This window comes from Schistocerca cancellata, chromosome 3 (genome assembly GCF_023864275.1).
Source record: "Schistocerca cancellata isolate TAMUIC-IGC-003103 chromosome 3, iqSchCanc2.1, whole genome shotgun sequence".
NCBI lineage: Eukaryota > Metazoa > Arthropoda > Insecta > Orthoptera > Acrididae > Schistocerca > Schistocerca cancellata.
In genome coordinates this window covers 284,089,958-284,162,046 of record NC_064628.1, presented here as the reverse complement: position 1 = coordinate 284,162,046, position 72,089 = coordinate 284,089,958, and the positions used below count along the sequence as shown (strand labels likewise).

The window sequence follows — 72,089 nt, the reverse complement described above, 5'->3', positions numbered from 1 at the left end:
ATATCGGCAGATGTGGTTCTCTATCTCATCCATGGAGCCCCTTCCACAGTTCTGGTCAATGGCTGACGCTCGCCACCGTTCACTATTGCGCTCCCAGTGCGACAAGGATGTCCCCTGTCGGCCTTTCTCTTCGCCGTCGCCTCGAGCCTGCACTTCATGGTCTACGACAGCGTTTGGAGGGCATTCGCCTCCGCGATGTGCATTTTAAATGTTGTGCCTATGCCAACGCTGTAGTAGTCTTGGCGAGGTCGGCAGAAGATATATGTACGGCGATTGCGTAGCTTCAGTAATACGGAGACGTGGCCGGGAGCCGTATCAACCCGCGAAAGTCGCACTACATGGATGTGGGCTGAGGACTGCTTATGAATACGCCAGTGGCCATTACCAAAGTCCCGGCAATGAAGTGTTTGGAAGTGTCCTTCCATGGGAACGTTCAGCGTACAGCAGCAGATACGTATCGCAGACTACTTAATGTGCTCTGCACGCAAGTTCGCCTCCATAACTTTCGAACACATGACTTGATAGTGCGAGTATATTTTGTCAACGTCTACTTGGCTCCGAAACTTAATCATTACACACACGTTCTCCCGATGGTCGCTACGGTAGCTGTCAAGTTCCAGGCGGCCTTCGGTCATTTCGTCAGGGAGGGTAGGGTGTTCAAGAACTGTTACGAGACGCTAACGCTGCCCACACTTGCAGGCGGCATTGGAATGATAAACGTGCACAACAGGGCGCGCGCTCTCTTCCTGCGGACGATGCAGTCGCTTACGTACTTCGGACAAGGACACTATCCCTGGTAAACTGATTCAGGAGGTGGTGGCTCAATCCCTCCGTCCGCCGATTTCTGTGTCACATTCGCACCTATCTGGTCGACATGAGTTATCTGCTGGATGTCTTGCCGACCACGCGGGATCCTAGAACCCAGGACTTCTACCGCTACTTTCAACGGACGCTGCCTGCTAATGTGGTTGAACGCCGACTTCCGGTAGTTGGCTGGAGGCGGGTGTGGAGCAACATACACTCGCCTTTCCTTCCCACCACAGTCAGGGCACTGTGGTATGTGATAACGACTGAAAAATTCCCCACCTGACAACGTTTACACATGACACATATTGCCGAGGATCCTCTCTGCCCCAGATGCACCGATGTCGACACTGAAATGAACCGTTTAATTTGTGGTACGGATACCGAATGCTGGCACCTCACACGACTCATTTTGGCATTCTTGCTGCGACGGACGCTTCAGTCCGTAGAGCCCACCGAACTGATCCATCCCAACGTCTCTTGCTACCCTGCTACTCGTCACAACGCCATGGTGTGGGCTGAGGGTATGTGGCATTGTCATACTTTTTTAATTGCGTTGCAGGTTTGTTAGATTTCTGGCATTATTTAACGAGTAATTACACGATTTTACGGCACAAAGCATCATATGGTACGCTGCTTGCGAATTACTTGTGGTCGTTGTTAATGCGCCCTCCAGACCATAGGGGTGTACCGGGTGTGAGAAGAGACTGAGATATTACACATGATGAACTGATGAGATACATCAACGGTAATTATAGGGTGTTTCAACCTCGCTGAACGAGAAGACGACAAGGACATCCCACCGTCTGGCTGCTGTGGACACCCCTAGGAAAAAAAAGGAAAGAAAAGAAAAGAAAGAATTACAAATAAAAGAAATGGCTCTGAGCACTATGCGACTTAACTTCTGAGGTCATCAGTCGCCTACGTATTTTGGACACCCATACTATCCTAAAAAACCTATCTAACCTAAAATCAAAAACAAAGCTAGTGCCACCGCCACTTTCACCCTAAAGCTAACTACGAGGGTCATGTGCAACCACTTGAGGCTCCGCCCATGAACAAAAATTAAATATGCCTCTGAACATTTCATTAAAAAAGAAAAGGATAAAGGAAGGGGTACAATACTTATTATATTTTATGTGCTGTTTATTTTGTTCTGTAAGTAGGCTGTTTAGGTTTTTTATTGGCAACGTTACGTAGCGCTCTGTATGAAAATCACTGGCTGTGCTGTGTGCAGTCTGTGGCTAGTTTGCATTGTTGTCTGCCATTGTAGTGTTGGGCAGCTGGATGTGAACAGCGCGTAGCGTTGCGCAGTTGGAGGTGAGCCGCCAGCAGTGGTGGATGTGGGAAATGAGATGGCGGATTTTTGAGTACAGAATGGATGTCATGAACTGCTATATATATTATGACTATTAAGGTAAATACATTGTTTGTTCTCTATTAAAATCTTTCATTTGCTAACTATGCCTATCAGTAGTTAGTGCCTTCCGTGGTTTGAATCTTTTATTTAGCTGGCAGTAGTGGCGCTCGCTGTATTGCAGTAGTTCGAGTAACCAAGATTTTTGTGAGGTAAGTGATTTGTGAAAGGTATAGGTTAATGTTAGTCAGGGCCATTATTTTGTAGGGATTATTGAAAGTCAGATTGCGTTGCGCTAAAAATATTGTGTGTCAGTTTAAGCACAGTCGTATATAATTTTTCAAAGGGGACGTTTCAGTTCTTATGTTTTTATTTTTGCCGGCCGGAGTGGCCGTGTGGTTCTAGGCGCTGCAGTCTGGAACCGCGAGACCGCTATGGTCGCGGGTTCGAATCCTGCCTCGGGCATGGATGTGTGTGTGATGTCCTTAGGTTAGTTAGGTTTAACTAGTTCTAAGTTCTAGGGGACTAATGACCTCAAAAGTTGAGTCCCATAGTGCTCAGAGCCATTTGAACCAACCAAAGTCGCCTGGTGTCTCGAAACCTAAAACCGTTGAAGCCGAAAAAACAAGAGCAGGCCAATGGAGGCTTATAGGAAAGAAAAACGGACGAAACCTGACACAAGTAAGTGGAAGTAATGTCAGACTTAGCTAAGGCTCGTGTGGTTGCCGCCCACTTATTCCCAAGAAGAAGACTCCTATCGGGCCTTCTCTTTGTCAGCAATATCACCAGCTGACCAGTGTGGCATGGATGTTCCTAGAAGAAGCATTACTCCAGCCAGCATTGATCAGTGGGTCATTGAAACACACCGACATCTCAGTCACGTTAAGGCGAGGAGGAGCTACATCTTTACTCAACAAATCAACCTACGCTGTTTGGCGGAGGGTACTTCTGTCACCGCTAATATCGCCTCCTACACCTCTAAACCACGCTCATCCGCCATCTTGCGTTGGAAGAAAGAATGTCGGTAGGCTTCCTTATGGTCTGTAATTTGTCAAATTTTCTCGTCGTGATTATTTCGCGAGACGTACGTGATGGAAAGTAATATGTTGCCTGACCCTTCTTGGAACATATGCTCTCCTAATTTTAAAAGTAAACGTCGTCATAATGGGTAATCTCTCTCTTGTGCCACAATTCTGCACCCAGTAGTTATGCAGATACTGTTTTAGAGATGTAAAACAGAGATGTTACATCACAACACACACATAGTTCTACGAAAAAAACTTGTGATTATATTAACAAAACACTAAAAACATAGAACAACGTAGTACAAAGAAACTGTCATAAAAGTGTGTGAAGGTAGTTAACGATACGTTGAGACAATAGCTTTGAAATAATTACGAGAGGTAGAGTGGAGTGTACGGTATAAGGACAGCCACCGTGAAATGTAGCATATTTGATGGGAGGCATATCTTGTATTTTGAATCTAACTTAGCTAACAATGTGATGGGAAATGATGTTCAACAAGCATAAAAAAACCAAAGGTCACTTAAGAGATTAACTGATCTTATAAATGAGAAGTTGAATTTGATATAATATCCATAATAATATACAGCGCATACAAATCTTAATCCAATGTATACTGTCTGAAAAAAATGTGGAGCATCCAGAAGACGTGGTCGGACCACAATGTAATACATACACACCATTCGCGTATACGTAAATCGGGTTGGTTGCAACGCCTTTGAGAGGTAGGATGGCCATCACAGTGCATTAGTGTTGTGCGAGTTTAGCGCCATTAAAATGCCTCGTATGATGTACGAGGTGTGACAATAAAGTAATGAGACTGAGTTTCTTTGCAAGATGTGGTAACCCTGCAGGCTTGCGTAGGCACAATATCTTTGACCTTGGTCTATAAGCTGCTTCTAGTCCAAGCGGCACATCGATGCAACTGCTCAGTCGTCAGTTGTGCTGTAATAAGTTAACACGTGTTTGCATCTCTCGTCACGGAAATGGAACTGCTTAATATTGCGCAACGGTATGCCATTTCTTTTTGCGCTAAATTGGGTAAAAACGCGACGATAACTTACGGTAAGCTTCAGAAGGCTTTTGGAGAGGAAGTTATGTCAAGAGCTCAAGTTTTTCGTTGCTATAAAGTGTTTAGCGGAGGCAGAACGAATGTTGAAAATGAAGACCGCAGTGGATGACCTTCAACCTAGATCTGATCAAAGGTTATCCGTGAAAATTATTGGAGAAGAACTGAACATCAGTCGAGAAACGGCTCGTCTAATAATAACTGAAGATCTTGGTATGAGAAAGATTTGTGCAAAATTGGATTCTGCATCACGGTAATGCGCCATCCCATACTGCTCTGTCAGTATGGCAATTTTTAACCTCAAAACAGATACCATAGCCACCTTATTCACCAGATATCGCTCCGTGCGACTTTATTCTATTTCCAAGACTCAAAACGGCGGTCAAGGGACACCATTTTCAAACAACACAAGATGTCCAAAAAGCTGTGACGAGGGTCTTAGAGGATATTACAGAAGATGAATTCCAGAAATGTTACCATCAGTGGCAGAAGATGAATTCCAGAAATGTTACCATCAGTGGCAGAAGGGCTGGAAAAAGTGTGTGCAATCAGAAGGGAACTACTTTGAAGGAGACAACACTAAACTGACTAACTTACACAACATTTTTTTTCCGCATCAATCTCATTACTTTTTGTCACACCTCATATAACAGGTGTGATCAGCGAGAGAAGTTGAATGATCGTGTGAAGGACACTGACAAGCTGCGTACTCGTGTTAGTCAACATTATTAGCACCTGAAGAGTTAGAAAGTGGCCTAATTGTTGGTCTCCATTTCACCAGCTGGTCGAGTCGTGCAATGTACAGATTTGTGGGGCATTCGGATGTGATGTTAGAAAGCCTGGGAACCTGAGAGAAGGTGTACTCGTCATCGAGGTTCTCATCAGTCACGCCTGATCACCACAAGGGAGCATCACTGTATTGTGCACCAAGCACACAGTAATCTCTTTACTTCTGCGCCTGCCATTATACAACATGTAATGGACCCGTTGCAACATTCTGTGACACCTTTGGACGAAAACCAGCTGCAGTCGGACTTCGGAATCACCGTCGCTCGAGTAGACTACCTATGGAGAGGTGCTATGACCGGGAAGCATGGACTGCCGATGAATGGTGTTGCACTGTGTTGGTGATGAATCGCGATTCTGCACTACCAGATGACCATTGTTGGAACGTATAGCGGCGTCCTGGGAAGAAGTCTCATACTTAACAGTGTTCTAGAGAGACAGCTGTGTGACTCCTGGTGCATGGTGTCATCAGCTACGACTTTAGGACACAGCTAATAGCCATTGAAGGCTCTCTGACTGCATAACGGAATGTCAGGGACATCCTGCATTCTCATATGTTACCTCTCATCCGACAATATCGCGGTGCTATTTTTCAGCGGGACAATGCTCCTCCACGCATGGCACGTGTCTCTATGAATTGTCTGCCAGATATTGACGTACTCCTGTGGAAGATCCTAAGGTTTTTCCCTGACAAAACATATGTGGTGCATGCTAGTATCAAGGATATCAAGCACCAGTTACACAGTTATGAACTATTTGCCACAGGAAAGGATACAATGGCTTTATGACACTCTTCCCAAGCTAATGAGTGCACTCATCCAGGCCAGAGGAAATGCAAAGTCATCCTGATAAGTGGGATCATACTGCCAAGTTCTTCGTAAATTTCAGTCGATACCGAAACCATTGACATAACACCGCATACCTTCTAAAGCTGTGAGGTTTAATTTCGTTCCCTCATCCCTCCCTCCCCCCTACCCCCTTTAAGCTAGGTATTTACAGTTTTTTGTCCGGCAGTTTGGAAAGGACATTTATTACAAAAGCCTAAGCGTCTGCGTATTATGAGACAAATTAACAATTGAAGGTAAAATATTGTAGGTTGTTAGGTCATGACACATTCCTTCTACACGATCGATGTTTCGACCTCTCTGGTGCTGGGGTCTTCTTCAGGATAGCAGTTCATGTAGAGCTGAAAGGCTAGTGTCGCTTTTTCTTCTAAAAGAGAGTTTGCCCACGCTTATAGTGAAGAAATGGGTAAAATTATTGTGGCTACCATTGATGGGTCATCGTCATTGGATAGAAAAGGAGTATCCCCACGCTTATGCGGAAGAAGAGGAGTTACTGGTTAAAATTCTTCCTTCAGTTACTGGTTGGTCATCGTCGTTATGTAGAAGCGAAACGTGCGGAGTAAGGGAGGGGGAATGTTTATCAAAAATATTACTGTCCGCGGAGATGGCTTCATGGCCACTGTATTCCTAGTGCACCGTGGCTGTGTATTCACCTCCCGTCCGGGAAGCCACAAAGCGTGAAACACACAGCCCTCCTCTGTAATGAATCTATATTCGTTCCTGGAAATGTCAATCTCTACTCGGACTTTTCTACTATAACTATTGGTACGTCGTTGAAAGCAATGTCTTGGCCGCAATTCTTCTGATTAACAATTCAGGTAACAGGCCTAAATCGATATGGATTGTAATAAAACGAAGTGAAGTAACATATGTCACAGATGAAGAAAATACACTGTTAGGTTTAACTGATGGTCATAAACAAAAACTCAGACGGCAGCGCGTATGGTTCATTATGTTTTCTTACGTATTTGAGTTGTGATGTGTGACATTAATGTTAAATTTTCCGGAGTAATAGCCCCATAATCGGATCTCCGGGTGGGAGCAACTTTGATGTCCCAAACACCATGTAAGGTGGCTATAATTTCGCACCTTACAAGCACTCATCCACGTACGTTTCCGTGATCTATAACCACATTAGGTATTATTTGATAGGTAGTACATCATATATATATATATATATATATATATATATGTATATATATATATATATATATATATATATATATATATGAATATTTAAAGGAGACTGACAATGTCACGTACGCACTATAAATAATTGTTAACGCTTATTGCATGAAAGGTGACGGGTGTCTTTATTGTAAAAACGGCGTAATGAATGATTGCCTATACTAGTAAAGGTTGAAACGCCAGTGGAGATGAAACGGCAGGCAGAACTCAACCTCTGGGCGGAAGGCCCGCACAGGTGTTGGTCCTGCTTATTTTTTTTTTTTTTTTGTCATCAGTCTACTGACTGGTTTGATGCGGCCCGCCACGAATTCCTTTCCTGTGCTAACCTCTTCATCTCAGAGTAGCACTTGCAACCTACGTCATCAATTATTTGCTTGACGTATTCCAATCTCTGTTTTCCTCTACAGTTTTTGCCCTCTGCAGCTCCCTCTAGTACCATGGAAGTCATTCCCTCATGTCTTAGCAGATGTCCTATCATCCTGTCCCTTCCCCTTATCAGTGTTTTCCACATATTCCTTTCCTCTCCGATTCTGCGTAGAACCTCCTCATTCCTTACCTTATCAGTCCACCTAATTTTCAACATTCGTCTATAGCATCACATCTCAAATGCTTCGATTCTCTTCTGTTCCGGCTTTCCCACAGTCCATGTTTCACTACCATACAATGCTGTACTCCAGACGTACATCCTCAGAAATTTCTTCCTCAAATTAAGGCCGGTATTTGATATTAGTAGACTTCTCTTGGCCACAAATGCCTTTTTTGCCATAGCGAGTCTGCTTTTGATATCCTCCTTGCTCCGTTCGTCATTGGTTATTTTACTGCCTAGGTAGCAGAATTCCTTAACTTCATTGACTTCGTGACCATCAATCCTGATGTTAAGTTTCTCGCTGTTCTCATTTCTACTACTTCTCATTACCTTCGTCTTTCTCCGATTTACTCTCAAACCATACTGTGTACTCATTAGACTGTTCATTCCGTTCAGCAGATCATTTAATTCTTCTTCACTTTCACTCAGGATAGCAATGTCATCAGCGAATCGTATCATTGATATCCTTTCACCTTGTATTTTAATTCCACTCCTGAACCTTTCTTTTATTTCCATCATTGCTTCCTCGATGAACAGATTGAAGAGTAGGGGCGAAAGGCTACAGCCTTGTCTTACACCTTTCTTAATACGAGCACTTCATTCTTGATCGTCCACTCTTATTATTCCCTCTTGGTTGTTGTACATATTGTATATGATCCGTCTCTCCCTATAGCTTACCCCTACTTTTTTCAGAATCTCGAACAGTTTGCACCATTTTATATTGTCGAACGCTTTTTCCAGGTCGACAAATCCTATGAAAGTGTCTTGATTTTTCTTTAGCCTTGCTTCCATTATTAGCCGTAACGTCAGAATTGCCTCTCTCCTCCCTTTACTTTTCCTAAAGCCAAACTGATCGTCACCTAGCGCATTCTCAATTTTCTTTTCCATTCTTCTGTATATTATTCTTGTAAGCAGCTTCGATGCATGAGCTGTTAAGCTGATCGTGCGATAATTCTCGCACTTGTCAGCTCTTGCCGTCTTCGGAATTGTGTGGATGATGCTTTTCCGAAAGTCAGATGGTATATCGCCAGACTCATATATTCTACACACCAACGTGAACAGTCGTTTTGTTGCCACTTCCCCCAATGATTTTAGAAATTCTGATGGAATGTTATCTATCTCTTCTGCCTTATTTGACCGTAAGTCCTCCAAACTTCTTTTAAATTCCGATTCTAATACTGGATCCCCTATCTCTGCTACATCGACTCCTGTTTCTTCTTCTATCACATCAGACAAATCTTCACCCTCATAGAGGCTTTCAATGTATTCTTTCCACCTATCTGCTCTCTCCTCTGCATTTAACAGTGGAATTCCCATTGCACTCTTAATGTTACCACCGTTGCTTGTTGTTTTGACTTTCCTGTTAAGCACAGGAAATCGCTAGATAGACATCTGCAGCACAATAGGGTGACGGCTGGCCGCTATTGTAGTAGGCGTCGGAAGGATAACCGGATAATACTTCCGAACGCTGAAACTCTTGGACGAAGGTAAGAGGAACGAAGAAGCGGCACCTCAGAAACCACGTAGGCTGGGTTATTTCCAAGGATTTTTACTCAGTAGCGTACCACTGTACGAGTATAGGTTTTTCCTCGCAAACTTTCCGCGCTGTACGACAAAAGACTAAAATATTGTTGGTCGGCGTTCGGAAGAATCTGCAGAGAGGGAGAATATTCCGTGGTTTCGGGAATATGATTCGTTTTCAGAATTACGATGGTTGGGAGCCGAGCCTTGCTGGGAAGCCAGCGCTGGAGAGACGAGGTCTTCCGTTGTGAGCGCCCGTGTGTGACGGTCGCTCGATATCAGCTTTGTTGATACAGGCGGATTTGCTGTCCTTGCTCTCAGGAGAGTTTATAGTTAGAACAGCTAGGCACTGAACTGTTGCGAACCTATACGGTTCTGGACTTCACCTCCGGGTTGATTGTCGTCGTTGAGTACGCAGCGTTCAGTAATCGAGAGCACTTCTTCTGCCTATACTTACGTTGAGACGTTATCTGAACTCCGTCCTTGTGGCTGGGAGTTCGCGTTTCTCGTCTGTAGAACACAGAGAGGAGAAGACAGCATTAGAGTATGTTAGTCAGAGGACCGCCTTCTGCCGTCCTAGTGTTCGAAGGAGTTTATCTGTGGCAGGAGTAATTCCATCGTCGCAGTCGAGTACGAGAACCATCACTTCGACGCACCAGACTCAGTACATACGGTGGTATCGCAAACTGCTTCGGCTTATTAGGGCTATAAAAGTTAAACAGCTGTGATCACGTTAGTTTATTTCCACTGAGGTTCCACACCATCGTAGATCATCTTTGAAAGTAGAGTCTTCTAGTGTTTTGTACGTAGATGATGTCAGTCATTTCGCGTTATTGATATCAGACCGTGCAGTCATAATAAGGTGTAGAGTTGGATTGATTAGTAATTTTACTTAGGGAATGTAAACTTTACATTAGAAACTTTTTTTAAAAACTACAATAAGTATATAAGCAGGAGCAACGTTTATCATTTAGTAGGTTTAGTTGCCTTCATCATTCATTTATGTTTAGATTGTAATTTATAGAATGAAGAGATCCTAAGATCTCCTTCAGGGGATAGTAAGACTGGGCCACATCTTCATTTTAGCGTGTATTATTCTCCGTTGCGTACACATTCAGTTTACACCCGCCTTGGAACCAAGATGTGATGAGACGAAGAAGCAGATTTTTCAAGTCTGTACATATAACTGTCGCTGTCGCTGTCTGATAGGCAACGACAGACTAAAAGAGATCGAGAAAGAGCTTACAGAAATCAACTGGAGTATTGTTGGTTTAAGCGAAGTACGCCGAAAAGGGGAAGACTGTCTCTGTTTGCACTCTAGTAACTTGTTCTACTTTTGTGGCGACCCGGAAGGAAACTCAATGGCGTTGGGTTCTTAATTAACAAGAATATCGCTGACAGAGTAACTTTCTTAGAAGGAACTTCCAGCAGGATAGTTCGAATGGTCCTTAAAGTGTCGAATAGGTATAAAATACAGATTGTTCAGGTGTATGCTCCCATTTCAAGCCACCCTGACGAAGAAATGGAATATTTTTATGAAATCCTGGATAGCACCTGTAAAAAAGGTAGCGATTGTCACTTCCAGATGGTTATTGGCTATTTTAATGCAAAAGTTGGCACCAAGAAACAGTGTGACACAGTGGTGGGTAACTATGGGATTGATGACCGAAAGGATAGAGGTGAGAGATTAGTCCAGTTCGCTGAGTACACCCATATGTCCATTATGAATATATTCTTTAAGAAACACCCTGACCAAAAATGGACTTGGAGTAGCCCAAATTTCAATGTCAAAAATGAGATAGACTTTATTCTGTCAAACATTCCGCGAATTGTAAAAGACGTGACAGTGCTAAATCAGTTCAACACTGGCAGTGATCACCGTCTGGTGAGAGCAAAGACCGAGCTCAATGTAAGAGATGAAAGGGAACAGAAGCATAATCAACCTTCAAAAACCTGGAAGAACATTCGTCGAAATTCCAAGAAGTCCTCTAAAGCAAACTCCACGAAACTAAAGATGGAGATTTGGCGGAAATGATTGTTTCAAGTACACAAGAAGTTGGTGGGCTGTGCCAAAAGAATAAAAAACCAAAGAAGTTCAGTGTCAAGACGGAAACCTTTTACAACAGAGGAGAGAAATGAAAATCCAAACCGATCGTGACATGGCAGCGAATTCTGAACTATGTAAGGCAGTGCGAAGAGAAATGAAAACTGACATATAGAAATTCAGTGAAGACATCTTAACAGCAAACGCAGAGAACAAGACAAGTTTGAAGTCACCCAAACGCAAAATCACAATCGGTAAAAAGCAGATTATCGCACTTGGTGGAAATGATAGTCGAATCACTGAAAAGGAGGAGGTTTTGAAGTTCATCAGTGACTTTTATAGCAATTTGTATAGCAAACCAAGGGAAAATTTGAGTGTATCTAAATTAATTGATTTACCTACTGTTCCAGATATACTCTCATCGGAAGTCAAGTGTGCTCTAGACAGCATGAAGAAGGGATGATGAGCTCAGTGTTGACATCCTGAGACTGGCAGAAGAGGTAACAATAAATCACTTGGCAAAAGTATTTAATTCCTGCGGCACTATGTTTCAATCCCACTATCGTGGAACAAGGCAAAGATTACATTGATACACAAGAAAGGAAGTACTCACAATATCAAAAACTATCGTCCTATCAGCTTGCTCTCAATTTCGTACGAATTTTTCACAAAGATTCTGTTAAATCGAATTAGTCCCCCTCTAGACTCAGCCCAACCTATAGAACAAGCAGGATTCCAAAGCAATTTTAGCACTAGCACTAGCACTGCCCGTTAGTGAAGTGATAAGCAGAACAAATGAATACCAGCTGTCTCTCTGCATTGCCTTTGTTGATTTTGAAAAGGCCTTTGACTCCGTTAGCCATATAGCTGTCCTCCAAGCTTTGAGCGAGCAAGGAATGGGAGCAGCGTACACTGAAGTGCTCAGCAATACCTACAAGACTTCTTCAGCTTATGTTAATATCGGCGAATCAACTCAAGAATTCCGCATCATGAGGGGCGTCAAGCATGGCGATCCGATCTCAAAACCTCGGCTGTACTGGAAATGGCTATGTCAAAGCTGAGCTGGGAAGGTAACAGAATTAGAATGAATGGAAGAAGGCTTACCAGCTTGAGATTTGCTCATGATATTGCCTTACTGGCAAGCGTTTGGGAGAAATTCGACAACAACAAAAAATGGCTCTAAGCACTATGGGACTTAACATCTGAGGTCATCAATCCCCTAGACTTAGAACTACTTAAACCTAACTAACCTAAGGACATCACACACATCCATGCCCGAGGCAGGATTCGAACCTGCGACCGTAGCAGCAGCGCGGTTCCGGACTGAAGGGCCTAGAACCGCTCGGACATAGCGGCCGGCGGAATTCAACAGTATTCAGATCAAAAATGCTAGTAAATCTAAAGAAAAAATGCATTCTTCCTGTGCTGACGTGTGGTTGCATCATGGACACTGAACTCATTTACAAAAGGAGCCATGGAAAGATCAATGCTGGGCTATACAAGAAGGAATTGGAAAAGGACATGTGACATCCGGCCTGTGACGAAGGTTAAGGACACCTTAGAGACAGCAGGCTCCTTGAAATGGCAGTGGGCTGGTCACGTCGCCAGAGGAAAAAATAGCAGGTGGACGAAACTAGTACTGGAGTGGAGTCCGAGAGAGCATCGGAGGCCTAGAGGAAGACCACCGGACAGATGGGTCAAAGATATCAAGAAGATCGCTGGTAGCACGTGGCAGAGAACAGTCCAAGACCGATCCACTTGGAGAGGACTACTGAAAGCCTATCTGAATCCAAGACTCGAAGAGGCCACATCATTTAATGATTGAATTGGCTGCTGCTGCTGCTGATGATGATCATGATATCTTAAGAGGAAAACACGCTCAAGCAGCAGAAAAGAGTAAGTGAAGAAGACTGATAAAAATTCAATTTCTTTGAAGTTTAATACAGCGTAAGGAGTATTACAGGGGTACAACTTCACCGCTCAGTACTCGTTCTCTGGTAAAAATCGTATCTTAACAAAAGAGGAAAGGCTAAGGAACATCTTTTAGCGAAATTACAATACACCACTTTTAGAGAACGTGATACTACAGTTGTACAGTTACACCTACCTAACATGTCCCTGAAATTATTTCCTATGACGTTTATGGTGGTACAGTGTTCTGGAAAAGTCTTCAGTATTGCTAATAGAATTTTTCTTCTGTTTCTCTGGGTATCTATCACTCATCAAGGACACATACCTGTGGGTGCTCACATATTTTTCACTATGAATTCTTTGTTTTTAAGTAAAACAATGGAAATAATTTTAGCCATACCATCAACTTCAATTAAGGTGAAAGAAAATATCGTGCAGCACACCAGTATAAACCTAAAATTATCCATTTTTCTTCGGGTTTTCATCTATTAATATTTATTATATTTTGACTATGAGGCGGAAATAGGAAGCATGACCTGTATTCGCTAAGACGTGTATAATAAACACCCAGAGTTCTTCACAAAGATGGCCAGCGGAGGGATCCCAATAAAGAGCACAGATGCCTCCAGGTTTTTCTCAGCTTCCGTAAAATCGACATAGCAGATTTTACTGTAAAAAAAAAAAAGCATTCAAAGAATTAATAGTTCAACAAGTGGATAATTCAAGTAATAAGGCAGGAAAGATTTTCCGGTTGAGGAAATCATTAATGAAGCTCCACAAGGTTCGATATTAATATCAACTGTGTTCAATAAATACATTGTTTTCCTCCTATTTAATGGATACTGACGAGAACTTATATCTTTTGAAGTGGCAAAAATTATTATAATCAACCTCAGACAAAGCGCAAGGCAGGAAATTGTAATTAATTTATAAATTACTGACTCTCAACTAAAAACACAGAACAGTTTTTCCAATGAGTACAACACTCCTTCATCATTACTAGTTTCTTTATCAAAATATTTAAATGGTGTTACGTACTTTGACTATCCGCGTTAATTAAGTGTCTGAGTGGGATAACATTGTGTAGAAACTTCTCCTTTAGTAAGGACATTAAACGCCTGTGCGCAATTGTGCTGCAGAAGCAGTCCATAATGAAACTTTCTAACTTGGAATTGAGAGACGATAGGTTAATGAAGCCAGCACATTTTGTATCTCTGACCAGAAGACTCAACATTTAATGAACAACTGAAATAATTAATTTGACCGTTTTTCACTACTCCCTTAAGTAGGGAGGGGGGACACGTTCATGGAAAACAGACACTATTTAAAAGAAGCGCCAAATCCATAGTTTTGAATATATGACAACGAGATTTTCACGTGCTTTACATGAAAGTAACACATTACTGTTAAGTTCCTTGGATTATATATATATATATATATATATATATATATATATATATATATATATATATATATATATAACAGTATTAAATTTCCCAGTGAGGTCAATTTTTATTTCTTTCAATGAACCATACACAGGAACATACCACTGAAATCGCCGACGATAGTGACGTCGACGAGGCATTGCAGCGGTACGTTAACACACAGTGAACGTTTGAGGCCAAAGCAGGCTATATAATACTTTTTAATATAGCATTAATTTAATTTTTAATTATTTGAGATAGGAACTTTTTCAAGAAGTAGCAGTAAATAATATAATCATCTTTTTCTCAGAAACTGTTGGAGAGACTTCTAGATTTCTATACAACTTTTCCTGTTTAATCCCTTTGCATATAGTAAGCTGCTCTCGTGAGATTCTTTTGAATGTTTGGAACAGGAGAATTTTAATAATTTTTTAAATTTAATTCTTAAGGGTAATATAAAATTCAGGTAAAATTCTAAGCACTTTGCCCGTTATCTCAGTTCACACTCAGAATTTTAAAATTTGCTCTTGAGACGACAATTATTGTGTTCACAGAAAAAGTGTACGAAATTAAATAATTCATAGATTCTGAGAAAAAGGAACATAAACTTTAAAAAACGTATCAATTTTCATAAAATACAATATGAAGTTCAACCTAACGTTTTTATATGACATATGAATATATGGAGATGGTATGTGTTCTTTCGAATATATCCGAAAGAACAGATACCATTGGTGATCTTGCAGCTCTCGAAGAACGGAATTATAATGAAATCCAGACCATTAGCTGCTTATAGGCGTTGATAAATATCAACAGTGACAGTTGAAAATGTGTGCCCCGACCAGGCCTCGAACCCAGGATCACCTGCTTACATGGCAGATGTTCTATCCGACTTTTTTTCTGATCTCATTTTGTTCGTCATTGGCCGCTGTATTTGTTTGGGGCGGATGTACCATGAAGCTTGCTCAGGTTCATCGTTGATCTATTCATGCAGTTTTTATTTTATTTTATTTTATTTTTATTACAGAGGGCAACTAAGCCTTTGACCGACAAGCTGAGCTACCGTGCCGGCTGACTGAGCCACCGAGGACACAAAGCACTGAGCGACTGCAGGGACTGATCTCTGGCATACTCCCTGTGAATTCCACGATTCCAGTTTACTGTCCCCACAGTACAGGGCTATTACAAATGATTGAAACGATTTCATAAATTCACTGTAGCTCCATTCATTGACATATGGTCACGACACACTGCAGATACGTAGAAAAACTCATAAAGTTTTGTTCCGCTGAAGCCGCACTTCAGGTTTCTGCCGCCAGAGCGCTCGAGAGCGCAGTGAGACAAAATAGCGACAGGAGCCGAGAAAGCGTATGTCGTGGTTGAAATGCACTCACATCAGTCAGTCATAACAGTGCAACGACACTTCAGGACGAAGTTCAACAAAGATCCACCAACTGCTAACTCCATTCGGCGATGGTATGCGCAGTTTAAAGCTTCTGGATGCCTCTGTAAGGGGAAATCAACGGGTCGGCCTGCAGTGAGCGAAGAAACGGTTGAACGCGTGCGGGCAAGTTTCACGCGTAGCCCGCGGAAGTCGACGAATAAAGCAAGCAGGGAGCTAAACGTACCACAGCCGACGGTTTGGAAAATCTTGCGGAAAAGGCTAAAGCAGAAGCCTTACCGTTTACAATTGCTACAAGCTCTGACACCCGATGACAAAGTCAAACGCTTTGAATTTTCGGCGCGGTTGCAACAGCTCATGGAAGAGGATGCGTTCAGTGCGAAACTTGTTTTCAGTGATGAAGCAACATCTTTTCTTAATGGTGAAGTGAACAGACACAATGTGCGAATCTGGGCGGTAGAGAATCCTCACGCATTCGTGCAGCAAATTCGCAATTCACCAAAAGTTAACGTGTTTTGTGCCATCTCACGGTTTAAAGTTTACGGCCCCTTTTTCTTCTACGAAAAAAACGTTACAGGACACGTGTATCTGGACATGCTGGAAAATTGGCTCATGCCACAACTGGAGACCGACAGCGCCGACTTCGTCTTTCAACAGGATGGTGCTCCACCGCACTTCCATCATGATGTTCGGTATTTCTTAAACAGGAGATTGGAAATCGATGGATCAGTCGTGGTGGAGATCATGATCAGCAATTCATGTCATGGCCTCCACGCTCTCCCGACTTAACCCCATGCGATTTCTTTCTGTGGGGTTATGTGAAAGATTCAGTGTTTAAACCTCCTCTACCAAGAAACGTGCCAGAACTGCGAGCTCGCATCAACGATGCTTTCGAACTCATTGATGGGGACATGCTGCGCCGAGTGTGGGAGGAACTTAATTATCGGCTTGATGTCTGCCGAATCACTAAAGGGGCACATATCGAACATTTGTGAATGCCTAAAAAAACTTTTTGAGTTTTTGTATGTGTGTGCAAAGCATTGTGAAAATATCTCAGATAATAAAGTTATTGTAGAGCTGTGAAATCGCTTCAATCATTTGTAATAACCCTGTACATTTATAGTGCCCTTGCCCACTACACTCATTACTCACCGCAGCCATTCTACTGATTCCCATAAGAGTTTGAGCAATGTGAGAGCATCCACACTGAAGAAGATCATTGACCGGTAAGTCTTATCTATATGAAGACATGTCCGAAAGAACAGATACCATGTTCATATAGATAAGGCTTACCAGACAATGATCTTCTTCAGTGCGGAAGCACTCGCATTGCTCAAACTCTTACCGAAATCGGTAGATTGACTGCCGCGAGTAATGAGTATAGTGGGCAGGGGCACAACAAATCTAGTGTGTGGACAGTAAGTTGGAAATGTGGATCTCACGGGGAGTTTGCCAGGGATCAGTCCCTGCAGTCGCTCTGTCCTCTGTGTCCTCGGTGGCTCAGTCGGATACACTGTCTGCCATATAATCAGGTGATCCAGGGTTCGAGTCCCGGTCTGCGCACACATTTTCAAATGTCGCCGTTGATATTTATCAATGCCTGTAAGCAGCTAATGGTCTGGATTTCATTGTAATTTCATAACGTTTTTTTATGTCATCTCTTCAGAAGGCCACAGATTTGTACTCAGGGTCCTTTTTCCCTTGTAGGTTTCTCTTCTGAGTTCTTGTTTTCTGCCTTCTTCTGAAGACTTCTTCAGCAAAATTTCGTGTGTAAAACCAAGAATTGCTTCTTCATAAACAAACTGGGGTGCATATTAAGTAAAGCTAGGATTTGCTACCGTAACAAATGTTCCATTATGCCCTGGGCTGTCTAGAAAAGACTTAAACGCTAAGGATGATCTCTTAATGTTTCTCTTTCGCAGACCGGTACGGCGCTTTTACGTGGTCATTGCCCCTGCCTGCAGGTGAGACTCCGCCATTTTCACAATGAATGCCTCCGTGCCGCTGATCCTAGTGGTGATGCTGGCGGCTCGAGTGGCCCACTCAGCCAGGATCCTGGGCATCATCCCGACGGCCTCCATCAGCCACCAGGTGCCTTTCAGACTGATAGCTCTCGAGCTAGCCAAGAGAGGCCATCAGGTCACAGTCATAACAACGGACCCGATAAGAGTAAGTGCACCTTCGACAGAAAATAATTTTTAGAGTCAAAATCGTTGGCGTGGCTTACGGGTTCTTCAGCATGGAATGTAGGTTTCTTCACTTTCTAGTGGAGGCAGAAAAAATTTCTTAAACATCAGAAGAACGATTGTGAAACCATTTAAATAATAGTACATAGATAAAAATCTCTGCAGATGTCGAGAGTCGGAAGAGCAGGTGGAAAAAAATAAATCTGTAAATAGACGTCGAGAGTTGGAAGTGCATGTGGATTTTTTTTGTCTGTGACAGCATACACTAAGAACAGAACATTCATTCCTTGAGCAGTTGTCCTTAATACGCAATGTTCTGATATCCCTTATGCCACTGAATAACCCAAAAAGAGTTTATGGTCAGGGGTCCACGGAAAGTTGTCGACCTATCGCTGCTTCCTGGACGCTAGTTTTGTGGGCTCACAGGTATAGCTTGCAGCTCTCCATTTTTTCTGTAATTCTTTACTAGTTCTAACGATACCGATTGGACGCCGATCCACTTTCCATCTCATCCTTGTAGCAAAACTGAGGATCGAACTGAGGCTCTGGAATCAACTGTACGTTATGAAAGTCAGGTCGTATCACAGTCTGTTATCGAAACATAACGGCTGCTTTTGTCAACTGCAAGGTGCTTGAATTAAACTGAATTGGTTCTGTAAGTTGGTTCAGAGATGATGATGTTGATGATGGTGATGTTTGGGTTTTGGGGCGCTCAACTGCGCGGTTGTCAGCGCCCGTACAAAGTCCCAAACTTCGTTCAGTCCAAACGCGCCACATTCACGAATGATGACGAAATGAGTACAACACAAACACCCAGTCATCTCGAGGTAGTTCAGAGATTAAGTCGAGTCATATTTACAAGGAACCTGTCGGTATGAGTCCACTTATCAGTATGGCCTGGATGTGTGCATTGATTCGGTTGCGCAGGGGGTCGGGAAGACGTTGTATCCTCTCCTGCGGCAAGCCGGCCCACAGCTGTTGTAACTGCTCGTCGATATCCTAATCCATCGGGGGGAACTCAGCATCTTGCTGGTCAACAGAGTATCTCATATCGCGCAGCCAGCTCGTAGAGACACGTGTCATGTGTGGAAGAGAATTACGCTTTTAAAGAATCTCAACCATGAGGCCGCAGGATGTCCAAGACGTACCATTGTGCCGTCAGAGTTCTTTCAGTCACTACCAGCCATGACCAGAAGTTATTCCTGACGGCTGCCCACACTACGACGTCAGGATTAACACTGTTGGGTTCAAAATGGTTCAAATGGTTCTAAGCAATATGGGAGTTAACATCTGAGGTCATTAGTCCCCTATACTTAAAACGAACTAAGCTAAGGACATCGCACACATCCATGCCCGAGGCAAGATTCGAACCTGCGACCGTATTAGCAGCGCGGTTCCGGACTGAAGCGCCTAGAATCGCTCTGCCACATCGGCCGGCAACACTGCTGGGCCTCTCCAAAACATTGGAGGAATGGGACTTATCACCGGCTCAAAATGGTTCAAATGGCTCTGAGCACTATGCGACTCAACACTTAGGTCTTAAGTCCCCTAGAACTTAGAACTACTTAAACCTAACTAACCTAAGGACATCACACATACCCATGCCCGAGGCAGGATTCGAACCTGCGACCGTAGCAGTCCCGCGGTTCCAGACTGAAGCGCCTTTAACCGCACGGCCACCACGGCCGGCTATCACCGGCTCGCCGTCGCACTTACCGACGATGCTCACACTGGGTAGTGACGAACCGCGATTCATCGCTGAACGCAGTGCGACGCCATTCATAACCAGTCCTCGCTTCCCGATCAAAAATGGCTCTGAGCACCATGCGACTTAACTTCTGAGGTCATCAGTCGCCTAGAACTTAGAAGTAATTAAACCTAACTAACCTAAGGACATCACACACATCCATATCCGAGGCAGGATTCGAACCTGCGACCGTAGCGGTCACGCGGTTTCAGACTGAAGCGCCTTTAACCGCACGGCCACACCGGCCGGCCGCTTCCCGATCAATGCACTCCTCCAAAAGCAGCCGTCTGTGTTGCGATGTTAACGGCAGACTACGCGTCGGACGGCTGCTCCCTAGTCTGGCTCCTGCTTGTCTCCGTCCAATTATGTGCGATGGCACAAAATGTTGCACGAAGTTTATTACTTTTTTTTTGGAGGGCAGAAGGATTTACGATGTGTTTAGTGGACAAAACGACGATCGTCCCTTCTGGTGGTCAGAATTGGTCGACCGAAAGCTTTTCGACGAGTATGCCTGCCGTCCATCCCATGCAGTCCAACATCGGACCACAGTCACGTCCAGGTGCCACACGAATCTGGACACAGCACGATACGACCAGCCGGTCAAATGGAGACCCACAGTAAGATTGCTTTGAAACTCTGTTGCTGATAACGATGTCTCACACGAGTAAGCGGCATCTTCGTGTCCTTCACAGAAGTCACTCAACATCTGACACTGCCCACGCCCCTTACATACCTATCGTACCTGGTAACAACACTAAATACTAGTAACACTATCCACTGTTCTCACCTCACAGGTAGAATTGCAACTCTAATAATTTCCATACCCGAGTGCGGCACACGTATGAAGTTAGATTGACCTCCAACCATTTCTTCAGGTGCTTTGCTCTTTTTAACAAACAGTGTAGGTTTAACTACGAAGCAATAATTGTCCATAAATGCAAGACAAGCTGTAGAGTTATGTCTTAAACACTCCTTTAATAACTCTGAAATACTGACGAAATATAATGAATTTTCGGAAACGCAAAATTTAAATAAACACTTCTGTTGTAACCACGACCGGAACGGTAGCGGGGTTGCCGAGAACGAAACGCGGCGGAACCAAACGGGAGCGTCCCGCGAACAACGAACGAACGGGAAAGGACGGACACGAACAACGACGGACGACCGAGGGAGACCTTACGACGACAACAAGCAAGAAGCAACAGGGTGACAAGCGACACGAATGCACAACGTCCACTAGTAACGAAAACAAAGTACTGTAAACACTCTGTCTGTTGCCGCGCTGTCGATAGAGTCCACGAATTTCGGACTGCCTAGCTGAGCTTTTTCTTTTCTTTATTGTTATTTTAACCCCTTATACAAAGGTGGGCCGACAGCGGCAATATTACGCTGCTCTTCGGCCACAGATAGTACAAATAGCAACAAGGAAGACATAGAAAAACAAAACATAATGATGTACAAAAAACAATAGACACATGAGTAAAAAACACGGAGCCGTTCACAGGTGCAGTAAAATAAAAAACGTTCAGCACTTGTACACGAACACTGATGACTGAAATAACACACGTGGACGATGGAGGGTGAGTGGTGAAACACTAAAGCACTAACACGACGGCACACACAAAGAACCGACGGCGATGATATCCGGCGCGTGAATGTTCACTTGACGTGTACGAGTCCGGGGACCTGCCAAAAAGGGGAAAAGTTGGGGGAGGAGGGAGAGGGGAGGGTGTAAATGCCAGTGGAGATGGAGATGGAGATGGAAGAGGGAGGAAAGAAGGTAGGGGGTAGGGGAAACACAAGGGGAGGAAGAGGGAGGAAGGGAGGAGGGAGAGAAGGGAGAGAGGGTGTCCTAACGAAAAAAACACAGGGTGTGGAAGGGGAGTATAAAAGTTGGTAGGAGGGGCAGATGGAGGGGATGAGGGCATCATCAGGGAGGGGGAGTTGGTGGAAGCCACCTTGGGCGAGGGTATGGAGAGTGGAGACATGGAGATCAGGTGGGACTTGGGAATAGAGGCGCAGTAGTGGACAGGGGTGGGAGAGGATGGGAGAGACAAGAGGGTGAGGGGGATCAAGTTTATGGCAGGTGTAGAGGATCCGTATCTGTTCAAGGAAAAGGAGGAGGTGCGGGAACGGAATAAGGTCATACAGGATCTGTGTGCGGGAGGGGAGACAGATGCGATAGGCGAGGCAGGGCACATGGCGTTCTAGGATTTGAAGGGCTTTGTAAAAGGTAGGAGGGGCGGAGATCCATGCAGGACCTGTGTAGCAGAGTATAGGGCAGATGAGGGATTTATAGGTATGGAGGATGGTGGAGGGGTCCAGATCCCATGTGCAGCCAGAAAGGAGCTTGAGGAGATGGAGGCGGGAGCGTGCCTTGTCTTGGATCGTTCGGAGATGGAGGTCCAGGAGAGGCGACGGTCAAGGGTGACGCCAAGGTACTTGAGAGTAGGGGTGATGATGATAAGGATGGCCATAAATGGTCATATAGAAGCCGTGGAGACGGAAGGAAGAGGTGGTTTTGCCTACAATGATCGCCTGCTAGCTACGCTTTTTTTTCCCCTTTATTGTGATTTCATTCCCCTGCCCCATATGGGCAGGGGAGGGCTGTCAGCGGCACAATCCGCCGCTCTTCAGCTGAGAGACACGACAACTAAAACAAGAATAAAATGATACATACATAAGGAGATAAAAAAGGGGAACATAAAACAGAGTAAGGGGAGAAAATGGAGGTAAAAAGACATGGACATGTTGACGTTCATGGGGGACAGTTAAAAAAGTCACCAGAAAGTTAAAAAACACAGTTGGCGATTCTTGAAACACAGAGAAGACACTGAATGCGCATGCACAGGTTAAAAGTTGGCCACAGTATTAAAAACACTCCGAAACAACACACTTAAAACCCACTTGGAGCACACACGACGAAGAGTAAAACTATGAGGTGGGACCTGCCGAGGGAAAGGTCAGACAGGATGGAAAAGGAGGGGAGAGCATGGGGCAGCTGAGGAAGCGGCGGGATGAAGAGAGGAGGGGCAACCGTGGGTTCACGAAGAGGCAGGAGACACGTGGGGAGGGAGAGGAAAAGGGAAGACAGGGCAGGAGGGAGCGCAGAGACACTGAAAGGAGGCACAAGAGATGGAGGGGGAGTAGGAGGTGAAAGCCGCTCAGAAGGAGGGAGGAGGAGAGGGAGCCCAGAGGAGGAGGCAGGAAGAAGGGGTTAGAGTTGGTAGGAAGGGTAGATGTCAGGTCGAAGCTCATCATCCGGGAGGGGTAGATGGTGGAAGTTGTGTTGGGAAAGGAGATGGCCTGCTAGCTGAGCTTTTTTTTTTTTTTTTTCTTTATTGTAATTTTTATCACCTTACACAAGGCGGGCTGTCAGCAGCTGAGTACGCCGCTCTTCAGCCTTGAGATTCACAATAAGTAATAAATGGAGGGGACACAGAGAATACAATCAAAAATGGTGGGCAAAACAATGTAGACACCAAAAAACAAAAAACACGGAGCCGTTCACGCCTGACGAGAAAACATCACTGACACTAGTGGACACGGCGCACAAAACAGGGATGATGGCGATGGTACACGTGAACAGTGGCGGCGTTTCGGCGAACAAACACTAAACACAAACGAAGGCACACACACGAGACACTAATGGCGATGACCTCCAGCGTGCGAATGTTCACTGAGCGTGTGCGAGTCCGGGGACCTGCCAAGAGAGGAGGAGGAGGAAGGGGAGTGGGAGAGGTAGAGAGCAGAGATGCCATGGGCAGGGGAGAGTGGGGGAGGGAGGAAGGGGGAGGGAAAGCCTGGGGGAGGAGGGGTGGAGGACGGGGGATGGGGGAAAAAGGAAAGAGAAGGGAGGGAGGGTGCCTAAAGGAAAGGAAACTGGGAGTGGGGGGGAGGATCAAAGTTGATAGGAGGGGTAAATGGAAGGGAGGAGGACATCATCAGGGAGGGGGAGCTGGCGGAAGCCACCTCGGAAGAGGGTAAGGAGGGTGGAGAGATGGAGACCGGGTGGGACGTGGGAATACAGGCGCGGCAGCGGGCGGGGGTGTGAGAGGATCGGGGAGACGAGCGGGTGAGGAGGATCGAGTTTACGGGAGGTGTACAGGATCCATATCCTTTCAAGGAAAAGGAGGAGGTGGGGGAAGGGGATGAGATCGTAGAGGATCCACGTGGGGGAGGGGAGACAGATGCGACAGGCGAGGCGGAGAGCATGGCATTCAAGGATTTGGAGGGATTTGTAAAAGGTAGGGGGGGGGCGGAGATCCAAGCCGGATGGGCATAACAAGGGATAGGGCGGATGAGGGATTTATAGGTGTGGAGGATGGTGGAGGGGTCCAGACCCGCTAGCTGAGCGAGAGGCAGGCGCTTATATACAGGATACGGTACGTCGCTATTGGCTGCTGGGACCACGTGCTCCACCGTGGCGCCCTCACGGTGTAGCGAGCCAGGAGAGCGCACACAGCCACGGCTTATTGCGCGACAGCTGTAGAGGCCCTAGTGGTAATAGGGTCCATGCCGTCTGGTGCGGATTCAAAACCCGTGGTGCTCAGTGCCCGAACTTTGCTGTTCTGTGGTTAATGGCGCATCAGAACGTGACCCAGAGTCGTTCAAATTTCATTCACATGAACATTCCAGAAAATCTCAAAGAAAAAAATAATGTGATTACTGACAAAAAAGTGGAAGATACCACGAAAAGTTTAAAAATTTGCAAGAAGCTAAGAGGGGTAAGCGAACAGTCATTGAGGAAGTGGTACTAAGTAAATCTGATACAAAAACATCACCGTTTAAAATAAGGAAAATACCACTATCCTCAGTAGTAAAAATTCATATAGAATAAAAAAAATCTCAATAAGAAACTCAAACTCTGTGGCCGTGTAATATGTAATGTGATGAGTCAATCACAGTATGTATTTTAAAAGGGCTATTCTAATGAGGCAGCTATTTATAATTTTATTGAGTACAAAATAAAATGCAAGCATTTGTTATTTTTTGTGACTATTCAAAGTTATTTGGTTGTATCAGTCATAATATTCTGTTAAGAGCAACAACGTTTTTATTAATCCATTAAATTTCGGGCATGCAGCCGCGCAAATAAAATTTCTTCTACTGATATTTCGGCCGCGTATCGTCCGGCCATCTTCAGAGCGAGTCACAAGACAGTCTTGTGACTCGCTCTGAAGATGGCCGGACGATACGCGGCCGAAATATCAGTAGAAGAAATTTTATTTGCGCGGCTGCATGCCCGAAATTTAATGGATTATTCATTACGCCGCGAGAAGTTGAAAATGCAACGTTTTTATTGTTTACTTTGTTTCAGAACAATCTTTATTTAGTTCCGTTTTAACAAACTGTTAACGGAAAAGTACGCTAGGATGTTTGAGTGTAGGGACGCCACATCATGTTCATGGGGGAAAATCACGAAGGGCGTTTCTCGGGGTTTCATCATGGGCCCAGTAGTGTTCTTGTTTTATGGTAATGGTCTACCATTTTATTTTCATCAGCTGGCAGAACTGGTGTTATCACGAGCACCATCACGAACACACTCAGCTGCTCACCAAACATGTGTCTTCCTCCCTGAAGGACAACAAAATATAAGAAGTGCGAGGCCCATGGTACGACACGGAAGTAAAGAACGACAGCAGCGCTCCTAGAGGCCTCGCAGCGAACTCTGAATACGAGAAAACAAATCACGAAAATGCGTATTTCTAATTCGAAATTCGCGATTTAGTTGATAATTTTTTATTCGTATGCTCTAAGACAAAAAAGAAGAAACGATTCGACATAAAGGAATTATCCGAGTGGGACGGAAATCTATAGATATGACGTATATGTACAGACAAACAAGTGATTCGAATTTCAGAAGAAATCGATTGTTTATTAAATAGAAAGTGCTTCACAAATTGTACACGTCAACAACGCGGTGGTCCACGCAGTTATTCGGCTTTGCGTTGATTGATGGATTTGTTGGACGTTGGCCACCGCTGTGCTGTAAGCGGATGTCAGTCAAAGAAGTGTTGCCGTGAAAGGAAATGCACCCTCAACCGACACTCCTGGTTGTCGGGCCTTATGGCGGGCGAATGTTAGGTTGGTATCCCACCGCTATCCGGGGCGCCTCCAAACAAATCTCGGCCTGCAATCTCCTTGGCTGCAGTAGAAATGTCTCCAATGATGAGACCTGTGTCGGACTGCTCCCTGATGACCAGCGAAGTCGTGTCTGTAGATGCCTTGGACAGCAGTCGAACGCCAACCTGTCTGTCACCTGTCAGATGGTGGTGGTGGTTGATTCGGTTCAAAATGGTTCAAATGGCTCTGAGCACTATGGGAATTAACTTCTGAGGTCATCAGTCCCCTAGAACTTAGAACTACTTAAACATAACTAACCTAAGGACATCACACACATCCATGCCCAAGGCAGGATTCGAAGCTGCGACCGTAGCGGTCACACAGTACCAGACTGTAGTGCCTAGAATTGCTCGGCCACCCCGGCCGGCGGTTGATTCGGGGGAGGGGACCTGGCATAGAGGTCTTCGGTCCCTTCGGATTAGGTAAGTATGGGGAAGGAAGTCGGCCGTGCCATTTCAAAGGAACCATCCCGGATTTTGCCTGAAGCGATTTAGGGAAATCACAGAAAACCTAAATCAGGATGGCTAGACGCGGGTTTGAACCGTCGTCCTCCCGAATGCGAGTCCATTGTGCTAACCACTGCGCCATCTCACTCGGTCCACCATATGGCCCGACAGCCAGCAGTGATTGTGTGGCGTGCCATTTATTTCATAGCACGACCCCTTCAGTTCTTATCTGCGGCATCCTTTAGCACGGCGGAACGTCGACATATTCTACATCCCGTTTTCTTGCCCATCATGGCAAGCCATCCTCGCCTAACATTTCAGAAAGATAATGGCCGCCCACACACGGCGAGAGTTTCTACTGTTTGTCTTCGCGGTTGCCAAACTCTATCTAGGCTAGCAAGGTCGCTGGACCTCCCACAAACTGAGAACATTTGGAGCATTATCGGCAGGACTCTCCAAACAGCTCGGGATTTTAATGATCTAATGTGATTAAACGATGATGGCCTCCTCTTGGGAAATATTCCATAGTTAAAATAGTCCCCAATCGGATCTCCGGGCAAAGGAGAAAGAAAACTGGCGTTCTACGGATCGGAGCGTGGAATGTCAGATCGCTTAATCGGCCAGGTAGGTTAGAAAATTTAAAAACGGAAATGGATAGATTAATGTTAGATATACTGGGAATTAGTGATGTTCGATGGCAGGAGGAACAAGACTTCTGGTCAGGTGAATACAAGATTATAAATGCAAAATCAAATAAGGGTAATGCAGGAGTAAGTTTAATCATGAATAAAAAAAAGTAGCACTGATAAGCTACTACGAACAGCATAGTGAACGCATTATTGTAGCCAACACAGACACAAAGTCCACGTCTACCACGTCTCCGCAGATGATGAAGAGATTGAAGAAATGTATGAAGCGATAAAAGATATTATTCAGATAAGGGAGACGAAAATTCCATGGTCATGGGGACTGGAATTCGATAACAGGAATAGGAAGAGAAGGAAAAGTAGTAGGTGCATATAGACTGGGGTTGGGAATGAAAGAGGAAGCTGCCAGGTAGAATTTTTGCCCAGAACATAACTTAATCACTTGGTTTAAGAATCATGAAAGAAGGTTGTATTTGTGCAAGAGGCTTGGAGACACTGGGCGGTTTCATATAGATTATATAATTGTATGACAGAATTTTAGGAACCAGGTTTTAAATTGTAAGACATTGGCCTCTGACCACAATTTATTGGTTATGAACTGTAGATTAAAACTTAAGAAACTGCAAAAAATTGTAAATTTAAGGAGATGGTACCTGGATAAACTGAAAGAACCAAGGGGTAGAGAGTTTCAGAGAGAGCATTAGGGTATAATTGACAAGAACAGGGGAAAGAAATACAGTAGAAGAAAAATGGGCAGCTTTGAGAGATGAAATAGTGAAGGCAGGAGAGGATCAAGTGGATAAAAAGACGAGGGCTAGTAGAAATCCTTGAGTAACAGAAGAGATATTGAATTTAATTGATGAAAGGATAAAATATAAAAAAGCAGTAAATGAAGACGATACAAACGTCTCAAAAATGATATCGACAGAAACTGCAAAATGGCTAAGCAAGAACGGCTAGAGAACAAATGTAAGGATGTAGAGGCATATATCACTAGGAGTAAGATAGATACTGCCTACAGGAAAATTAGAGAGGCCTATGGAGAAAAGAGAACCAATTGTAAGAATATCAAGAGCTCAGATGGAAAAGAATGGAAAGCGGACAGGTGAAAGGAGTATGTAGAGGGTCTATACGAGGCCGATGTAGTTCAGGGCAATATGGAAGAGGATGTAGCTGAAGATGAGATGGGGGAAATTGATACTGCGTGAAAAATTTGTCAGAGCACTGAAAGACCTAAGTTGAAACCAGGCCCCAGGAGTGGACAACATTCCATTAGAACTACTGATAGCCTGGAGAGAGCCAGTCATAACAGAACTCTACCATCTGGTGAGCAAGATGTGTGAGACAGACGAAAAATCTTCAGACTTGAAGAAGAATATAATAATTCCAATCCCAAAAAAAGCAGGTGTTGACAGGTGTGAAAATTACCGAACTATCAGTTTAGTAAGTCACGGTTGCAAAATAGTAACACAAATTCCTCACAGACGAATGGAAAAACTGGTAGAAGCCGACCTTGGGGGAGATCAGTTTGGATTCCTTTGAAATGCTGGAACACGCGAGGGAATATTGACCCTAAGACTTGTCTTAGAAGATAGATTAAAAAAAGGCAAACCTACGTCTTTAAAATTTGTAGACTTAGAGAAAGCTTCTGACAATGTCGACTGGCAAACTCTCTTTCAAATTCTGAAGGTGGCAGGAATAAAATATAGAGAGCGAAATGCTCTTTACAATTTGTACAGAAACAAGATGGCAGTTATAAAGAGTCGAGGGGCATGAAAGGGAAGTAGTGGTTGAGAAGGGAGTGAGATAGGGTTGTAGCCTGTCCCAGATGCTCATCTGCATATACATGGACACTCAGAAAATCACATTTAAGTGCCTGGCAGAACGTTCATCGAACCATCTTCATAATTCTTTATTATTCCAATCTCGTATAGCGCGCGGGAAGAATGAACAACTATATCTTTGTGTACGAACTCTGATTTACGTTGTTTTATTATGGTGATCGTTTCTCCCTATGTAGGTCGGCATCAAAAAAATATTTTCGCATTCGGATGAAAAAGTTGGTGATTGGAAATTCGTGAGAAGATCTCTCCACAACGAAAAAATAATGATGTCCATCCCAAATACCGTATCATTTCAGTCACACTCTCTCCCCTATTTCGCGATAATACAAAGCTGCCCTTCTTTGAGCTTTTTTATTTTAAATTCAGTGCATTAGTATTTGTAAAATGACTCTTTCTTATAGTGTTCATTAAAAAATAACGATCATTCCATTTGCGATCTGTGGAATGGTACATTAGCTTTAGTTGTAAATATTTGTCATGTATTGTTGTTTTTCTGACATGTTCTACATCCCGGATGACCTCCTCACTATGGATCATTTGGAATGAAAGTAAATCTAATCCAATCTAATCTAATCCTATCTGATAAGGATTTCGCACTGCGCAGCCATATTCTAAAAGAGGACGGATAAGGGTAGTGTACGCGGTCTCCTTAGTAGATCTGTTACAGATCCTAAGTGTCGTTTGGTTAGCCTTCCCCACAACATTTTCTCTATTCTATGCGTTATTCAATCTGTATATTGAGCAAACAGTAATGGAAACAACAGAAAAATGTGGAGTAGGAATAAAAGTCCATGGAGAAGAAATTAAAATGGTTCAAATGGCTCTGAGCACTATGGGACTTAATATCTGAGGTCATCAGTCCCCTAGAACTTAGAACGACTTGAACCTAACTAACCTAAGGACATCACACGCATCCATGCCCGAGGCAGGATTCGAACCTGCGACCGTAGCGGTCGCGCGGTTCCAGACTGAAGCGCCTAGAACCGCTGGGCCCCACCGGCCGGCAGAATGAATTACAACTTTAAGGTTTCCCGACGACATTGTAATTTTGTCAGAGACAGCAAAGGACCTGGAAGAGCAGTTGAACGGTATGGACAGTGTCTTGGAAGTAGGATATAAGATGAAAAGCAACAAAAGCAAAATGAGGATAATGGAATGTAGTCGAATTAAATCAGGTGATTCTGAGGGAATGAGATAAGGAAATAAGACACTTAAAGCAGTGGATGAGTTTTGCTATTTGGGCAGCAAAATAACTGATGATGGTCGAAGTAGAGAGGATTTACAATGTAGACTGGCTATGGCAAGGAGAGCGTTCCTGAAGAAGAGAAATTTGTTAACATCGAGTATAGATTTAGGTGTCGGGAAGTCTTTTCTGTAAGTATTTGTATGGAGTGTAGTCATGTATGGAAGTGAAACATGGACGATAAATAGCTTAGACTAGAAGAGAACAGTAGCTTTTGAAATGGGGTGCTGCGGAAGGACGCTGAAGATTAGTTGGGTAGATCATGTAATTAATGAGGAGGTACTGAATAGAATTGGGGAGAAGAGGAATTTGTGGATCAACTTGACTAGAAGAAGTATACATTCTGTGGCATCAAAGAATTACCAGTTTAGCACTGGAGGGGAGTATGGGGGGCAAAACTCGTAGAAGCAGACCAAGAGATGAATAGAGAAGCAGATTCAAAAGGATGTAGGTTGAAGTAGTTCCTCGGAGATGAAGAAGCTTGCACAGGACATAGTAGCATGAAGAGCTGCCTCAAACCAGGCAGAAGACGGAAGACCACAACAACAACAATGTACCAGTTCGACAGAATTTGGCGCGGTATCCCTCAGGATGACATCCAACAACTCTGTCAACCAATGCCTAGCCGAATAACCGCTTGAATAAGGGCCAGAGGTGGACCAACGCATTATTGATTTGCTCAGTTTGTGAAGCCCTTTCTCTTGAATAAATATTTTTTTTGACATTGTAACCATTTGGTTGTCCATTTACGTTCATCTATCGATATATTCCAGAAATCTCAATCAAAAACCAAGATCAGCTTCTCATAGCTGGGTTTCACAATCATGTAAAATTTTATAAAAGACGTCGTGGTTGCCTTTTGTGTCTAAAATAATTTATTTTTAAAACCAAATATTGCAGTTTAGACTTATGCGATCAGTTAAGCTTCTATTTATGTGATTCAGAAAACAAACAGGCAATCGTGGATTCATTTACACCACACAATATTATGAGTCTACGCAAAAATTAAGCAGATTGCAAGCAAGATATTCACAAAGCAATTCAAAGAGTACAACACGAAGAAGAAGTAATAATCGTGAACACAATACGATGAAACCAGCTTCTGTCACGTCAAATGAGTTTTAGGTTTGGACATGTGCTTAAGAGGTGTTATTTTCTCTTAGTGGCCCAAACACCCTTGCTTGTAAATGCTAAAAATGTAACAGTAGTTACGCACATGTATTCGAAAGTTAGTAACATGTACTACAAGCAATAAATCTCAGCAGAAATCAATATGCTGTAATCATCTTCCCACCCTGATGGAAATTTAAAAGCAAATTATACACATTCTTATAATTTCATCAATGGATCTACTAGTGAATTCTTTATAACTAGAGTTTACTAAATGCCGGAGCATTCAGTACTGTGGAGGTTTATTCACAATATACCACACAATCCCATGTGCAATTATGCCCATCGATGTAGAATGTTTTTGCTGCATAATAGTAACTTGTACAAGAGCTACGTACTCAGACACTAATTCTAAAATGTATACTAAATGGGAAGGAGGACGCATTTAAGTCTATCAGTTCAGAGACGGGTTCACAGGAGGAATAAATGGCCACAGAAAATTGTACGACGATACCAGCTTCCGTTTTATATGAAACGAAAACAAATAAGGAATTATTTTCTCCACCCCATATTACAGATGCGAGCAAGATCAAGCACAAAACGAGTAAAATATAAACAGTGCAATTCATGGAGTGCAATAAACATATGAAGTTGAACTCTGTCAGTAACACAGTGCTATGAAATCAACTTCTGTCCTGAACCGTCTGCCCCGATAACTGAGTGGTCAGCGTGACGGATTGCCGTCCTAAGGGCCCGGGTTCGATTTCCGGTTGGGTCGGGGAATTTTCTCCGCTTAGGGACTAGGTGTTGTGTTGTCTTCATCATCATTTCATCCCCATCCGGCGCGCAGGTCGCCCAATGTGGCGCCGAATGTAATGAGACCTGCGCCAAGGCGGCCGGACCTGCACCGCAAGGGGCCTCCCGGCCAATCACGCCAAACGCTCATTTCCATTTCCATTTGTCCTGAACGAAATCAAAACAAATATGGAAGGATTTAAATCGTCCAATAAGAAGACGAGATGTTTGCTTGATAAACTTGCAGCGTTCCAAGTGGCCTGGCAGCGAACCAAGATCGTGTTACCGGAAGTCCCCATATGATTTTCACCCCCCCCTCCCTCCCCCCCCCCTCTACTCCTTTCGCTCATTCCATCGTAACGTCATAGCGAAGTACTAAGGACAGAGCGTGCGAGAGATGCGCGTGTGCAGACAGTGACAGCAGCCTATTGCGCTGTTGCACATGGTAGGTCAGTACAGGGACAGTTAAAGTTGTTTGCGGATGACGTCATGTCATGTGCTCGAGTGGATTCTGCATCACAGATTTGCAGTCAGGGTGCGTAGGATAACCGTGAGTGCTCAAACGAAATTTCAACCACATATTATAACTCCAGGTGTCGGTCCAGTGTGCTAGAATCAGCTTTTATGAGAGAACACAACAGACCTCCACCGTGCCCTTCGGTGACTGTCCTTTGACACCACCGAAGTCCCAAATGGCGGTAGATTAGCATCAGTGGATTGTACGCTATGCGGCGTCTGGCTCGGAGCTGTCCTTGAAGTGAACGATTTACAACAGTTCATTGCGCCACTGTGATGGCAGCTGCTACTCACATTGCTACTGGACGTGCAGTACGTTGCGCCAGAACACGATGGTCTCTCCTCTCGTGCCGCGTGGCCCTTCAGAGCCCGGTCTTCTTGCAACCGCACATTCACGTGACCATCACTGCGAGACATTATATACAGTGGTTACATTCCTGTCAAGTCTTTCCGCAGTACTGCAGAAGGGACATCCAGCTTCTCGTAGCCCTGTCATACGACCCCGCTCAAACTCAGTGACGTGTCGAGAATGGCGTCTTTGTCGCGTGAAAGCCATTCTTGAGTAACACCATGTCCAGTCTGAAAGGTAACTAACGCTGATGACCTTAACAGCGTGTATTCGAAAAATACATGATTTGCATCCTCGTAGTGGGCCTAATAGCGCCACTCTTACGCGACAGACGCGAAATTCGAAAAGAAAAAGGTGCGACAACATGCCTATCAACTTTCGTTTATCTCGCACAATTTCTTCTTAGTGATGCGATGGTTTTCCGCCAGTGTGTTTAGCGTAAGTCTACAAGTGACCTTTTCTGTAATAACCCATCACTAAGCACTCATTGCACAAAGGAAAATAATTAAAATAATCGTAAGGCACCTGAGGATATTGGCCATAGCTTTACAGTACATATATTTCCTGAAGAAATTTATTGCCCATAATTCATTGCAGTTTGAGAGTTATGAACCAGTTCACAAATACAGCAATAGAAAGAAAAATGATTTTAATTTCGTTCTAGTGAATCTAACTTAGTCACAAGGTGTGAAATACGGACCTATGATACTCTTTGATAACTTTTTCTATGGAGATGGAGTGTATGAAGGACCTTAGAAGTGTTTTCTCATGAAGACTTAAGTGGTTTCTTCTAAACAACATTTTCTGCACCATACAGCAACTCTTGATTAGAAATAAGTAGACTTATGCAAAACTGTAACTGGCAAGTATAGAGACGTGATACAGTTACTACAGTCTTTTATTTAGTTCAAAAATTCCTGATAATAACGTTTATGGTCGTGCATGGGCCACAGAACTAAGTAACTAACTAACTGAGGTATAAAGGATTCATCCTTTGCCAAGAAAGAGTAAGAAAACTGGTGTTTGTACTTGACATTTGTACTTAACAAAATAAAGGATACCTGCAGCCACCACACATGCTTGGCAGCATCGTGGTATGCTCTCCTTGCGGCTGTTGAAAGAGCAATGATGGATGTTCACAAAGTTCCTGCACAGCTCTGCATGCGTCCTTGGTCGCAGGTCATCTGCGGTTCTTCTCCTCCTATTCATCGCTACTCGGCTCTCTGCAAATCATATGCGGGATCATGTGTGATCTGTCTACGTGGCATACGCATCTTCACCACATATTCGTCCGCTAGGGCAGACAGGCATTGTCTTCTAGAGACAGAGACTACGAGGGAACTTTGAAAAGTCACTCATTTGGCTCAAGGGTGGGCGATATTTAGCATAACTGTTAAAATAATACTGCTACTGAAATGTAACTATGAAGCAATAACACGATCCGCTATGGGTATATTACATTCACGAACAGAGAAGCGAATTTTCGTCACACTCCTCGTCTTGTATAGCTATGAAGCTAAAATACATTTCTTCTGGCAATGGCCATGAAACTAAACAACTTTTCCTCTAGCCTTGAGAATAACCGCCCGGGGGCGATGGCGGGGGGTCGCAGACTCGAGTCCTCCATAATATTATTTGAAAAGCGATTTAAGTTTTTTGAGTCTTAGTTGACAAAAAATGATACCGTTGATCCAAACTTAACTGATTACACGTACTGAAAGCTCTTGTGCAGTAAGAATTTACAGTTTTCAGGAATTACTAACGTTCCAGTGAATCAAATGCGCTTGTATTACTCACCAAAAATAATTTAGTTTGAAAAACGATTGTTTAGGTCATAATGTATAGTAATAGTCCACACACTGTCGACAAATTTAAATATTAACACTATTTAACTTTTTTAGAGTCGGTAATGCAGTCTTAAAATGACACGCTTTAGAAGTTTTAAGCGCCATTGAAATATCTGTTCTGAGGCATTGAGAATGCTCCATAAAGAGGTTTTAGGTCCTAATTTTTTCAACTTCTTTCAAGGGGATCTCATGTGTAGACCCCCTTCTGATATGCACTGTATCTATTGAATCCTCCCGCCCCAATAATTTAGTGCTGGTGTCAGTTACAAATTTCATTAATGTACAACAAACCAATACTCTTACCATTCACGCCTTGCCACGGCAGTAGACAGACTCAGAATTCCGTCTCGGAGCTCTTTAAACTGAGACGTCTCGTGTCATCAGCACAATGGCCACACTCCTAGGAAGCACACGAACAGTTTTGTGTTTCCCCGAAGCCGTTCCAAGTGGCAGCCGCTACTCCGTAATAGCTCCACACTGGCAGTGTTACTAGCGGATGGAACTTCTGTCATAGTTAGCAGCTCACAGTTTAAGGGATAGGTGTGGACAGCGTGAGAAGTGGCTGATTGGATGGATCACTTGATGTGTTGTTTAAAGATATGCACTGAGTAACTTATATTCTCAAGGAAACAACGTTTGCTGTGTAACTGGTATGTAAATGTTTAACCCAGAAAACGGGTATTTTATATATCTCGAGGCGGTGTCGAAGATAAACGTAGTTACAAAGCGCAGTATCTTCTTGGTACGCTGAAGCTATGAAGAGAGTAGATAATGAACGATCAAAAGGCTTTTGCACTACATGTTAATTGAATGGAAATGACTTATCGAGAGGCAGGTGAAAAATAAAAGGTCGACTAAGCTCAACGAGACGGGGAAATATATAACAGCGATTCTGGAAAAGGAGTGAAGGAAATAAGATTAGGGTTTAACGTCCCGTCGACGTTGAGGTCATTAGAGACGGAGCAGAAGCTGGAAATGTTTCAAGAATGGTGAAGTAAATCGACCGTGCTCTTTACAAAGGAACCATCCCAGCATTTTCCCGTGGCAGATGAGGGAAATCGCGGAAAACATATTCTGCATAGCCTGACGCGAATTTTTAACCGTCGTCCTCCCAAATGCGGACCATTGTTGTAATCATTGCCCCATCTCACTGGCTGTGCTAGTGAAGAATGAAAAAAAAAGCAAGTCGTTAGAAGTGTAGCTTTCCTTTCGCGGAAGGGGCGAAACATTCGCAGCTCCGAGTGTATTCTGTGCTCTTGTGAGCAGGTATAAACACTGTGTGTATGTTCCACATCTCCTCCAAAACCACAGGACCGATTTCAGCCAAACTTGGTACAGGTATACTGTCACTGTACAACATATAATTCAGGAGATTACCATTGATCTGATAAACGAACTGGGAGGTCAGTCATAAAAACAAAGGCGTTTTTCGCTGCGACAGGACCTTCTCATGAAATTTCAATCACCAACTTTCTCCTCACAGTGAGAAAATATTTTGCTAGCACCCGCCTACATATTGGAAATGATCATCATAATAAAACAAGAGAAATCTGAGCTCGCACGGAAAGCTAGAGTGGAGCGGTAGCTTAAAGATGATTTGATGAACCCTCTGCCTGGCACTTAGTTGTTAATTGGAGAGTAATCATACAGATGCATGTAGGTAAGTAGAAGAAAAGAATTGGGTGAAAAACTGCGCCGGCCGGGGTGGCCGAGCGTTTCTAGGCGCTACAGTCTGGAACCGCGCGATCGATACGGTCGCAGGTTCGAATCCTGCCTCGGGCATGGATGTGTGTGATGTACTTAGGTTAGTTAGGTTTAATTAGTTCTAAGTTGTAGGGGACTGATGACCTTAGAAGTTAAGTCCCATAGTGCTCAGAGTCATTCGAACCATTTGAATTTGAAAAACTGCCGCATCATGTATGATGTTTAAATTAATTACTTCTTTACTAGTAACTCCATTCGCAACACATTTTTCGGTCGGTATCCACTTATTGTGACGATGTGCCAAAATATTTATATCACTGGAGAACACATCGTTCAGAAGATATGACGTAATAAATATTACGTACAAGGCCAGCCGTTGGGCAGTACGGGCGTGGTCGCATAGCTATAAATAAGTACCTGGGCAACACCGCGTGTCTCCGCTCGAATTATATAAAGTAATGCATACGAATCGTAGATTCAGTTTTGTCTGTGTTCGTTTCTGGTTGCTAAAAGTAATTGGCAGGCATAAGTCAAGTTATTTGTGAAGATATGTTACTGTAACAGACGAAAGTTACGAATTTGCATGGTACGATATTTGTAATCAAACATTATGTCCCAAAATGACTGACAGTAACCTGAGAGAACATCTGGAGAGAAAACATCCAACAATATTTTTGTCAATTTACGTTTATCGCCATGGAAAGATGTAGAAACGATTCTGTATGTAAATACGATCTATTTGATGAAGGAACTATGAATACATTGTTTCGAACTTAAAACGAATCTCGTTAAAAATTTAGAAACGAATGTTACATTAATGTGAACCATTTTAATGATTTCGCCGTGTCTCACTGCCTATATGGACCGAATTTAACAAATATCAAGTTTCTGGAAACCATTAATACTTATAATAATGTGTTCATCCCATCACTGATGTGATACATAGAAGAAAGAAAAAAAAATTATGTTTAACGTCCCACTGAATACAAGGTGGTTACAGGTGGAGCAAATGTGCGGACTGCATGAGCCAGGATTGTTTCACGCTGTCCTCTCTTCCTCCTCTTTCCATCATCCCTTGCTCATACCGCATGTACACACATCAAAAAAAGTTTTGCATCACGTCGGTTCCGAGAGGTCCGGAACCTTTTCAGAGAATTGGAATAGACATCCGCGTGACCGCTACGGTCGCAGGTTCGAATCCTGCCTCGGGCATGGATGTGTGTGATGTCCTTAGGTTAGTTAGGTTTAAGTAGTTCTAAGTTCTAGGGGACTGATGACCACAGATGTTAAGTCCCATAGTGCTCAGAGCCATTTGAACCATTTGAATTGAGATCAACATAAACATCATTTCCGCCGTTTTTATTGCTCATGAAAATCACACGCATGTTGTACCACCATATAGCGAGACCTTCAGAGGTGGTGCTCCAGACTGCTGTACACACCGGTATCTCTAATACCCAGTAGCGCGTCCTTTTGCACTGATGCATACCTGTATTCGTCGTGGTATGATATCCACAAGTTCATCAAGGCACTGTTGGTCCAGATTGTCCCACTCCTCAACGGCGATAGGGCGTAGAACCCTCAGGGTGGTTGGTGGGGAACGTCGTCCATAAACAGCACTTTTCAATCTATCCCAGGCATGTTCGTAAGGGTTCATGTCTGGAGAACATGCTGGCCACTCTAATCGAGCGATGTCGTTATCCTGAAGGAAGTCATTCACAAGATGTACATGATGGGAGCGCGAACTGTCGTCCATGAAGACGAATGCCTCGCCAGTATGCTCCCGACATGGTTGCACTATCGGTCGGAGGATGGCAATCACGTATCGTACAGCCATGACGGCGCCATCCATGACCACCAGCGGCAGACGTCGGCCCCACATAATGCCACCCCAAAACACCAGGGAATCTCCACCTTTCTGCACTCGCTGCACAGTGTGTCTAAGGCGTTTGGCCTGCTGAGGTTGCTTCCAAACACGTCTCTGACGATTGTCTGGTTGAAGGCATATGCGACACACATCGGTGAAGAGAACGTGACGCCACTGAGCGGCACATTCGGCATGTTGTTGGGCCCATCTGTACCGCGCTGCATGGTGTCGTGGTTGCAAAGATGAACCTCGCCGTGGACGTCGGGAGTGAAGTTGCGCATCTTGCAGACTATTGAGCACAGTTTGAGTCGTAACACGAAGTCCTGTGGCTGCAGGAAAAGCATTATTCAACATGGTGGCGTTCTGTCAGGGTTCCTTCGAGCCATAATCCATAGGTAACGGTCATCCACTGCAGTGGTAGCACTTGGGCGGCCTGGGCGAGGCCCTACACCGAACTCATGGTCTGCCCCTATATGGTTTCATTGTCGATGGGATGCTCAGCTCTACATATTCCTTCCTTTACGATGTTCTTTTGTTTGCACGTTTCTGTGGCTCTAAATTTTCATTAAAAGTTTTAATAATTTCCCGTTGACTTTTGATGATACGTCAGTACAACCAGTTGACATGTTACGTTCTACAAGTGCAGTACGCAGTCAGTTGGGCATCTATGTTACTACAAGTAACACTTGACACGATATTCTGTATTACGTTCTTTTCTTTACTGCGTGAACTTGTTTGTCAATTGATTTAATTATATTTATTCTTAATATATCATCCTTAAGTGGTGCGCCGCGGTATCCCCGCGCGGTCTGTCGTCGCCTTGCCACGGTTCTCGCGGCTCCCCCTGTCGAGGTTCGAGTCCTCCCTCGGGCACTGGTGTGTGTGTTGTCCTTAGCGTGAGTTAGTTTCAGTTAGATTAAGTAGTGTGTAAGCCTAGAGACCGATGACCTAAACAGTTTGGTGCCATAGGAACTTACCACAATTTTCAAATTGAAGTCGTGCTTTCATGTCAACTGTGACGTGTTTGGTAGATACTCGGATGATGTTTCCCACCCGAAACGCTTAAATAGTGAAGTTTTAACAACAGGTGGCTTCTTTTGCACGATCTAAAACCTGTGCTTAGTAAAAAAGGTAAATGAAATCGGCCGCTTTCTTTTCGAGAAAATTATCGTGATTTATTTCCGTGGCGATTTAGGGAAACCCCGGAAATTCTAAATTTAGATAGCTAGATGGGGTTCGAACCGCTTTCATTCCGAGCCTCAGGCACATCTCTCGGTGACGTGGTTACAGTAAATCATCACTGTAGTCGCCGGCCGGGGAGGCCGAGCGGTTCTAGGCGCTTCAGTCTGGAACCGCGCGACCGCTACGGTCGGAGGTTCGAATCCTGCTTCGGGCATGGATGTGTGTGATGTCCTTAGGTTAGTTAGGTTTAAGTAGTTCTAAGTTATAGGGGACTGATGACCTCAGAAGTTAAGTCCCATAGTGCTCAGAGCCATTTGAGCCATCTCTGTAGTCGACAGAAGAAGAAACATTCACTCGATGACAAACAAAAGTGTGACCCAACCCAATACGACACCTCATTAATCACTAAACTGCTTACTGTGTATGTCAGAAGCGTCACAATAGAGAGTTCAGTGCTACTGTTGGCTTGGGAGACTCCTATGTGTAAATTCAGCAGCTTAATACAGAAGGATTTGCTTCATTAGCGCACTACAACACATACAGACGGCGATAGTATCGCCTACACAAGGCAGAAACGGGCAGTGCATTGGCGGAGCTGTCATTAGGACTAAGGTGATTAATGTGAAAAGGTTTCCGAAGTGATTGTGGCCGCGCGACGGGTATTAATGGACTTCGAACGCGGAATAGCGACATTCAGTTTCGGAAATCGTCAGCGAATTCAATATCCTGAGGTTCACAGTCACAAGAGTGTGCCGAGAATACCAAATTTCAGCTATTACCTCTCACCATGGACAACGCAGTGGCCTACGGCCTTCACTTAACGACTGAGAGCAGCGGGTTTTGCTTAGAGTTGTCAGTGCTAACAGACAAGCAACACTGGGTGAAAGAATCGCAGAAATCAATGTAGGACGCACGACGAACATATCCGTTAGGACAATGAGGCGAAATTTTCTTTAATGGGCTATGGCGGCAGTCGACCGACACGAGTGCGTCAGTTAACAGCTGGAATCGTGGCCATACCAGCTGGGCCCTAGACTCTGGAAAACTGTGGCCTGGTTAGACGAGTCTCGAGTTCATTTGATAAGAGATGACGGTATGGTTCAATTGTAGCCCAGACCCCACGAGGCCATGGATCCTAGTTGTCAATAAGGCACTGTGCAAGCTAGTGGTGGCCGGCTGCATAATGGTGCGGGCTATGTTTACATGGAATGGAACTGATCATTGACTGGAAACGATTATCTTCGGCTACTTACAGACTATTTTCAGCCATTTGTGGACTTTATGTTGCTAAACAACATTGGAATTTGTATGAATTAAAATTGCCACGTCTCTGGGCCATAATTGTTCGCAACTGGTTTGAAGAACATTCTGGACAATTGCAGCGATTTGATTTGGCCACCCATCTCGCCCGACCCCATTGGACGTTTATGGGACGCAGTCGAGAGGTCAGAACGCCCACAAAATCCTGCATAGAAGCAGCAAGGCTTATCATTTATGCAGGGGACTTCCAACGGCTTGTAGAGTGCATATCACGTTGAGTTGCTGCACTTCCCAAAGGATAAAGAAGGTCCGACACGATATTAGGAGGGCTTTTGTCACCTCGTTGTATGATCCCTTTCTTCGCAGTTCGTGACAGTATGAGAGTTGTGTCTTAAATGGATCTGTTAAATGTAGGTGCTTGTAATGGGTATGCGTATAGTACACTACCGGCCATTAAAATTGCTACACCAAGAAGAAATGCAGATGATAAACGGGTATTCATTGGACAAATATATTATACTAGAACTGACACGTCATTACATTTTCACGCAATTTGGGTGCATAGATCCTGCGAAATTAGTAGCCAGCACAACCACCTCTGGCCGTAATAACGGCCTTGATACGCCTGGGTATTGAGTCAAACAGAGCTTGAATGGCGTGCACAGGTACAGCTGCCCATGCAGCTTCAACACGATATCACAGTTCATCAAGAGTAGTGACTGGCGTATTGTGACGAGCCAGTTGCTCGGCCACCATTGACCAGACGTTTTCAGTTGGTGAGAGATGTGGAGAATGTGCTGGCCAGGGCAGCAGTCGAACATTTTCTGTGCCCAGAAAGGCCAGTACAGGACAAGCAAGTTGCGGTAGTGCATTATCCTGCTGAAATGTAAGGTTTCGCAGAGATCTAATGAAGGGTAGAGCCACGGGTCGTAACACATCTGAAATGTAACGTCCACTGTTCAAAGTGCCGTCAATGCGAACAAGAGGTGACTGAGACGTATAACCAATGGCACCACATACCACCACGCCGGGTGATACGCCAGTATGGCGATGACGAATACACGCTTCCAATGTGCGTTCACCGCGATGTCGCCAAACACGGATGAAGCCATCATGATGCTGTAAACAGAACCTGGATTCGTCCGAAAAAATGACGTTTTGCCATTCGTGCACTCAGGTTCGTCGATGAGTACAGCATCGCAGGCGCTCCTGTCTGTGTTGCAGCGTCAGGGGTAACCGCAGCCATGGTTCAAATGGTTCAAATGGCTCTGAGCACTATGTGACTTAAAATCTGAGGTCATCAGTCCCCTAGAACTTAGAACTACTTAAACCTAACTAACCTAAGGACATCACACACATCCATGCCCGGGGCAGGATTCGAACCTGCGACCGCAGCAGCAGCGCGGTTCCGGGCTGAAGCGCCTAGAACCGCTCGGCCACTCCGGTCGGCGCAGCCATGGTCTCCGAGCTGATAGTCCATGCTGCTGCAAACGTCGTCGAACTGTTCGTGCAGATGGTTGTTGTCTTGCAAACGTCCCCATCTGTTGACTCAGTGATCGAGACGTGGCTACACGATCCGTTACAGCCATGCGGATAAGATGCCTGTCATCTCGACTGTTAGTGACACGAGGCCGTTGGAATCCAGCATGGCGTTCCGTATTACCCTCCTGAACCCACCGATTCCATATTCTGCCAACAGTCATTGGATCTCGACCAACGCGAGCAGCAATGTCGCGATACGATAAACCGCAATCGCGATAGGCTAGAATCCGACGTTTATCAAAGTCGGATACGTGATGATTACGCATTTCACCTCCTTACACGATGCATCACAACAACGTTTCACCAGGCAACGCCGGTCACCTGCTGTTTGTGTATGGGAAATCGGCTGGAAACTTTCCTCATTTCAGCACGTCGTAGGTGTGCCACCGGCGCCAACCTTGTGTGAATGCTCTGAAAAGCTAATCATTTGCATATACAGCATTACAGCATCTTCTTCCTGTCGGTTACATTTCGCGTCTGTAGCACGTCACCTTCCTGGTGTAGCAATTTTAATGGCCAGTAGTGTATAATGCCTTATTTGTATTGTATGAAAATGTGAGAAGAGGGAGCTGGCCACGGTGGCCGTGCGGTTCTAGGCGCTCCAGTCGGGAGCCGCGCTGTTGCTACGGTCGCAGGTTCGAATCCTGCCTCGGGCATGGGTGTATGTGATGTCCTTAGGTTAGTTAGGTTTAAGTCGTTCTAAGTTCTAGGGGACTGATGACCACGGCAGTTGAGTCCCATATTGCTCAGAGCCATTTGAACCATTTGAGAAGAGAGAGAGCGAAACCTGTGACAGCACGTAGCCTCTTCTCAAACAGGCACCAAGGAGACCACCCAGCTTAACATTCCCATCTATCGGACGGGTTTCAGTCAACAGTTTGTCATTCCCTCACTCCATGTACCGTTATAGGGACTTCTGGTATTTAGTCCAGATTATTGGCGCAAAGTCTTGTGTTCAAGGGCACTACACATGAGCCGCAGTCCATTTGCCAGGTAAATACAAGAGATGAAAATTAATTCCAACGCCCGGTCTCGAGCCACACACCTCAGAGTCGAGAAACACCGTACTGACATACGTTAGCTAGCTCAGCTGTGACGAGCTCGTTGTCTGGCGTACTTTTATGCACGTGTGGACTGTAGCCAGTAAACCAGTGTATAGACGATGTAGATATGGCGGGAAAAAGTGTTTCTGATCCTCTTCAATGCGTTATCTTCAAATGACGTACCTATTCGAAGTCTGTTACAGGTAATTGTTAAGCGCACGTCCACTGACAAACAAGCTCATGCAGTAAAGAAAACAACAGAATATCGTGTCAAGTGTTATTTATACTTAACTCAGCTGACTGCGTACTGTAGTTATAGAATGAGTTTCAGATTCTTCTCATTCAGTTTTCCTTTTTCACGCCGACACTTAGAAGTTGGGCACCATTGTGTAGTTCGTTATTGAACATGTAACATATTTGTGGGACGTATCTACTGAAATACTTTTTTTCCTACAGAAAAACATCCAGAATTTTACAGAAATTGATGTATCGATGACATACGACTATCGGAGAAAATCATTTGACTTTACTTCGATGTCAGACCAAAGTCCAGTTGGATTCATAGAAACATGGTCTCCTTCAGGAAAGGCGGTATGTGAGATACAGTTAGAATCCCAACAGATGAAGAATTTTCTCCGGTAATTATGTTTGAATTGAGCGATATGTTTTACATTCTTAAATGCTTAATACTAAGATGTTTAGATGTCTTACTTTTGTTTGCAGGTCCCAGCCGTCTTTCGACGTAGTTATTCTGGAGCAGTTAGTATATTATTGCTATTATGGCTTGATTCACCAATTGGGATCCCCACCAACAATTGGCTACGTGTCTCTGGGCGCTCCTGGTCCAGTTCTCGCTTCTTATGGAAATCCCAACAACCCAGCATACTGTCCCGAAATGATGGTTGGCTACACAGACCACATGTCTTTCTGGGAAAGACTATATAATGCCTATTTTATGGCTCGAATATTTCACACATGGAACTACGTAACAATGCCATCGCAAAATGAACTGATTAGGAAGTATTTTGGCCCTAATCACCCCCCTGTGGAAGAAATTGACAGAAACTTCAGCCTTATTATTGTCAACAACCACTTCAGCGTGAATTACCCACGGCCACAGTTGCCTAATGTCATTGAGGTGACTGGACTACATCTAGAGAAACAGCGGAAGCCACTTCCTCGGGTAAGTGTATTAACCCAGAAGAATAATTTCATTTTTAAATTATTTGTGTAAAACTCTTCCTTGTAAGAATATCCTCCACTCTTGATGAGTAACTGAACATTTCTTGATCCATTACACACAACTGTGGACACGACGCATTTCCAATACCGTCTGACTGTGCACTGAAATACCTAATAAATATATCATATGTGGATTGGTCAAAAATTGCCATACATGTCACTGAATACACTACGTGCGACGTTAGATTGCGCATGTAAATGCGTACATACAAATGATTTCTGTCAGAAAAAAATGACAACGAGAATTATGTCAGCCACCGATGGTTGCATGTTTGTAGAGACTGACAAGTTTGAGAAGAGTGCCAGACAGATTCCAGAAGAGCTGCTAGCACACATGGGTATAATCAACGATGGTATTGTAAGAGAAGGCAAGAAGTAAACGTCGTCATCGATACTCTAGGTTTAAGAAATTATCAGATAGGAACTGCAACGTTAGAATATTTTCTACAGCAAAATCGCCTTTATATGATAATTCAGACTTTCTATGCGAAATTCAGCTCTTCTGCGGAGCTGAACAGGAGTCTAATTTTGAAGGAAATTTTTGACAGGTTTCCTACATCACTCAATTGAAAAACGATTAAGAACATTTTGGGGGTTTCTAAACCAATGAATAAGATCAGAAACCTAGGTCGGATCTGTATGTCGTCTTTCATAGACTCCCCTGAAGTGTTGCATTGGCCAGTCACATACCTTCTGTCGTATTGTCCCGAAAGGTGTTAAGGAATGTAACATGATTGGGGGGGGGGGGGGGGGGGATGGAGGCGACAGTTTATTTTGAGTCCAAATGCTGGCAGTCGTGCTGGTTTCTGTCTCAGGTTTACCCGGTGACTTTCTTTCCGAAGCAATGACAGGGCAGAAATCCATCTGCAAACGGGGTAACGACTGCTGTTATGATTAAGGAGATAGTCATCTACTCTTATTTTCATCCACGTATTGGATTACAGCAGTCCAGAAACTGATTTTCTTAGCTGTGCTCTGCCACTGTGGGAGTGTCTGTGTGGCCGAGAGTAACGCTTTTTTCCTGTTTCACGCAACACTAAATGAAATGTTGCTTTTGTAGGGAGAAAAGGTAACAAATTTTTCCGAGTTACTGAGTCTGAACGATGAAACCAAATATTTAGAAGAACGACGTAATTAGCGAATCTGTAAGTACAAAAAACTCCTGTATTGCAGCGCACCACTTATTCTGTGTGTTTGTACCTGCCTCAGTAAGTATCCCTAGGTTTTCATTCTACCTCCTGAAATTTCATCTCTTTCAACGAGCGGTGAACGAATACACTACTTAGGCGCTGTTGGTTGGGAGATTCGGGAAGGGCAGGTTCAGCCGTCTAGGTTTTTCTGCAGTTTGCCCACGATGGCGCTGTGCCTTCGAGAACTATGAGAATTGCGTGTGTGTGTGTATCGTGGGGTCATGACTGTAGTGAGTGGTGATGAGAGATGGGAGAAGTGAAATCCAGTACCGACACACAGCCTACTCCTTTCGAATAGCACCAAGGGGGGGCTGAGCTTAGCGGCACCTTTTGCCGGACGGCTCACCACCAACAGTATCAGATGCCTACACTACACGAGACGCTGCGGAAAGGTTTAGAATATAATCCAGGACATCGACCTGAGGTCTGGTGGTCAGGAATTTTACGCCACCATCCCATCTCACCTTCGCCGTAAAAGCAAAGGGAAAATAGCCAACAGCACGTACTTTACCCATACGGTTAACCATACAATTACTATCCACGCCAGACGTTACTCTCCTTCGATGATCTGACTATAACCGGTGTGACTATTTAATAAAAGGCTGCAGAATCCTCTGCAGTTTTCGTCTACGCTCAACGACAACATTCGTAGTTAAATATGGATTAAGCATTGGTATGAATAGCGTTGGGCTTTGAATTCTCTTATATACCGCCATGAAATGCTAAAATACATCAAAATAAGAAGTAAAAGACAATAATATGTATCTAAATGAAAGTATCACATGAAAAGAAGGAGATATGTAGTCCATAGCCCAAAAGTGATAGCTTCTGCTCCTACACAAACACTGTGTGGTTGATGGCACTCCCCTATGTGCCACATATCGTGATGTGGAGCGCGGGAAAATTCACTACGTAAATGCCTCTGTACGTGATACAGATCGTATAATATTGTCTTCACTGTCCCTATGAGAGCGATAAATGTGCGGCTGTAGTACACTACTGGCCATTAAAATTGCTACATCAAGAAGAAATGCAGATGATAAACGGGTATTAATTGGACAAACATACACTCCTGGAAATTGAAATAAGAACACCGTGAATTCATTGTCCCAGGAAGGGGAAACTTTATTACACATTCCTGGGGTCAGATACATCACATGATCACACTGACAGAACCACAGGCACATAGACACAGGCAACAGAGCATGCACAATGTCGGCACTAGTACAGTGTATATCCACCTTTCGCAGCAATGCAGGCTGCTATTCTCCCATGGAGACGATCGTAGAGATGCTGGATGTAGTCCTGTGGAACGGCTTGCCATGCCATTTCCACCTGGCGCCTCAGTTGGACCAGCGTTCGTGCTGGACGTGCAGACCGCGTGAGACGACGCTTCATCCAGTCCCAAACATGCTCAATGGGGGACAGATCCGGAGATCTTGCTGGCCAGGGTAGTTGACTTACACCTTCTAGAGCACGTTGAGTGGCACGGGATACATGCGGACGTGCATTGTCCTGTTGGAACAGCAAGCTCTCTTGCCGGTCTAGGAATGGTAGAACGATGGGTTCGATGACGGTTTGGATGTACCGTGCACTATTCCAAGTCCCCTCGACGATCACCAGTGGTGTACGGCCAGTGTAGGAGATCGCTCCCCACACCATGATGCCGGGTGTTGGCCCTGTGTGCCTCGGTCGTATGCAGTCCTGATTGTGGCGCTCACCTGCACGGCGCCAAACACGCATACGACTATCATTGGCACCAAGGCAGAAGCGACTCTCATCGCTGAAGACGACACGTCTCCATTCGTCCCTCCATTCACGCCTGTCGCGACACCACTGGAGGCGGGCTGCACGATGTTTGGGCGTGAGCGGAAGACGGCCTAACGGTGTGCGGGACCGTAGCCCAGCTTCATGGAGACGGTTGCGAATGGTCCTCGCCGATACCCCAGGAGCAACAGTATTCCTAATTTGCTGGGAAGTGGCGGTGCGGTCCCCTACGGCACTGTGTACGATCCTACGGTCTTGGCGTGCATCGGTGCGTCGCTGCGGTCCGGTCCCTGGTCGACGGGCACGTGCACCTTCCGCCGACCACTGGCGACAACATCGATGTACTGTGGAGACCTCACGCCCCACGTGTTGAGCAATTCGGCGGTACGTCCACCCGGCCTCCCGCATGCCCACTATACGCCCTCGCTCAAAGTCCGTCAACTGCACATACGGTTCACCTCCACGCTGTCGCGGCATGCTACCAGTGTTAAAGACTGCGATGGAGCTCCGTATGCCACGGCAAACTGGCTGACACTGACGGCGGCGGTGCACAAATGCTGCGCAGCTAGCTCCATTCGACGGCCAACACCGCGGTTCCTGGTGTGTCCGCTGTGCCGTGCGTGTGATCATTGCTTGTACAGCCCTCTCGCAGTGTCCGGAGCAAGTATGGTGGGTCTGACACAGCGGTGTCAATGTGTTCTTTTTTCCATTTCCAGGAGTGTATTATACTAGAACTGACATGTCATTACATTTTCACAAGTTTGGGTGCATAGATCCTGAGAAATCAGTACCCAGAACAACCACCTCTGGCTGTAATAACGGCCTTGATACGCCTGGGTATTGAGTCAAACAGAGCTTGGATGGCGTGCATAGGTACAGCTGCCCATGCAGCTTCAACACGATACCACAGTTCATCAAGAATAGTGACTGGCATATTGTGACGAGCCAGTTGCTCGGCCACCATTGACCAGACGTTTTCAATTGGTGAGAGATCTGGAGAATGTGCTGGCCAGGGCAGCATTCGAACATTTTCTGTGTCCAGAAAGGCCCGTACAGGACCTGCAAGTTGCGGTCGTGCATTATCCTGCTGTACGGTTTCGTAGGGATCGAATGAGGGGTAGAGCCACGGGTCGTAACACACATGAAATGTAACGTCCACTGTTCAAAGTGCCGTCAATGAGAGCAAGAGGCGACTGAGACGTGTAACCAATGGCACCCCATACCATCACGCCGGGTGATACGCTAGTATGGCAATGACGAATACACGCTTCCAATGTGCGTTCACCGCGAAGTCGCCAAACACGGATGCGACCATCATGATGCTGTAAACAGAACCTGGATTCGTCCGAAAAAATGACGTTTTGCCATTCGTGCACCCAGGTTCGTCGTTGAGTACACCATCGCAGGCGCTCCTGTCTGTGATGCAGTGTCAAAGATAACCGCTGTCATGGTCTCCGAGCTGATAGTCCATGCTGCTGCAAACGTCGTCGAACTGTTCGTGCAGACGGTTGTTGTGTTTCAAACATCCCCATCTGTTGACTCAAGGATCGAGACGTGGCTGCACGATCCGTTACAGCCATGCGGATAAGATGCCTGTCATCTTGACTGCTAGTGATACGAGGACGTTGGGATCCAGCACGGCGTTCCGTATTACCCTCCTGAACCCACCGATTCCATATTCTGCCAACAGTCATTGGATCTCGACCAACGCGAGCAGCAATGTCGCGATACGATAAATCGCAATCGCGATAGGCTACAATACGACGTTTATCAAAGTCGGAAACGTGATGGTTACGCATTTCACCTCCTTAGACGAGGCATCACAACAACATTACACAGAGTACGCGAAAGAACTTGCCCCCCTTCTAACAGCCGTGTACCGCAAGTCTCTAGAGGAACAGAAGGTTCCAAATGATTGGAAAAGAGCACAGGTAGTCCCAGTCTTCAAGAAGGGTCGTCGAGCAGATGCGCAAAACTATAGACCTATCTCTCTGACGTCGATCTGTTGTAGAATTTTAGGACATGTCTTTTGCTCGAGTATCATGTCGTTTTTGGAAACTCAGAATCTACTATGTAGGAATCAACATGGATTCCGTAAACAGCGATCGTGTGAAACCCAACTCGCTTTATTTGTTCATGAGACCCAGAAAATATTAGATACAGGCTCCCAGGTAGATGCTATTTTCCTTGACTTCCGGAAGGCGTTCGATACAGTTCCGCACTGTCGCCTGATAAACAAAGTAAGAGCCTACGGAATATCAGACCAGCTGTGTGGCTGGATTGAAGAGTTTTTAGCAAACAGAACACAGCATGTTGTTCTCAATGGAGAGACATCTACAGACGTTAAAGTAACCTCTGGCGTGCCACAGGGGAGTGTTATGGGACCATTGCTTTTCACAATATATATAAATGACCTAGTAGATAGTGTCGGAAGTTCCATACGGCTTTTCGCGGATGATGCTGTAGTATACAGAGAAGTTGCAGCATTAGAAAATTGTAGCGAAATGCAGGAAGATCTGCAGCGGATAGGCACTTGGTGCAGGGAGTGGCAACTGACCCTTAACATAGACAAATGTAATGTATTGCGAATACATAGAAAAAAGGATCCTTTATTGTATGATTATATGATAGCGGAACAAACACTGGTAGCAGTTACTTCTGTAAAATATCTGGGAGTATGCGTGCGGAACGATTTGAAGTGGAATGATCATATAAAATTAATTGTTGGTAAGGCGGGTACCAGGTTGAGATTCATTGGGAGAGTCCTTAGAAAATGTAGTCCATCAACAAAGGAGGTGGCTTACAAAACACTCGTTCGACCTATACTTGAGTATTGCTCATCAGTGTGGGATCCGTACCAGATCGGGTTGACGGAGGAGATAGAGAAGATCCAAAGAAGAGCGGCGCGTTTCGTCACAGGGTTATTTGGTAACCGTGATAGCGTTACGGAGATGTTTAACAAACTCAAGTGGCAGACCCTGCAAGAGAGGCGCTCTGCATCGCGGTGTAGCTTGCTCGCCAGGTTTCGAGAGGGTGCGTTTCTGGATGAGGTATCGAATATATTGCTTCCCCCTACTTATACCTCCCGAGGAGATCACGAATGTAAAATTAGAGAGATTAGAGCGCGCACAGAGGCTTTCAGACAGTCGTTCTTCCCGCGAACCATACGCGACTGGAACAGGAAAGGGAGATAATGACAGTGGCACGTAAAGTGCCCTCCGCCACACACCGTTGGGTGGCTTGCGGAGTATAAATGTAGATGTAGAACATTTCAACATGCAACGCCGGTCAACTGCTATTTGTGTATGGCAGGGCCGGCTAAACGCTGCACAGTGTGCAGACGTGCGGAAGTGATGCACATGTGCGCACGTGTGCGACAGCGAGCGACAGCGACATCTGTTAATAGACACGTGTCCTAAATGAGCGGCGGCGGCTCCACTTCCCTGTTTAGGTGGTACAAGCAAGAGCGCAACATAGCCAGTCTCGTTTACCCCTGGTGACCGTAACCTTAACAGAGAAGTACTGAGAAATGGCAGGTACTGTGAAAAAGCAAAGGACGGGAGATCTATGTTCTCAGTCGTTTAAAAATGACTGGGAACTACAATTCTTTTTTAGTGAAAACTCCCAGTGTTTGCTATGCCGCCGGCCAGCGTAAGTTTTCAATTGAAAGACACTACAATACATATCACAAAGACGAGTGTAGTGTACTCAAGAGTGAAGAACGGCAAGCGAAATTAAATGTCCTTAAGAAAATGGATGAGACACATCAACTCGATTATCATTTCTCATGCCCAGTGATAAACGTGTTTGGATTTATTCCTCTCATAATTAAAAATTATTGTTTACTAACTGTGCATTAGTGCCTCATTCTGCTCCATGTTACATTATTATCAGGAAAGTTGGTCATTAAACCGATTGTTCCAATGTATACTTATGTTTAGGGCTATTTTTTAATGTGTGAAGGGGTACGCTCAGCTGAAGTCGATAAAACGTAACATTCATCTAATTGTCGGTTATTATGCAGATTTCAGATGGAGCTGATGAAAGATGTATCAATAATGGTATTGAAATAACAGGTGATCATCGAGAGGTCTGCGGTTATCATTCTGTTCAGAGGTCAGTGAGGCAGAAATTATGTTGGTGTAACTGAGGGCACCGAGAATTAGTTATAGGAAACCTTGCATTAGTTTAATGTTATTTGAAATCATGAATAAGGTTCGTTGGAAGTCGCTATTTTTTTTTCTTTATTGTTATTTTGAAACCTGTATTACAGGCAACCCATGCAGCAGCAGACGACGCCGCTCTTTAGCCGCAGAGAACACAAATATACAAATGAAGACATTTAAAGAAAAAACATGGTGGACATATAAACGGAGACAAACACTTTTTAAAATACAAGGTGTCGTTCACGGGCGTAGAGTCCAAGATAAAATTGTTCAGACACTTCGACACAGACAGAGACGAAAATTGTCACACGTGAACGTAGGGGCACAAAACGAATAACACTGAATCACTGTAGCACAAAACACAGAACACGAGGCGTTGATCTCCGGCGCGCGAATGTTCACTATCCGTGTACGAGTCCGGGGACCTGCCAAGAGAGGAGGAGGGGGGTGGGAGAGGGTGAGGGGAGAGCACATGCCATGGGCAGGGGAGATAGGGGGAGGGAGGAAGGGGGAGTGGAATCCCGGGGGAAGAGGGAAGGAGGGAGGGGATGGGGAAAAAGGAAAGAGAAGGGAGGGAGGGTGCCTAAGGGAAAGGACACAGGATGTGGGGGGGAGGATCAAAGTTGATAGGAGGGGTAGATGGAGGGGAGGAGGACATCATCAGGGAGGGGGAGCTGGCGGAAGCCACCTTATAAGAGGGTGAGGAGGGTGGAGAGATGGAGACCGGGTGGGACGTGGGAATACAGGTGCGGCAGCGGGTGGGGGTGGGAGAGGATGGGTGAGACAAGCGGATGAGGAGGGTCGAGTTTGCGGGAGGTGCACAGGATCCGTATCCTTTCAAGGAAAAGGAGGAGGTGGGGGAAGGGGATGAGATCATACAGGATCCGCATGGGGGAGGGGGAGACGGATGCGATAGGCAAGGCAGAGAGCATGGCGTTCAAGGATTTGGAGGGATTAAGGAAGTCGCTAAGTGCTCTCTTTCTTAAATACTAGATCAAAAACATTACTCGTATTTACGTGACGTCAGTCAAGCTGCCTTAATAAAAACCCACGGTTGTTAACTGTTAAACTGTTAACATAAAAGTAGACGTCTGAATGAATAGACTGTGACAGTATTTTAAATGTTTAATACGCGGTATACCTCCCCATTGTTGGCTTGCAAGCTGTGGAAAGAGCACTAGAATGTACCGGTACAGAGTATCCCAGCAAGTGGATAAAGCGACATCTGTGGGTAGAAACATGCACTACATGAACGCTGACGGCTGCGGCGTGCAAGCTGTGACCCGGAAGTTGCACATGTGCAGGAGCACCGCACGCGTGCAGAATTTCTGGCCGGCCCTGGTGTATGGGAAATCGGTTGGTAACTTTCATCATGTCAGCACGTTGTAGGCGTCGCCACCGGCGCCAACCTTGTGTGAATGCTCTGAATGATTTGCATATCACAGCATCTTCTTCCTGTCGCTTAAATTTCGCGACTGTAGCACGTCATCTTCGTGGTGTAGCAATTTTAATGGCCAGTAGTGTATTCTCCTAGAGTCCTGAACACTGCCTCTTAAGACTGTTAGAGATTAGTTGAAAGCTGTTTTCAGTGGTCTACCAGTTTAGTTTTTCTACATTATCCGCGTCGCTCTCACCTGTGTCAGACAAGTTACTATTCGTATTGTCCAACTTTCTATTTATTATATTAGTCCTATTAGGTATGTATGACTTACACTTGAGCAGTATTATAAGCTTGGTCACTTCAGTACAAGGTGTATGTGAAAAGTTCTGTGAATGGTCTGAGAAAATAATGGAAATAAGGGCTACAAACAAAGTACCTTTACTGGGCAACTACTTGTCGCAGTGGGAACACCAGTTCCTGTAAGATCACCGACGTTAAGGGTTTTTGGGCTTGGCTAGCACGCGGGTGGTTGATCATCCGGGTCTGTCGAGAGGTATTGACATGTGGGATGCATTCAGCCCTTGTGAGACCAACTGAGGAGCTACTTGAAAGAGAAATAGTGGCTTCGGTCACGAAAATTGACAGCGAACGGGAGAGTGGAGAGCTGACCACATGCCCTCCATAACCGCATCCAGTGACACCTGTTGGCTGAAAATGACGCTGCAGTCGGTCGATATGTTGGGCCTTTTGAGGCTTGTTCGGAGTTTTGGGCTTTCAGGTAATCACCATTAGCTACAACACACCTCTGATATCGTTTGTTAAGGCGTTGACAAACGCTTGTTGTGGAATCGCTCAAATCGCTGCGGCCACGCGTTATTGGATGTCCGCAACGTCTTCGAAGTCTGTGCCTACCAGCGTCAAATTAAAGTGAAACAAAAAGAAGTCTCTCGGCTTCAAATCTGGAAGACAAGGAGGCTGTTGCAAAACAATCACCTTGCGCTGAGCGACAAAGTTGAGCACATAGATAGCGATATGCGGACGGGGGTTATCGCCTACGAAATTCCACCGTTCACTCAGGTACAGTTGTGGCCGAATCCGCCGGATGCGTTGTAGCAGCCGTTTCAAAACTCAGTCATAAACTTCCATGTTGACAATTTGGTCCTCGGGTAGTAATTCCTGATATATGAAGCCCTTCCTGTCGGAAAAGGCTGTCATCATCGACGGAAGCTTAAATTTTGCCAATCGACTTTTTTTTTGGTTCGCGAAAGATGATGAACATCATACCACTGACTGTCGGTGGGTCTCTGGATCGCGTTGGTAGCACCAGGTCTCATATCCTGTAATGATGGTTTTCAAAAAGTGATGACGCCGGCCAGACATGTCGATGACATGTCCAGACGTTTCCATTCGTGTTTGGTCCTTCTCGTCTGTCAGCGTGTGCGGCACAAACCGGGCACAGATGTTCCGCCTTTTTTAATATTCCTGAACAATACTTCTTACACAGTCTCTGCGTATCTGTGACTCTTCTGTTGTCACTGTCAAAGACAGTCGCCGACCCTCGGCAAGCATCCGTCTCACTCGTTCGACGTTGTCTGGCACTCTTCTTGTTGACAGTCGACCCTAAAAAACGACTCGTCCAGGCCGCCTCCCTTTCCGTCTCTAAAGAGTTTACATCACGCAATACACACTTCATAGTTACTGCTTCAACTTCATACACTTGCACTGACATCCCATGAGCCTCCGTCACAGTGTTCCCTAACTTGAAGCAAAATTTCATGTCAACGGGTTGCTCCATTTTGCAGTGACACAAGTTTTCATATTGACTCCGTTAATTTGGTCGCAGTGTGCACCATTGCTCCACTTCGGCGGTTTTCGTCATAGGAAGCGCCTGTTGACATTTCTCTCATTATAAGTGACGCTGATGTTAGCCTTTGGGACCATTCAACGAATTTTTCAGCGCGCCTTGTATTTTTTATGCCATCTCCTCTGTATAGTGAATGAATTTTCACAGTATGGTACTAATGAATCGAAGTTTGACACCTGCTTTCTCTACGACTAGGCCTACGATATCTTTCCATTTCATATCCCCATAAATTGTTACATACAGATTCTGCTATGAGTTTTCTGATTCGAACTGTGCTTCATTGCCATAGTACTCATGGACTATAACGTGCTAGCATTTTGTGATGTACACAGTTTTACGCTTCTGAATATCTGAAGCAAGTTTCGTTTCCATTCTTCGCACTACTTTGAAATATTAATAATCTGTTACTGAATAACTGTGCAACTTATTCTCAGACAGTCGGTCATTATACGTAGCAATATCATCTGTAAGAAGTCTGGGAATGCCATCAATATTGTCGATCAAGTCATTAACGTACAGCATTAACAGCAAGCATAGCAATACATGTCCCTGAGGTATATGTTGAATTAAATCTGCATCTGTCGATAGCAAAGAAATCATTAATCGAATCAAAAACCTCGTATAATTGGACTTAGTTAATAATCGTCCGTATTTCACTGAATCAAATGCTTTGCCGGAAGACTAGACAAATTGTGTCTACGTTTTAGCCTTGACCTACGGGTCTCGGAATGTCCTGTGGGAAGAACGTTATTTTGGTTTCATATGAAAGGCTTTCCAAATCCATGCTGGTTGGAGTTGGAAGAGTGATTTTGTTCGAGATATCTCATTACATTTGGGCTCATAAGTTGTTCTAAGAGCCTACAAGTGATGGATGTCAGTGACATTACATGGCAATTTTGTGAACCATTTCTGCTATTCTTCTTGAAGGCAGGTGTGAGCAAATAATGGACACAGATTCAGAGAGATCTACGGTATATTATGGTCAAAAGAGGGTCTAAGTCAACTGTAGATTCTGTATAGACTCTGGTAGGGAATCCATTGGACTTTGGGGGACCTGTTCAGTTTAATGATCTTATCTGTTTCTCAGAGTTATCGCCATTAATATGTACAGGACTCATTTTTCTAATGAGACTCATTTTTCTAATGGTGCGCTAATTGTGCTGTGTCAATATTTGTAGTGTTTCCTTTGTAAAGGAACATTTGGAAACCTAGTTCAATACTTCTGCTACTCCTTTTCTACTGCTTTAGTTGGTCAAAACAAACACAGTGACGTGTCAATGTTTTCCTTTCCAACACAGTGAACAGAAGAGCTGAAGAAAACCAATAAATAGCTAGTTGTATGACACTGTGGGTACTGCGGTCTAAATTGAAGCACTACTCAACGCTCATACAATAGACTATTCTTTCCAGTACAAATCATTCTTACTAACTGTGGTGTATAGATACGCTCTGATCTCCCAAATGGTGTCTTGGGAAGGAAACTCACCAAGCAGTACATAGTGTACTCGCAAAATTCCTCACCTCACCACTCCTTTTCAGTCACCAATCGTATTTCTGAATAGTCACCAACTATGAGTCTCCCAAAGATCAGATTTTTCCCTAATATCTTTATGTCCTTCATATGGTACTGACGTGGAAGATATCACTATTTTCTTTGAATATTTCCTTAATCTAGTTTCGCAGTACCACCAATGAGTCATTTCCAGATATCACAGATGCTGCAGTTGGTTCAGATTCCCTTTAGCGATCCCGTTCTAGCTTAAGAAACTCGTAACAAACAACACAGCCTGTAACATTACATGTTTATGGTTAATTTAAATTTTTACAAGTTTTTTGCTTTAAAATTTTCACATATTAGTACTATATTTTCTGTAGATGTAAAGTAAAGTGTGCTACAATGGAGTTTGAAGTTCTTCGCATTGTATGTGAGTAATGTATGTAAAATACTACGTAAAGTGTTTATTACTGTAAATAATTTTCTGATGACATCTCGCATTTAAAAATATTTGTGTGTATAAATTGTTAATGTTGAGGTAAATTTGACAGTTTAAGAACTGGTCACGCCTAGGAACAATGTAAGAAATAGGCCTTCTGTAAACGCCAGTATGCTTGTATTTGAAATGGAAGTGGTTCTGGAAAGTCGAAAAGGTGGCAAGCGCAAATTGGCGCGCTACCCAGAGCAAGCGCGGAAAGTAAGCCACACAGTTGTAAGCAGCAGTGATTGAGGGAACACCTCTGTGGAGCAGGAGAAACTTTGCCTGCAAATTTGCACAAAAATGCCTCGGACGAAGACTGCAAATGGCTTACGGGACAGCTGCGAGTTGTTGAGCTACTGTATGTAAAATTGAACAGCCCCAAGAAGAGAAATTGAGCCCATACAGCAAGATACTTGCAGGCCATACTATGGGTAGTGTTGCCGTCATAATTGTTCGCCACACCCAAGCCTACAGCCACCAGATAAGATTTTGTTTTGTATTTTTACTTTTGTACAACGTGAACCATTAATTTAAACTGTGTATTAATAATCATTCTTGAACTTTAAAGGAACTGGTTCATCCTGTTATTTCATCCTAACCATACACCTATATAGAGTTTGTTCCTGGTGTTTGATTAACCCGAGTATCCTGTTTTACAGACTTTTGAAGTGCCAAGTTAATATAAAGAGTTACCATTTAAATAGTTTTTGTGTAAATAATAACAAAGCTTTCTCAACTATTGCAAAACGCTATAGTAAAAATTTGCTTACGTAAACTTCAATCAAAGTGAAGCCAAGTTATTAGAATGTGTTAAATAACTATACAGAATTACTTCAAAGAGTAATATCTTTTGAAAGTAAATTCCAGTAAGAAAGAGGTTTTCTTCAAGTTAAATATACAGTATAAAAAGTGTGTGCTTTAGTATCTAAGTATTTTAGTATTTAAATTTGTTGATTATGGAAAGTGCTTTTCTAAAGGTCCCCTGGCCAATTTTTTAGGTTCCTTGAATTTATCACAGGGCTTTTTTCTCTTTTCCAAGCGCAATGTATAAGGTTGTAGTCGAGCATTGTTTAAGAGGAGTAATATTTATTTGAAGAGCCAAATTAAACAGTAGCAAGAAAGTGGGCACAATTCAAACTCCTGCTTTTCCAGTACTTAATTGTTTAATTGCCTGGATAGGCTGGCGGCCGTCAGTACATGTTTTAAACCACTAAATGAACTTTGAACTGAGTTGTCCTAGATTCAGTGTAATATTATTCATACTGCATTTCTATCTAACTGGTGGGTAAGATCTTAGGAAAAGAAGTGAATAGTCTGATTTACTTATCCATTAGACACAACACACGGTCAAATCCTGTAAAAAGGGTAACTTTATTGATTAGCTTTTCCTATAAACAGGACTATCCTCCCACAGTGTACTTTATTTAGAAACTAAACTAAATTTTAGTAAGAGGATTATAAGTGGGAATGTAGAGACAGGGTTTCTGTTATTTAGGTAAAAGCATATTAAATTCCAATAGTAGTGGTAGGGTTATAATCTCTACTTGAAACCTTGCCTACAAATTTTGTTAATCATATCTGTGAAGAAGACCCTATGAAACGGGATGTTATTCCAGAATTTTTCCACAATAAAACAACGCACATTTAACCTCAAGTGGTGAATTAACAGTGTGCGACCTGAGAATTGTATTGATTTTAGTAGCTGCTGTTCTCACAGTATCTCACAAATAACTGCAAATTCTCTTCGTTATAGTTCAAACTATTCTTAGTCATACCGTACAAGTTTTAAGGGAAACAGTGGGAAGAAAAACGAGGTCATTTGATTAGCTTGTTTTGAGAATCTGATGTAATATTGTTCATGTTCTACTACAACTGAACCACTGTTTGTCCACATTATATGTGTTTTTCGGTATCTCACTGAGAAACGGTTTCAGTACGGAGAAAGCAAATTTCATGTCACCAGTGCGCTCATTTCAGAGATAGAACGGCAGATTATGGTATAAGAACCTATACTTCAAAACTGAACCATTGTAATTACCGTAAAGAAAGATGGTTCAAAGAGCAGAATGAGATAACAGGGGAAGAATAACAAACTCGTTTGTTTAGATCCGCCATTGTTAAAATATTATATGCACACTAAATAGATGTTTGAAGAGTGTAGACGAGAAAATTAATTAGGATATTTCTGACAGAGCGGAAGTAGGTGTAAAGAAACGGAAAAAAGTTTTTTCTGGTAGATGTAAGTCCATAATATATTGCACGCGAACTTGTTACGACCAGTATGAAATCAACAATAATGTTGTCTACATAACATTTCACACGCCAGAGAGTTTCTTGGAGAAACGAATAAATACGCTGTCCTTGGTCACTCTATGAAAAAATAATGCCTAACCTAAGAATATTGCTTATAATATCGCGATTGAAGGGTCGTGAATATTTTGAGTTCAAGCTAAAAATACAAAATCCATCAAACATGATGATTTTCTTTTTGCAAGAAGTACCGTTTTCTACTGTTGTATCTCTTGTAACAAGACTGAAAACGTTGTTGCTAAAGTCGACAAGAGTTCCCATTACTCTTGGTTCATTGATTTCGGGTCTACAGTTGCATCAGGATAGAAGATTTAGTTAACTGTGATGAAACCAATTTACGAGACATCTCTTGACGACTATCTACGATTTAAATTATTTTTCAAATGTATGGATGCATGTATCGTCTAATAGTACAATCAATGAGGCGTTCTGTCCCATGATTTTCTCTTCGCTTTTAACTTTGCAGAGGATTATATTCGTTTATACTACGAAAAGTGTCTGTATTATGGCACCTTCATGCGCCTGAAGTGCAGACTTTGGCATTGCTGTAAACATGTCGTAGGTTCCTCCACTTGTTTTGACCAGTATTTTCTACAATACTGGGATGTTTAGACATCATGAAGCCAAGTCCCCGAAAATCATTTCCATCTATTACATACTCGTAAATTTAGTAATGAATGCTTTATTTTTTTACCACTTTTAGGAGATGTGTTTTAATCATTTGTACAGGTGGTGTGTATAACAGTAGTGAAAAGAGCCATATAACATCGCACTCATTTTATTTCTTTCAACAATGCTGACAATATTTCTCAAAATTTGAGTAGTCCTTGCTAATTATCAGTTCTCATTGTTTCATGTAATCATTGTGTAATGGTAATAGCTGTTCCATAGGGTATGTATGTCCTTAATATTTATTGATGATGTAGCTAAACCACCAGACACTGGTTGAAAGTATAATTTTCAGTTGTAGGATAACACTAAACACGTATAGTCAATGAATAAAAAGTTGTCATTTAGAATTTTTGTGGAGATTGCTTCCAGATATCCAAAACTCACACTGCCTTTGTTATTCTAGCAGATACTGTCTTACTCCCTGCAAGATTTCTCTTCCCTGATAGAAAGTGTTTTGTGTATCACTTGTTTGCATTTGATATCTTACATAAAGTTGATGAAATACTGAGCTATGGAATCTTTAGTATAAGCCATACAAATACAACTAGATATTTATATTTTCCTGGAGCTACAAATTCGGTCTTGACTAATGTTCAGGTAGTGAAGTATGTATCTGTTATTCACGCAATAATTACAGTCGACAATAACAATGGTATTTCTTACTATGATGATCAGTCAATTAAGTGTTCTTAGTCATTGTAGACAGCAAACCTAGAGTATATCATAACAATTAAATTTAAAAGGCACATAGCTTACAATAGTAAATGAAAAGAAAACTTATTGAGTAACAGCTGTACCAACGCATGTGCTCTAGAAGGCCAAAGCCAAAAGCCAATCTTAAATACAGTTATATATACAGGAAACTGGAAGATATAGAAAGGAAGAAAGCACAATAATATGTAACTACAACAGAAGAAGAACCAATTATCATAAAAAATCAATAAATATTCCAACCGTTAAGATATGGATACTTTACATATCAACTATGACTAGCAAAGCTACAAAAATAAAACTCATAGAAGTAAAGATTTAAAAATTAACAATTTTTGAATTTATAATTCCATTCATATGATTCAAACCATGTGGTACTTGTAGAAAGTTTTAAAAGCAAATAGTGACAATGTGATATGAATACTGAAAATATTTACCAAATCTCAAAATATAAACACACAGTTTTAACGACGTAAATTAAACATAAAATGCTTACTGGGTGCTGAAGAGAAGTATCTGAATGAGGCATATTACAGTGAATGTTAATAAACTGAAGATACTCCTTCTTTAAAGAATATCAACAAAGATAATACTCTCTTGAATAAATCCTCCATGTGGTTAAAAATAATTGCAGCATTATTTCTTCAAAAAGGACTGAATTTGGTTCCTGAAACCCTGTGGAAATCATTGCAATATTTTTATATCTCTTTGAAGACCTTCCAAAATACAGCTTGTTAGGTTTCAGGAGTGCACAGAAAGTGCAACTTACTAAATATGAGATCAAAACTATATGTAAGAAACGACCTATTAACTAAAATTTCTGTGATATATGTGAATCATGTAACGCCGAATGTCACAATTTTATCTACACAAATGAAGTTTTGCAGAGTTAAATGATAACTAATTGACTTTTTGGCTGACTAATCACTTACAGGAGTCCATAATATTTGGTAGCTATATGAATGTGCAAAAAGAATCAGTTTCTTAGACATAAATAGGTACACATAGCAACTTTTTAGTGCAGTATTGAATGTAATGCTTTCCCTTGAATATGTAATGTATCTTTTTTAAACACTTAAGATTGCCACAATGGTGGTTAGTTACATTGAACAACCATGAAGGAAAACGACTTTAATCTGGATGTGAAACTAGATGCATTTGAAACTGGACCACACCCAAAACTAGGAGGTTCAATAAAGCAGATTTTTAAAATACAGCATTGTGGAATGATGTCTTTTCTCAGATTTAGTGTGACGCTACCTAGAAGAGCCCCCCATGAACCATGGACCTTGCCGTTGGTGGGGAGGCTTGCGTGCCTCAGCGATACAGATAGCCGTACCGTAGGTACAACCACAACGGAGGGGTATCTGTTGAGAGACCAGACAAACGTGTAGTTCCTGAAGAGGGGCAGCAGCCTTTTCAGTAGTTGCAGGGGCAACAGTCTGGATGATTGACTGATCTGGCCTTGTAACAATAACCAAAACGGCCTTGCTGTGCTGGTACTGCGAACGGCTGAAAGCAAGGGGAAACTACGGCCGTAATTTTTCCCGAGGGCATGCAGCTTTACTGTATGGTTAAATGATGATGGCGTCTTCTTGGGTAAAGTATTCCGGAGGTAAAATAGTCCCCCATTCGGATCTCCGGGCGCGGACTACTCAAGAGGATGTCATTACCAGGAGAAAGAAAACTGGCGTTCTACGGATCGGAGCGTGGAATGTCAGATCCCTTAATCAGGCAGGTAGGTTAGAAAATTTAAAAAGGGAAATGGATAGGTTAAAGTTAGATATAGTGGGTATTAGTAAAGTTCGGTGGCAGGAGGAACAAGACTTCTGGTCAGGTGATTACAGGGTTATAAACACAAAGTCAAATAGGGGTAATGCAGGAGTAGGTTTAATAATGAATAGGAAAATAGGAATGCGGGTAAGCTACTACAAACAGCACAGTGAACGCATTATTGTGGCCAAGATAGATACGAAGCCCACACCTACTACAGTAGTACAAGTTTATATGCCAACTAGCTCTGCAGATGACGAAGAAATTGAAGAAATGTATGATGAAATAAAAGAAATTATTCAGATAGTGAAGGGAGACGAAAATTTAATAGTCATGGGTGACTGGAATTCGAGTGTAGGAAAAGGGAGAGAAGGAAACATAGTAGGTGAATATGGATTGGGGCTAAGAAATGAAAGAGGAAGCCGCCTGGTAGAATTTTGCACAGAGCACAACTTAATCATAGCTAACACTTGGTTTAAGAATCATGATAGAAGGTTGTATACATGGAAGAACCCTGGAGATACTAAAAGGTGTCAGATAGATTATATAATGGTAAGACAGAGATTTAGGAACCAGGTTTTAAATTGTAAGACATTTCCAGGGGCAGATGTGGACTCTGACCACAATCTATTGGTTATGACCTGTAGATTAAAACTGAAGAAACTGCAAAAAGGTGGGAATTTAAGGAGATGGGACCTGGATAAACTGAAAGAACCAGAGGTTGTACAGAGTTTCAGGGAGAGCATAAGGGAACAATTGACAGGAATGGGGGAAAGAAATACAGTAGAAGAAGAATGGGTAGCTTTGAGGGATGAAGTAGTGAAGGCAGCAGAGGATCAAGTAGGTAAAAAGACGAGGGCTAGTAGAAATCCTTGGGTAACAGAAGAAATATTGAATTTAATTGATGAAAGGAGAAAATATAAAAATGCAGTAAATGAAGCAGGCAAAAAGGAATACAAACGTCTCAAAAATGAGATCGACAGGAAGTGCAGAATGGCTAAGCAGGGATGGCTAGAGGACAAATGTAAGGATGTAGAGGCTTATCTCACTAGGGGTAAGATAGATACAGCCTACAGGAAAATTAAAGAGACCTTTGGAGATAAGAGAACCACTTGTATGAACATCAAGAGCTCAGATGGAAACCCAGTTCTAAGCAAAGAAGGGAAAGCAGAAAGGTGGAAGGAGTATATAGAGGGTCTATACAAGGGCGATGTACTTGAGGGCAATTTTATGGAAATGGAAGAGGATGTAGATGAAGATGAAATGGGAGATACGATACTGCGTGAAGAGTTTGACAGAGCACTGAAAGACCTGAGTCGAAACAAGGCCCCCGGAGTAGACAACATTCCAGTAGAACTAATGACGGCCTTGGGAGAGCCAGTCCTGACAAAACTCTACCATCTGGTGAGCAAGATGTATGAAACAGGCGAAATACCCTCAGACTTCAAGAAGAATATAATAATTCCAATCCCAAAGAAAGCAGGTGTTGACAGATGTGAAAATTACCGAACAATCAGTTTAATAAGCCACAGCTGCAAAATACTAACACGAATTCTTTACAGGCGAATGGAAAAACTAGTAGAAGCCGACCTCGGGGAAGATCAGTTTGGATTCCGTAGAAATACTGGAACACGTGAGGCAATACTGACCCTACGACTTATCTTAGAAGAAAGATTAAGGAAGGGCAAACCTACGTTTCTAGCATTTGTAGACTTAGAGAAAGCTTTTGACAATGTTGACTGGAATACTCTCTTTCAAATTCTAAAGGTGGCAGGGGTAAAATACAGGGAGCGAAAGGCTATTTACAATTTGTACAGAAACCAGATGGCAGTTATAAGAGTCGAGGGGCATGAGAGGGAAGCAGCGGTTGGGAAGGAAGTGAGACAGGATTGTAGCCTCTCCCCAATGTTATTCAATCTGTATATTGAGCAAGCAGTAAAGGAAACAAAAGAAAAATTTGGAGTAGGTATTAAAATCCATGGAGAAGAAATAAAAACTTTGAGGTTCGCCGATGACATTGTAATTCTGTCAGAGACAGCAAAGGACTTGGAAGAACAGTTGAATGGAATGGACAGTGTCTTGAATGGAGGATATAAGATGAACATCAACAAAAGCAAAACGAGGATAATGGAATGTAGCAGAATTAAGTCGGGTGATGCTGAGGGTATTAGATTAGGAAATGAGACACTTAAAGTAGTAAAGGAGTTTTGCTATTTGGGGAGCAAAATAACTGATGACGGTCGAAGTAGAGAGGATATAAAATGTAGACTGGCAATGGCAAGGAAAGCGTTTCTGAAGAAGAGAAATTTTTTAACTTCGAGTATAGATTTAAGTGTCAGGAAGTCATTTCTGAAAGTATTTGTATGGAGTGTAGCCATGTATGGAAGTGAAACATGGACGGTAAATAGTTTGGACAAGAAGAGAATAGAAGCTTTTGAAATGTGGTGCTACAGAAGAATGCTGAAGATTAGATGGGTAGATCACATAACTAATGAGGAAGTATTGAATAGGATTGGGGAGAAGAGAATTTTGTGGCACAACTTGACCAGAAGAAGGGATCGGTTGGTAGGACATGTTCTGAGGCATCAAGGGATCACCAATTTAGTATTGGAAGGCAGCGTGGAGGGTAAAAATCGTAGGGGGAGACCAAGAGATGAATGCACTAAGCAGATTCAGAAGGATGTAGGTTGCAGTAGGTACTGGGAGATGAAGAAGCTTGCACAGGATAGAGTAGCATGGAGAGCTGCATCAAACCAGTCTCAGGACTGAAGACAACAACAACAACAACAACAACCTAGAAGAGAAAAAGGATTATCTAGTCTCATGAAATGTTCTTCCCATATTGACACATTTTTATGTTTGACAAAACCTCAACCATCCAATTCTTTGATGTAGATTGCAGTTTCAGAGAAAAGCGTAGTTATGATACACAAAAGTGAGCTTTATAAGTTTGTGGGATCTCTACATTTATGAGAACTATAATTATGGATTACTTTTTTGTAGGTAGAGTGGAACCTAATCTCTTAAACTGTGGCGCTGTGTGAGATAGAAAATTTTTGAATTGGAGTTCCTACAAGGTAATTGCTCTTGCTGACTTTTATTAATGTATGTGGTACTAATACATGGTACTCATTTTGAAAGCGCTGGTAGACAGCTCTATGGCAGTCTTAATTAGTGAGAGAAGCTTGACAGTACATTTTCGCTCTTGAAGATAAAGTCTTCTCAGGTTATCAGACCTAAAGACAGCAAGTAGGATGCCACAGAACGACACCTTGACTCAGCTGATAACCTGAGAAGACTTCATCATCCACATTCGGCGAGAAAGTCTCAATTACCACATTTTCATTCTTGTGAAGTTTTCTCAACAACTGTCAGTCTCAATTTTTTTTAAAAAAAGGTGTACTTGTGTGTGTTACATAAGGGATTAAAGTTAAATCTACTAGTCCCATTTCGAATGTATTGTGATGCAAAAATTGCAGAATTTTTGGGTTGAGGCTGAAGTTCCAATAACTTAGAAGTACTTAGATTTAACAAAAATATTGCCACTATGTAATAACATGTGTTCAACAATTGGTAAGAAAATAAAAATTTTACATGTAACTTATTCATCTACAGAGTGATTTAAATTTCCTCAGTTATTATGAAGCATGTGTATCAGTGAACACTTATTTAATTCGTATCAGCGCCTTATCACAGGCTCATATCCACTACATCCTAACTACACAGATACTCTCTCACATTGGTGGCGACTAGTATTTTAGAGGTAGATGAGATTACTGGTTTTGGTACTTATAGGATAATACACTGCGATGAAAATAATTTGAGATTGATTATGTTGTTGTTATAAAATTAATTTTTATTAAATTTACAAAAAAAGATAAACGCAGCATTTATTGCATTCAAGGATGAAAAGACTTTACCGTATCTAATCAAAAACGGTTTACTTATTTGCGAGGCGATTTGAAAGGCACATCCCCTATTTTAAATAACTGAGTATACAATACGAGATTAATTATTTTGCAGTATATCCAGGATTTCCTTGATGGTGCAAAAAACGGCGTGATTTACTTCAGCCTTGGTACTAACGTGAACGGTAGTGCAATGCCCGAGCACAAACGAATTGCATTCTTGGAAGCTTTTATGCAGTTACCACAGCGGGTACTTTGGAAGTGGGAGGTGGACAGCCTGCCTGGACAGCCGGAGAACGTTATGATAGCCAAGTGGCTGCCCCAGCAGGACGTCTTGGGTAAGCTTCTGTTCAGTGCACCAATTCTTGTAGGTGCAACACTGTAAAAGCTATTTGTCCTACCTCACTTTTCACTTTTCCAGCACATCCAAACATTCGTCTGTTCATTACCCAGGGAGGACTTCAGAGCATGAATGAAGCAAGTTATTTTGCAATACCCCTGATAGGAATTCCCTTTATTGCGGACCAGCAACAGAATGTGGCTAAGATGGTACAATCTGGTATTGGCTACCAGCTGCTGTTCAGAGATGTCACTACTGATACCATTCTGAAAGCCATTCACACAGTTCTTGGAAACGACAGGTAGGAACAGAAATATTAAATTTCATTTATGTTATCAAAGGAACAAACAGACAGATACTTCATTCCTCCTCCAGTTGGAGTATTGCTTACTCCTGTATTGCTTACTCCTATTGATGTGTATGTCACCAAAAGGTGAGCCAGAATTTTATCTCTTTCGTTTAGCCTAGTCAAAACAATATTTAAAAATAACAGGCGTTTTCTTAATTAACTTTCACGAGATATGTCTTTGTTTTAGACATACAATGGGGAATTTCTGTTGGTGAACTTTATTTCCTCACACAGATTACTGTCTTATGGTGATAATTTCCTCCCCCTCTTTGTTATTATATTTAAAAACAGTATTTTCCATGTCGACTGTAGAAAGTTTTTGGTAGTGGACACTGACTTTTGTTTTTATTCATATACACCTACTTTTTCATTAACTATGTTTAGCTGCTTTTTACACTATTCTTTTGTAGCTATTCGGAATTGCTGTTTGTAGCCTATGATTATCTGTCCTCTTTTACGACAGCTATAGAGAAAACATGAAGCGGTTCTCAGCAGTATTCCGTGAGCACCAGGAGAGGTCTATGGACACTGCCGTGTGGTGGATCGAGTACGTGATACGTCACAAGGGTGCTCCGCACATGCGCAGTGCAGCCCTCGACATGAGTTGGTGGCAGCTGCTGCTGCTCGACGTGATTGGGTTCGTTGTTGCAATGGCGTCCATCGTGGTCTACGTGCTGTTCAAGGCAGTCACCTACTGCAAAAGACTTTTGGCTGTTAATCTGAAGCAGAAGACTGCGTGAAGCTACTTTTGTAGGTGTCTACAGTCGTTCTATAGATTGAACATGAGAAGAAAGAGGTGAGAAAGAAGTTTTTGTGATAATTTATCAACTTTACCGTCAGACACCTTGTTCGTACATGATACTCCAATAAAAAACAAATACCCCTGCTGTGCAGGTGACTGGAACATAATTATTTTCATTCATTAAAGGACGATATTATGTATAAAATAAACGTATTTTGTTTCACATTGTTTTAGTTTCAATGGAATTTGCACTGTTATACATTACGGAGACTGGAGACTGAATTATACTCACATCATATTTAATTTACTAGTGCATTTATCTATTTCTCTCTGTGTGTGTTGTGTGTGGGTGTATGTGTGTGTGAGAGAGAGAGAGTATTTATGTGTATGTGTGTGACAGTTGCTTCAATTTCTTGGCTGTTGCTGTTTTCATATATTAACTCTGCCTTACGTATATGAAACTAGTCTTAATATTCATCGATGTCACTGTTGTCGGCAACACAAATTTTGGTAGTATTGATGGTGACACTGATGTTATTAATAAGACACACAATTATTTCAAAATATACACCTGAATATAGTTCCTAGAAATGACGGTAGTGGAATATTGCAACACCAACTGCAACACTAACTTTGCCTCCATGACAGTCACCATCGATCTGTATAAAACAGTAATTATTCAGTGATCTAGATCCAATCTAAATACGGGTATGCCTGTGTACTGTGTATGATCCCAGGATGGCATTCGAAAGAACCTGGTGAAAGTTTGTACTAGTAATATCAGCCGGCCAGAGTGGTCGAGCGGTTCTAGGCGCTTCAGTCTGGAACCGCGAGACCGCTACGGTCGCAGGTTCGAATCCTGCCTCGGCATAGATGTGTGTGATGTCCTTAGGTTACTTAGGTTTAAGTAGTTCTACGTTCTAAGTGACTGATGACCTCAGATGTTAAGTCCCATAGTGCTCAGAGCCATTTGAACCATCAGTAATATCAGAAGAGGCACAGTGGCAAATAGGCTTTGCTGATCGCCATCTGAGGCTAAGATGTTAGATTACTACCCACAAAAGATAAAAATCAGAGTTCCTCACTAAACGCCACTGTCAGCTTAAATGACCGAGGATTGTCATCTCAGTGTAACCCTTGTGACACTTCAGTCTGAATAGAGCTCCTAGGTGATGTGTTTCACTTCGAGCGCGCGGACGCTCGTCTGATTCGCAGGAGTCGTTAGAAGTTAATACATGTCTACATATGTGAAGTGTAAACCAGTGAATGTACAACAGAGCACCATGAACCAAATTAAAAAGTCACTGAGACAATTGTGGTGATGTATTGGTTGCCTGTGGAAATGAAGTACTTAATTAATTAACAGGCGGGAAATGAATCAGTAACGACTTTTTACAATAATTGTAATAACATCTACACTAACCGAGCCACAGAGAAGATCGGCCTATGAAATGAAAGCACTCGTTGAAACAAACAGTATGAGCTACTCTAATGATTATTCAAGCACATAACTAGTCCCTGAGAAGGGTCAGAATTAAATAATTAATTAAGGTCAGTCTAAATGTACAAAATAGATACACAAATAGCACTGCAGCTTGTATTGGACAACATAATAACACACTATCAACAAAATTTAGGTTTTTCAGTTATCAGAATTTCATTGCTGTTTTCAACTCATTTTTGCATAGATGCGCTCATAATTTAAAATCTATCGGAGCTACATAAATTTAGACGAAACCAGCAGAAACAGCAGATCATTTCCTACGAGACTGACGTCCCACTTAAATTTACATCGCAGAGGTTCAAGGCACAGTCCAATAAGAATAAATTTACTTAAAATTATGTGTAAATAGCATTCACTTTAATTGCGACTGTGGGCGAAATATTCATCGACAAATTTATTAAGATATATCTTTTTAATCAGTCTCTCATCAAGTACTTTTTGGTATCTTTAGTTTCAGGTTACACACAAGGCGAAAATTACGATTTGGATTGACGAATGACAAAGTGAATTGCTTGTCGCAGTTGATGAGAAACCCAGTTACCCTCTATAAAAAGGCTCAGCTTTTTTTGCGTGTAGAGCCATTCTGATCTTCGAATCTGCCACAGCTATCAACAATTTCGGATTGGAGGGAGTTTATATTTTCGAGATTTTCATCCTAAGATCTTAGTTTGAAATTCAATAGGTGATGCAAAAATAGAAGGGCCATGTTCCCTCTGGTGTACTTTGTTTACATTTGTGACGTCACTTGTTTAGGTCGCTGCCCTAGCCATGAGATCACAAGCCACGTACTGTTATCTGTAATGTCGTCGCCATAATGTGAAGAGGCATAGGCCTTATCAATGGAACAATAATAAAGATTTTACAAGCCATACGCCTTTTCCTATGATTTAACGTTAGCAGGAAATTCAAGTAACATTGATGACACACACAACCACTATGTGGCTTCCAAGTTCAAGTCAAATGACCAGTATTATTTTGAAAGAAAATTGTGTAATTTTCACATTAATTGAATTGGTGCGAAAATTGTGTGATTTTCTCATTAATTGAAATGGTGCGCTGTTAAAAAAAGACGTTGCCAGTACTATAGTATTTCATTGTTTGTCAAAAATACTTAATTAGCAATACTTCTGTGTCAAAAATATGTAACTTTCGCCAGAATTGAATCAATTGGAACCATGTTCATGGGGTGCAATCAAGGGTCAAAATTTGCCATATTGTGTCCAGAATTGAATCGTGCTCTTTGTAGGTGGAACCGAGTGGAGGGTTTCAGTCAGAGGCTCCATCGATTCAGGCCTTCTCAGCTGTCGTCTGTAGATGTGTGAACCTACGTTATGGGTTGGAAAACCATAGGACTGATATGTCAGGATGAGTTACACAGCTGAAGCAGCTACTTTGGAAGCAGATTACCTGTAGAATGCACAGATCACGTACAAAGTAAAGACACTACAATTGTTAAGCCTTTAACAGTAAGTTGCCAAAAAAATTCGTAACAACTTTTCTGAATTTATCACCGTCCGCAAAAGTTGTAGCGCTGAAATTATTTCCGAAACCAAGAGCTAGATGAAACACAGAGTAGTAAGTTTACAAGTATTGAATGAGACATAGAACGCATATTGAAACGACATATTAGACGCCATAGTAGAAGGAGTGTTCATTGCCGTCACCATTAATATTATGTCTATCGTAGTCAATACTGAATCCGATTGTGAAATTATCTGGAGAAGAGTAACCGGCCTAGGTGAACTCTCATGTTATCATGGGATGGTTTTATCGGCTAACCGACGTAACGTTTGCAGAATAATTCAAAGTAAATTTATGATCAGTAACGCAATAGTGCGGAAGTACCCCGATTACGTCGTGTTCGCTGGACGCCACTTTCATCTACCGAATACAGACTGGGATATTTATGGATTCATCGCAGGTGGTATGGCCAGAAAATCTAATGAGGGAGTTCTGAACATGTTTTCGGAAAACTGTCTGTAGCAGATAATTCGACAACACACACACACACAATGGAAATATTTTGAACCTCACAGCTGCAAACAGATTTGACATTATAGACGGTGTCAATGTAGACAGGGATTAGTGATCATGATGTCATAGCGACGATGGTTAATGAAGTTAATAATTCCTTCAAGAAGACCAAGAGAGTATTTACTCTGGAAAGGGCAGATCAGCAGTTATTAGTATCAAACAATAGTGTGAAAAACTAAGCAGTAAAGTAACATTTGGATAGCTCAATGAAAATCAGACTACACATAGAAAGAACTGTTACAGTATAGTACACAAAGGTAACGGAAAGAAATACATCATGTCAGTCCCTGGACGTTACATCATTACCTTTCGCCATATGAAGATACGTAATGCACCCAGAAACGGTATCGAATATGATCGTTTTGGTGGTACAGTCGTTATGTTGTTGTAAGTCATAATTTTACGTGGGCGTACTGACCTTCAAATTTTTGAACACGGTACACTCGTCGGTCAACGTTACTGGACACTGTATTCGTTTCGGAGTGCGTATTTTCAGGAGAGCACTCAGCCCTGACTTCAGTATTAAGGATGACATGCGTGACAGCACTGAACTGCGCAGGAGAAGGAGGAGGAACAGGAAGAGGAGGAGCTTTTCCCGAACGAGAAGATATTCGGCGAATGGACTGGCCTGCCATTTCCCCCGACTTAAATCCCATCGATCGCCTTTCGGGTGCATACTGCAACAGACCCACATGCACCTACGAACGTCGAGCAGTTGACAGCCACGCTGATGCGAGAATGGAGCG

General features: G+C 43.1%; 1 protein-coding gene across 1 annotated transcript; it reads left to right on the top strand.

Annotated features, from left to right (window-relative positions):
• Positions 1–18,024: 18,024 nt before the first annotated feature.
• Positions 18,025–67,803, top strand: LOC126176269 (UDP-glycosyltransferase UGT5-like; the record flags this gene model as incomplete). Its single annotated transcript, XM_049923417.1, has 6 exons — positions 18,025–18,129; positions 43,871–44,052; positions 44,138–44,597; positions 66,499–66,712; positions 66,796–67,015; positions 67,527–67,803. Coding segments are annotated over 6 exons (1,458 nt in total), but the record flags the coding sequence as incomplete, so codon positions are not given.
• Positions 67,804–72,089: the final 4,286 nt, after the last annotated feature.